Raw genomic sequence first — 72,089 nt, forward strand, 5'->3', positions numbered from 1 at the left:
GACATCATTAATGCATGCTCAGGCTCATTTTCCCTCCAGGAAGTGGGATATTGTCCTTTGTGACATAGTCCAATTTATAAAATAGCAGATCCATTGACAATAATCCAAAACTTGAATCTGTATGCAAAATAAATATTTCTTTCTCAAAAATTGATTTTCTCTACCGTTTTAACATAATGTTGTACACCAGAAAGCATGAAAGTGGTAGAAATGAGGATTTCCTATTAATGCTTTGAAATAGGATAGACAGAAATTCTGAGGTCCCAATAGAACTTGCCAGAGCCAATACTTCCTTTATTGGCCTAAAAATATCAAGGAATTTCTGAAGATGTGAACTTATCCGAGTCCATATAATCCTTTCTATTTATCTAGCACAAGCTTTAGTTCCTTCAATAACATGCTAAGGATGCCTGGTTTCAGTAATAACTCATAAACATGCTGCTGGTCAAGCACATTTTTATGCTTTTCTTCCCAATGCAATTATAGTTAACTGAAGAGCCCAGACAAAGTAGGCTTAGAAAAGAGGAAATTACATTTAGCTGACTTATTATAGTGTCAAATCAGATATTGTTTTATCAAAACACACTGAACAAATAATAAAAATATTAATTCGATGTGAAGCATGAAATGTTCAGGTTAGCAAATTTATGATTTTTAATCTAAGTATTTTTATTTAATTATTATTATTTAGTTATTCTTAACTATATGTGAGCATATGAGTTTGAATTTGAGAAATGCACATAGAATGAAAAGATTCATCACTGATTAAATAGCAATTGTAGAAGACTGAAAAAATATGTATAGACTTTTAATTCGCCAAACTTTTTTCAAATACAAATGAGGAGAAAGTGCCAGCATAACCCATAGCAGTATCTTATTTGGCTCGATATAATCTAAAACCAATTTTATCAGCTCTAATTGGTATGATATTATTCTTTTCATTTTCATTAACATGCATCAGTACAGTAAATTCTATGAGCCAAATATTGTACCATTGAGGATATATTGAAAAAGTAAGATTAAAATAATACTTGCTTTCATGGTAATTATTTAAAGTACTTGCAGACAAAAAGTAGCTTAAGAAAGGCTATAACTATTAAATAATGTTACAAATTATCACATTAAGAACTAAGCATTTTACTAGTTACTAGGTAGAACACTGAAGAAAAAGAAAAAAATAGTGTTGAAACACTTGTTTGAAAATAATTTTGTTTAGAAGGACAGTAGTTAGAAAGTCTTTTCACTGGAACCAGTTTGGTACATTGACAGAAAACAATATCTTGGATTGTAATAAGGGACATCAAAATGATAAGAAGTAAAATGAAATTAATTGATTGACTGATTCATTCATTAATTCTTTTTGAAACACAATCATATGTAATCCAGACTGGCCTCAAATTCTTTATGAAACCGAAGGCAATGGAATTCCTGAATCTTGAAACCCCACCTCAGATATGCTAAAATTGCAAATGTGTTCCACTATGCCTGGCTCAAGATATAAGAACTACTTTAAAATGCATTTTGGACTGTTGTGTCTGTTCAGGAAGGATTCTTGAAAACCAACAGACCACCAAGGAGCCAATTCTCATAAAATCTTTTTATTCAAGATGGAGCTTGGGAATCACTACTGATGCTGACTCAATAGAACAAGAGGGTGAAGCTCCAAGCCGAGTTTCAAGTAAGCATTAGTAGAGGCAAGCAAATAAGCAAAGAGGTGTCTAGCCAGGTACACAATGGATTGGGGTGCTATTCTGTAATTTTCTTGCACTTTAAGATAATTTGCTGGTGCTGAGAGACAAATTTACAGAATGTCCAAATAATATAAGTAATACACTAATAGAATTAAGGATGACAAGGAGGTTGAACTTATGGCAGATAAGCTCATAGGTTGTGGTTTGTGTTTTTGATCATTAACTGTGAAGTATCAGGGTTTATAAAAGGACGAAAGGGCCTTTGCATGAACTATGCTTAAAATACTTATTCTTCGAAACAAAGACTGGTATAAGGTAGAATATCAGGGTTGTTTTGATTTGCATTTCCCTAATGACAAAGGATGTTGAACATTTCTTTAGGTTTTTCTCAGCTATTTGATATTCCTCATCTGAGAATTCTTTGTTCATCTCTGTACTCCATTTTTAATGGGGTTATTTGGGTCTCTGGAATCTAACTTCTTGAGTTCTTTGTATATTTTGGAATCAGATGTAGGATGGGTAAAGATCTTTTCTAAATATGTTAGTTACCATTTTGTCTTAATGACAGTGTCCTTTGCCTTACAGAAGCTTTGTAGCTTTATGAGATCCCATTTGTAGGTTCTTAATCTTAGAGCATGAGCCATTGGTGTTTTGTTCAGGAAATTTTCCCCAGTGCTCATGTGTTTGAAACTCTTCCCCACTTTTTCTTCTAGTAGTTTGAGTGTATCTGGTTTGATGTGAAGGTCCTTGATTCACTTGGACTTAAGCTTAGTACAGGGCAAGAAGAATGGATCAATTTGCATTCTTCTACATGCTAACATCCATTTGAACCAGCATTTGTTAAAATGCTTTTTTCCATTGGATGGTTTTAGCTCCTTTGTCAAAGATCAAGTGACCATTGGTGTGTGGGTTTATTTCTGGGTCTTCAATTCTATTCCACTGGTCTATCTGCCTGTCTCTGTACCAATACCATACAGTTTTTTTTTTCACTATTGCTCCGCAATACAGCTTGAGGTCAGGGATGGTGATTCCCCCAGAAGTTCTTTTATAGTTGAGTATAGTTTTTGCTATCCTGGGTTATTTTGTTATTCCAAATGAATTTGCAAATTGCTCTTTCTATCTCTATGAAGAATTGAGTTGGAATTTTGATGGGGATTGCATTAATCTGTAGATTGCTTTTGGCAATGTAGCCATTTTTACTATATTAATCCTGCCAATCCGTGAGCATGGAAGTTTTTTCCATCTGAGATCTTAAATTTTTTTCTTTAGAGACTTGAAGTTCTTGTCATACAGATCCTTCACTTGCTTGGTTAAAGTCACACTGAGGTATTTTATATTAATTGGGATAATTGTGAAGGATGTCTTTTCCCTAATTTCTTTCTCAGCCTGTCTATCCTTTGAGTAGAGGAAGGCTACTGATTTCTTTGAGTTAATTTTATACCTAGCCACTTTTCTGAAGTTGTTTATCAGGTTCACTAGTTCTCTGGTGAAACTTTTGGGGTCACTTAAGTGTACTATCATATCATCTGAAAATAGTGATACTTTGAATTATTCCATTCCAATTTGTATACATTTGAATTACTTCTATTGTCTGATTGCTCTGGCAAGCACTTGGAATACTATATTGACTAAGTAAGGAGAGAGTGGGCAGTCTTGTCTAGTTCCTGACTGTACTAAGATTGCTTCAAGTTTCTCTCCATTTAGTCTTATGTTAGCTACTTGTTTGTTGTATATTGCTTTTACTATGTTTAGATATGGGCCTTGAATTCCTATTCTTTCCAGGACTTTTATCATGAAGGGGTGTTGAGTTTTGTCAAATGCTTTCAGAGCATCTAATGAAATGATCATGTGGGCTTTTTGTTCAGTTTGTTTATATAGTGGATTATACTCATGGAAATCTATATATTAAACCATCCCTGCATCCCTGGGATGAAGCCCACTTGATCATGATGGATGATTGTTTTGATATGTTCTTGGATTCAGTTTGCAAGAATTTTTTTAGTATTTTTGTATCGATACTCATAAGGAAAATTGGTCTGAAGTTCTCTTTCTTTCTTGAATCTTTGTGTGGTTTACGAATAAGAGTAATTGTGGCTTCATAGAAGAAATTTGGTAGTGCTCCATCTGTTTCTATTTTGTGGAAGGGTTTGAAAAGTATTAGTATGAAGTCTTCTATGAAGGTTTGCTAGAATTCTGCACTAAACCTTTCTGATCCTGGGCTCTTTTTGCTTGAGAGTATTTTAATGACAGCTTCTATTTCTCTAGGGTTTATGGGGTTGTTTAGATGGTTCATGTGTTCCTGATTTAACTTTGGTACCTTTGTCTAGAAAATTGTCCATTTCCTCCAGATTTTCAAGTTTTGTTGAATATACACTTTAGTAGTAGGATGTGATGATTTTATGAATTTCCTTTTATTCTCTTGTTATGTCTCCCTTTTCATTTCTAATTTTGTTAATTTGGATACTCTCTCTGTGCCCTCTGGTTAGTTTGGCTAAGTGTTTTACTATCTTGCTGAATTTCTCAAGGAACCAGCTCCAAGGTTTTTTTTTTTTTTTTTTTTTTTTTTTTTTTTTTTTTTTGATTCTTTGTATACTTCTTTTTGTTTATACTTGGATGATTTCAGCCCTTAGTTTGATTATTTCCTTTCTTCTACTTCTCTTGGGTATATTTGCTTCTTTTTGTTCTAGAGCTTTTAAGTCTGCTGTCAAGTTGCTGATGTATGATCTCCTCTGCTTCTATTTGTTAGCCCTCAGAGTTTTTCCTCTTAACACTGCTTTCATTGTGTCCTATAAGTTTGGGTATGTTGTGCCTTCATTATCATTAAATTCTAAATAGTCTTTAATTTATTTTTTTACTTCTTCCTTGACTAAGTTTTCATTGAGTAAGGTGATGTTCAATTTCCATGTATATGTCGCCATTCTGTAGTTATTGTTGTTATTGAAGACCAAACTTAGTCCGTGGTGCTCTGATAGGATGCAAGAGATTATTTCTATCTTCCTATATCTGTTGAGGCCTGTTTTGTGACCAATTATATGGTCAATTTTGGAGAAGGTTCCATGAGGTGCTGAGAAGAAGGCATATCCTTTTGTTTTAGAATGGCTATTCTATAAATATTGTTAAGTCCATTTGGTTCTGTTAGTTTCTCTATGGCTCGGTTTAATTTCTGTTTCCATGATCTGTCCACTGATGGGAGTGGGGTTTTGATATCTCCTACTATTATTATGTGAAGTTCATAGTAGCCTTATTTATAATAGCAAGAAGCTGGAGAGAACACAGATGTCCTTCAACGAGGAATGCACGCAGAAAATGAGGTACATCTACACAAAGAGAATATTACTCAGCTATCAAAAACAATGACCTCATAAAATTCATAGGTAAATGGAATGAACTAGAAAATATCATCCTGAGTGAGGTAACCCAATCACAGAAAAAAACACACATGGTGTACACTCACTGATAAAAGGATATTAGCCCAAAAGTTATCCAAGATGTACTTCACAGACCACATGAAGCTCAAGAAGAAGGATGGCCAAAATTTACCCTTTCTTAAAAGGGGGAACAAAAATATCCATAGGTGGGCATATGAACTCAAAGTTTAGAGCAGAGACTGAAGGAACAGCCATTTAGAATCAGCACCACATGTAGCCAATATATATGTTTGGTGGCTGCATATATATATATATATATATATATATATATATATATCCACCAAAACTAGATAATATTGATCATCTAAAGATGTGCATGCTGACAGGAAACTGACATAGATCTCTCCCAAGAGGCACAGCCAGAGCATGTCAAATACAGAGGTGAATGCTAGTAGCAAATCTCTGAACTTAGAATGGGACTCCCATTGGAGGAATTAGAGAAAGGATTGAAAGAGCTGAAGGAGTTTGCAACCCCATAAGAACAATGCCAAACAACCAGAGCTTCCAGGGACTAAACAACTACCCAAAGCTACATATGAACTGACCCATGGCTCCAACTGCATATGTAGCAGAGGGTGGCCTTGTTGGGCACCAGTGAAGGAGAAGCCTTTGGTCCTGTCAAGGTTAGATCCCCAGTGTAAGGGAATGTGTGTGTGTGGGATGGTAATGGGTGTTGATGGGGAGGGTAACACCCTTGGAGAAGAAGCAGAGTAGGATGGGATAGTGAACTTACGGACAGGAAACCGGGAAAGGGAATTATATTTGAAATGTAAATAAAGGAATATTCAATAGAAAAATCCAAGATGGGAAAGGGAAAAAATTTAAAAATATCCCTGATCTAAACAATATTATCTTCATTATAGTTGCTGCTGTGTATTGAAAGAACAGCGAGTGGAAATAATGCATATGTTACAGATGAAGAAGAAATAAAAAAAAAAAACTAATGGGATTCTGTTCTATAAATTTCCTATTAGAATCACACACAGACACACACACACACACACACACACACACACACACACACACACACACACACACACGCACACCCCTCCATATCTGGCATACTCTAGTCTGAATTGTTTAAGAGGTAGCTAGAAGCCTGGAACCTCAGAGATCCCTGAGTCATCTGATTATGGCCTACCAATTGAAAACTCTTGTTCCAGGTTGGGAATGATAAGAAACATGTGGCTTGTTCTGGCTTTACTGTGGAGCTGTGGAGTCTGGAGAGCTTTACACAGTGGTAGATTTTACACATTGCTTTCTGGTTTCAAAATGTGAAGTAATTAAACCTGAGGTTTTTTTTTATATCAGTGATTTCTGTACTTTATGACCCCTGAAATGCTAGCAGCCATATTCTGAGTGTTCTATCTTATGCTCTCCCAACAGTTTCATAAGCCTTTCCTTTTCCACATTAAAACCTTTTCTGATGGAATCACACAGATTATATGTCTTTCTATTTCTTATTTAGTAAAATATAGCATACATCTATTATAAAATAAGGTATCACAGGAGCTTTATGAGAACAGCGCTGGGAGAGTTAATAGTATCACTCAATAGTATTACACCTTGCTTTGTAATTGGTAAAACTAACTTAAATCCACTTTATTATCTGTGATCCTAACTTGTATTCTATCATAGAATGTGTCTCTCTGAGTCTTAATACTCTCATCTACAAAGGTGGATGTCGAACAATTCACTGGATATTATTACAGTTTACACTATCTTGAACCTGCAATGAAATTTTTGCTCATAAGAAAAGGACATGTACAGCTGTATTTCTCAATGCAGTATTCTAATTTCATGTCTTTTAGGTCTTACCGACATGTGGTATACAGCTACAAAATCAGATTTCATAGTTGAAAAACGCCTTGAATTTGGTGGGCTAGCTTAACAATAAATGAGAGTACTTCCCAAGACTGCTGTTTTGAATCCAATAACACCCCATTGGGGAAAGTGAAAACTGACTTTATTAAAGGAGTGAAAGAAAAGTTTGAAAGAGACATTCTTTAAATGTATAGTCAACCATACACTTAAAGACAGGGCGTAGTGTGAACAGTGTAATGTGTCTTAAATAAGCAAATAGACTTATAGAGACTCCGACTAATACAAAATTTTTATATATTTACATTAGTAAAATTGTTTACTAAACTTTTTTATGAGGGACAAAATAGTAATCTTCCTGTAGTGAATATGAAGTGTATTGACCTTCTTAGTCTTTCCTAATAAAATAGTATGAACAGAAGAGTCGGATGAAAGGGTAGGTTGTATTTCTCAACACTATGCAGCATGGCAGTTGTCAGTAACAAGGCTGGGTTACAATGGATGTTTTCATGGTCTGATGTTTCTCACTATGTACTTACATGCCTTCCCTCCGTGTTCTCACAAAATTGAAAACACATTGGAATTTCTTAGTATAGGGACTGTCCATTATGACGCCACTCGAACTTAATTAACTTCATAAAAGTCCTATAGTATCTCATTGGATGATAAACTTCACTATATGTACCTTAGCCCAACCCATATGTGGAAATCCATATATGGAGACACCATAAGTCTTGAAGTGAATTTGACTAAATGAAGATGACTAAATGATATCTTTACTACACACACACACACACACACACACACACACACACACACACACACACACGTTGGAAACTGATCATTAAATATGCCTATTCTATGGTATCATAGAAGGATGCTACTTGAATAACAAAGTCAAAAGAATTGGAAAATGTCACTTTGTAATAGTTAGTCAATGTTTTCTCTATTGTTTTATTCACTATATTTACAAATACATTCAGCATTTAGTCTATCTAATGTCTGATACATTTCCTTTCTCCATTACAATTTAAAGTAGCAAGTCATAAAACACATAATCACTTGAGACATGAGTAGAATTAAGGGACAGGGAGGCACATTTGTATCTAAAATCAGTATAGAGCAAAAACACTAGCTAACTAGGAATGTTGACATAAATGAATATTAAAAGCAGTATCAGTGACATGCAATGTTCATATTATCTGGAGAAATGATGAGGTTGTTAGAATACATAAAAGAAACTGCAATGAGAAGAACAGTTGGGATCTATGTCTAAAGTAGAATGTTATGTAAGTAATTGCTCGCCCTATATGTTATATGACATATGGTAGAGATGGATAGAACAAAGGCAACTATATATATATATATATATATATATATATATATATATATATATGTATATATATATATACTTGAATTCTGAAAAGTATGCCTCAAGCAAATAGAGAATTATTCCTAATCAATAGTTGAGAAGATGAAAATATATCCTGTAAATATCAAGTAGAATAATTACTACAATTACAAGAGAGTCCCTTGTAAAAAGAGGGCAATCATACATCATGAAATTTGTTATAAGCAAAGAAAAGATGATTAAAACATGGCAATTCATATTGGTGCCTTAAAATTTTACACGTTTCAGCTGCTTTTGCTAGCCCTGGAAAGAAATCATGCATAATTATAAGTTCAGTTTAGTAGACTAAGTAGTTACCGCTAAGAATATCAATTCCCACTTCTTGTGTCTGTAAATATGATATTATATTACAAAGATGAAATATAAAAAGGGTATAAAGATCTTGAGATAAGGATAATGTTAGAGTTTAAATCTGAGTTCCACCCATGGCCTCATGTTCTGGCTGTTTGATTCTCCATTTAACAGTACTATCTGTGAGGCTGTGGAAGTTTCCAGAGCGAGATCTAGCTGGAGGATATAGAAGGTGACTAAATGCTCTCTTTTAAGGTTATATGTAGTCTCTGGTTTGCAGATCGCAACTATATATACAACACACCACACATTGTCATGAAGGACTGATTTTATGAAACAAAATAAATCTTTCATCTTGAAAATTACCATTTTCAATTTTGACACAATAATCTAAAACATCTTTTATAAAAAGTGTTTGTGTATACAAGACCCTGGATACATTTCTAATATTTTATGAAAGGAAAGATGACATGGAAGATACCTGCATGCATATGCACAGGACACAGGGATATGTAGGTAGAGGGGAGAAATATTTGAAGATGCCTTGATGAATACAATGACATGACAACAAGCCAAATAGTGTCACCTGTCACTAGATGATTAAACAGTAAAACCCATGTCTCCTCTTAGACACTTCAGAGGCATCCTTATGTTTGGAAAATGATTCAGATTTTAGATTTAGAGCCCTACAAATGTGAATGAGATAATTTATCTTGCAATTTATCTTCTTTAAGTCAGTTAGTTTGTGTCAATTATTTACCTCACACAAGACAAGCTATTCCACTCAGAGGAAAATGGTTCTTGTGTTATATAGAATGTGTGTTAGATTGTTTTATATTGTCCTCACATAGGCTAGAGTCCTTTTGGGAGAGATATCCTTAAATTCGAAACCAGATTTGCCTGGGTATAAATTGTAGTGCATTGTTGATTAGTGATGTGATGCTTCATGGAAATGAATTGAAGCTTTAAACACTAATGTACTACCTACCCCCAATGATGTAATTCTCACAGCACAGCCACATCACCCAAAACTTCTCCATATACGCCCTATAACTTTGGAAAATTCTTCAAATGCCTATGTTTATGAGAGATCTTTTCGTTCAAACTACCACCCTGTTTAAATAAAAACGTCAGAAAATTCATCACTTTGTTCATTTTTTTTTTCTTTTTTTATTAACTTGAGTATTTCTTATATACATTTCGAGTGTTATTCCCTTTCCCGGTTTCCGGGCAAACATCCCCCTCCCCCCTCCCCTTCCTTATGGGTGTTCCCCTCCCAACCCTCCCCCCATTGCCGCCCTCCCCCCATAGACTAGTTCACTGGGGGTTCAGTCTTAGCAGGACCCAGGGCTTCCCCTTCCACTGGTGCTCTTACTAGGATATTCATTGCTACCTATGGGGTCAGAGTCCAGGGTCAGTCCATGTATAGTCTTTAGGTAGTGGCTTAGTCCCTGGAAGCTCTGGTTGCTTGGCATTGTTGTACTTTTGGGGTCTCGAGCCCCTTCAAGCTCTTCCAGTTCTTTCTCTGATTCCTTCAATAGGGGACCTATTCTCAGTTCAGTGGTTTGCTGCTGACATTCGCCTCTGTATTTGCTGTATTCTGGCTGTGTCTCTCAGGAGCGATCTACATCCGGCTCCTGTCGGTCTGCACTTCTTTGCTTCATCCATCTTGTCTAATTGGGTGGCTGTATATGTATGGGCCACATGTGGGGCAGGCTTTGAATGGGTGTTCCTTCAGTCTCTGTTTTAATCTTTGCCTCTCCCTTCCCTGCCAGGGGTATTCTTTTTCCTCATTTAAAGAAGGAGTGAAGCATTCATATTTTGATCATCCATCTTGAGTTTCGTTTGTTCTAGGGATCTAGGGTAATTCAAGCATTTGGGCTAATAGCCACTTATCAATGAGTGCATACCATGTATGTCTTTCTGTGATTGGGTTAGCTCACTCAGGATGATATTTTCCAGTTCCAACCATTTGCCTACGAATTTCATAAACGCGTTGTTTTTGATAGCTGAGTAATATTCCATTGTGTAGATGTACCACATTTTCTGTATCCATTCCTCTGTTGAAGGGCATCTGGGTTCTTTCCATTTTCTGGCTATTATAAATAAGGCTGCGATGAACATAGTGGAGCACGTGTCTCTTTTATATGTTGAGGCATCTTTTGGGTATATGCCCAAGAGAGGTATAGCTGGATCCTCAGGCAGTTCAATGTCCAATTTTCTGAGGAACCTCCAGACTGATTTCCAGAATGGTTTTACCAGTCTGCAATCCCACCAACAATGGAGGAGTGTTCCTCTTTCTCCACATCCTCGCCAGCATCTGCTGTCACCTGAGTTTTTGATCTTAGCCAATCGCACTGGTGTGAGGTGAAATCTCAGGGTTGTTTTGATTTGCATTTCCCTTATGACTAAAGATGTTGAACATTTCTTTAGGTGTTTCTCAGCCATTCGGCATTCCTCAGCTGTGAATTTTTTGTTTAGCTCTGAACCCCATTTTTTCATAGGGTTATTTGTTTCCCTGCGGTCTAACTTCTTGAGTTCTTTGTATATTTTGGATATAAGGCCTCTATCTGTTGTAGGATTGGTAAAGATCTTTTCCCAATCTGTTGGCTGCCGTTTTGTCCTAACCACAGTGTCCTTTGCCTTACAGAAGCTTTGCAGTTTTATGAGATCCCATATGTCGATTCTTGATCTTAGAGCATAAGCCATTGGTGTTTTGTTCAGGAAATTTTTTCCAGTGCCTATGTGTTCCAGATGCTTCCCTAGTTTTTCTTCTATTAGTTTGAGTGTGTCTGGATTGATGTGGAGGTCCTTGATCCACTTGGACTTAAGCTTTGTACAGGGTGATAAGCATGGATCGATCTGCATTCTTCTACATGTTGCCCTCCAGTTGAACCAGCACCATTTGCTGAAAATGCTATCTTTTTTCCATTGGATGGTTTTGGCTCCTTTGTCAAAAATCAAGTGACCATAGGAGTGTGGGTTCATTTCTGGGTCTTCAATTCTATTCCATTGGTCTATCTGTCTGTCTCTGTACCAATACCATGCAGTTTTTATCACTATTGCTCTGTAATACTGCTTGAGTTCAGGGATAGTGATTCCCCCTGAAGTCCTTTTGTTGTTGAGGATAGCTTTAGCTATCCTGGGTTTTTTGTTATTCCAGATGAATTTGCAAATTGTTCTGTCTAACTCTTTGAAGAATTGGATTGGTATTTTGATGGGGATTGCATTGAATCTGTAGATTGCTTTTGGTAAAATGGCCATTTTTACTATATTAATCCTGCCAATCCATGAGCATGGGAGATCTTTCCATCTTCTGAGGTCTTCTTCAATTTCTTTCCTCAGTGTCTTGAAGTTCTTATTGTACAGATCTTTTACTTGCTTGGTTAAAGTCACACCGAGGTACTTTATATTATTTGGGTCTATTATGAAGGGTGTCGTTTCCCTAATTTTTTCTCGGCTTGTTTCTCTTTTGTATAGAGGAAGGCAACTGATTTATTTGAGTTAATTTTATACCCAGCCACTTTGCTGAAGTTGTTTATCAGCTTTAGTAGTTCTCTGGTGGAACTTTTGGGATCACTTAAATATACTATCATGTCATCTGCAAATAGTGATATTTTGACCTCTTCTTTTCCGATCTTTATCCCCTTGATCTCCTTTTGTTGTCTGATTGCTCTGGCTAGAACTTCAAGAACTATATTGAATAAGTAGGGAGAGAGTGGGCAGCCTTGTCTAGTCCCTGATTTTAGTGGGATTGCTTCAAGTTTCTCTCCATTTAGTTTAATGTTAGCAACTGGTTTGCTGTATATGGCTTTTACTATGTTTAGGTATGGGCCTTGAATTCCTATTCTTTCCAGGACTTTTATCATGAAGGGGTGTTGAATTTTGTCAAATGCTTTCTCAGCATCTAATGAAATGATCATGTGGTTCTGTTTTTTCAGTTTGCTTATATAATGGATCACGTTGATGGTTTTCCGTATATTAAACCATCCCTGCATGCCTGGGATGAAGCCTACTTGATCATGGTGGATGATTGTTTTGATGTGCTCTTGAATTCGGTTTGCCAGAATTTTATTGAGTATTTTTGCGTCGATATTCATAAGGGAAATTGGTCTGAAGTTCTCTTTCTTTGTTGTGTCTTTGTGTGGTTTAGGTATAAGAGTAATTGTGGCTTCGTAGAAGGAATTCGGTAGGGCTCCATCTGTTTCAATTTTGTGGAATAGTTTGGATAATATTGGTATGAGGTCTTCTATGAAGGTTTGATACAATTCTGCACTAAACCCGTCTGGACCTGGGCTCTTTTTGGTTGGGAGACCTTTAATGACTGCTTCTATTTCCTTAGGAGATATGGGGTTGTTTAACTGGTTTATCTGTTCCTGATTTAACTTCCGTACCTGGTATCTGTCTAGGAAATTGTTCATTTCCTGAAGATTTTCATGTTTTGTTGAATATAGGTTTTTATAGTAAGATCTGATGATTTTTTTGAATTTCCTCTGAATCTGTTGTTATGTCTCCCTTTTCATTTCTGATTTTGTTAATTTGGACGCACTCTCTGTGTCCTCTCGTTAGTCTGGCTAAGGGTTTATCTATCTTGTTGATTTTCTCAAAGAACCAACTTTTGGTTCTGTTGATTCTTTCTATGGTCCTTTTTGTTTCTACTTGGTTGATTTCAGCTCTGAGTTTGATTATTTCCTGCCTTCTACTCCTCCTGGGTGTATTTGCTTCTTTTTGTTCTAGAGCTTTTAGGTGTGCTGTCAAGCTGCTGACATATGCTCTTTCCTGTTTCTTTCTGCAGGCACTCAGCGCTATGAGTTTTCCTCTTAGCACAGCTTTCATTTTGTCCCATAAGTTTGGGTATTTTGTACCTTAATTTTCATTAAATTCTAAAAAGTCTTTAATTTCTTTCTTTATTTCTTCCTTGAGCAGGTTATCATTGAGTAGAGCATTGTTCAATTTCCACGTATATGTGGGCATTCTTCCCTTATTGTTATTGAAGACCAGTTTTAGGCCGTGGTGGTCCGATAGCACGCATGGGATTATTTCTATCTTTCTGTACCTGTTGAGGCCTGTTTTTTGACCAATTATATGGTCAATTTTGGAGAAAGTACCATGAGGAGCTGAGAAGAAGGTATATCCTTTTGCTTTAGGATAGAATGTTCTATAAATATCCGTTAAGTCCATTTGGCTCATGACTTCTCTTAGTCTGTTGACATCACTGTTTAATTTCTGTTTCCATGATCTGTCCATTGATGAGAGTGGGGTGTTGAAATCTCCCACTATTATTGTGTGAGGTGCAATGTGTGTTTTGAGCTTTAGTAAGGTTTCTTTTACGTATGTAGGTGCCCTTGCATTTGGGGCATAGATATTTAGGATTGAGAGTTCATCTTGGTGGATTTTTCCTTTGATGAATATGAAGTGTCCTTCCTTATCTTTTTTGATGACTTTTAGTTGGAAATTGATTTTATTTGATATTAGAATGGCTACTCCTGCTTGCTTCTTCTGACCATTTGCTTGGAAAGTTGTTTTCCAGCCTTTCACTCTGAGGTAGTGTCTGTCTTTGTCTCTGAGGTGTGTTTCCTGTAGGCAGCAGAATGCAGGGTCCTCGTTGCGTATCCAGTTTGTTAATCTATGTCTTTTTATTGGGGAGTTGAGGCCATTGTTATTGAGAGATATTAAGGAATAGTGATTATTGTTTCCCTTTATATTCATATTTGTATGTGAGGTTATGTTTGTGTGCTTTCCTTCTCTTTGTTTTGTTGCCAAGACGATTAGTTACTTGCTTCTTCTAGGTTATAGCTTGCCTCCTTATGTTGGGCTTTACCATTTATTATCCTTTGTAGTGCTGGATTTGTAGAAAGATATTGTGTAAATTTGGTTTTGTCATAGAATATCTTGGTTTCTCCATCAATGTTAATTGAGAGTTTTGCTGGATACAGTAACCTGGGCTGGCATTTGTGTTCTCTTAGGGTCTGTATGACATCAGTCCAGGATCTTCTGGCCTTCATATTTTCTGGCGAGAAGTCTGGTGTGATTCTGATAGGTCTCCCTTTATATGTTACTTGACCTTTTTCCCTTACTGCTTTTAATATTCTTTCTTTATTTGGTGCGTTTGGTGTTTTGACAATTATGTGACGGGAGGTGTTTCTTTTCTGGTCCAATCTATTTGGAGTTCTGTAGGCTTCTTGTATGTCTATGGGTATCTCTTTTTTTAGGTTAGGGAAGTTTTCTTCTATGATTTTGTTGAAGATATTTACTGGTCCTTTGAGCTGGGAGTCTTCACTCTCTTCCATACCTATTATCCTTAGGTTTGATCTTCTCATTGAGTCCTGGATTTCCTGTATGTTTTGGACCAGTAGCTTTTTCCGCTTTACATTATCTTTGACAGTTGAGTCAATGATTTCTATGGAATCTTCTGCTCCTGAGATTCTCTCTTCCATCTCTTGTATTCTGTTGGTGAAGCTTGTATCTACAGCTCCTTGTCTCTTCTTTTGGTTTTCTATATCCAGGGTTGTTTCCATGTGTTCTTTCTTGATTGCTTCTATTTCCATTTTTAATTCCTTCAACTGTTTGATTGTGTTTTCCTGGAATTCTTTCAGGGATTTTTGCGATTCCTCTCTGTAGGCTTCTACTTGTTTATTAATGTTTTCCTGTGTTTCCCTAAGTGTGTTCATGTCTTTATTGAAGTCCTCCAGCATCATGATCAAATATGATTTTGAAACTAGATCTTGCTTTTCTGGTGTGTTTGGATATTCCATGTTTGTTTTGGTGGGAGAATTGGGCTCCGATGATGGCATGTAGTCTTGATTTCTGTTGCTTGGGTTCCTGCGCTTGCCTCTCGCCATCAGATTATCTCTAGTGTTACTTTGTTCTCCTATTTCTGACAGTGGCTAGACTGTCCTATAAGCCTGTGTGTCAGGAGTGCTGTAGACCTGTTTTCCTCTCTTTCAGTCAGTTATGGGGACAGTGTGTTCTGCTTTCGGGCGTGTAGTTTTTCCTCTCTACAGGTCTTCAGCTGTTCCTGTGGGCCTGTGTCTTGAGTTCACCAGGCAGCTTTCTTGCAGCAGAAAATTTGGTCTTACCTGTGGTCCCGAGGCTCAAGTTCACTCGTGGGGTGCTGCCCATGGGCTCTCTGCAGCGGCAGCAACCAGGAAGACCTGTGCCGCCCCTTCCGGGAGCTTCAGTGCACCAGGTTTCCAGATGGTCTTTGGCTTTTTCCTCTGGCTTCCGAGATGTGTGTGCAGGGAGCAGTCTCTTCTGGTTTCCCAGGCTTGTCTGCCTCTCTGAAGGTTTAGCTCTCCCTCCCACGGGATTTGGGTGCAGAGAACTGTTTATCCGGTCTGTTTCTTTCAGGTTCCGGTGGTGTCTCAGGCAGGTGTCCTGCTGCTCCTGGGCCCTCCCCCACGGGAGCCCAGAGGCCTTATACAGTTTCCTCTTGGGCCAGGGATGTGGGCAGGGGTGAGCAGTGTTGGTGGTCTCTTCTGCTCTGCAGCCTCAGGAGTGCCCACCTGACCAGGCGGTTGGGTCTCTCTCTCACCGGGTCTGGGAGCAGAGAGCTGCTGCGGGCCGGGATCCGCGGGTGTGGGACTTCCGGTAAACACAGAACGTGCCTGGTCCTAGAGAAATTCTGCTTCCGTGTGCCCCAAGCTCACCAGGCAGCTTTCTTGCAGCAGAAAATTTGGTCTTACCTGTGGTCCCGAGGCTCAGGTTCGCTCGTGGGGTGCTGCCCAGGGGCTCTCTGCAGCGGCAGCAACCAGGAAGGTAAACATTTATTTTTTAATAAAACAGATTGATATCAAGTGTTAATGAATACATGAAGTAACTGGTGTTCTCATAAGTTGCTGATGGGCATGCCAAAACCTTATAGAAAGTCATCATTCCTTAAAATGGTCAATGATTGGTAGTTCTTAGGTAACTCAGTCACAAAAGAACAAAAATGTTATGCACTTACTGTTAAGTGGATATTAGTCCAAAAGTTCAGAATACCCAAGAGATAATTCACATACCACATCAAACTCAAGAAGAAGGAAGTCCAAAATGTAAATGCTTCAGTACTTCTTAGAAGGGGGAACAAAATACTCACTGGAGGTAGAGGATGGGAGTAGCTTGGGAGGCGGGGAGATGAGGGAGGGGGAAAAGGGGAACAGAATCAGGTTTGGGAGGATACTGGAATGATGTACAAAGGGTCAGGAATTTGAACAGAGTTGTGTAGCAATGGGGAATGGGAAACTGGGGGTAGCCACCAACAAGTCCCAGATGCCAGGAAGGCAAGAGGTTCCGAGACCCAACAGGAATGAGTTAGTTGAAGTGCACAATAGAGTGAAGGGAGCACCTACAGAGAACATTTCCAGAGGTTAGCAAAGGCACCAGTTTGGGGGATGGGACCATCCACTCATCTCCAAAATTTTAACCTGGAATGGCTCCTGTCTAAAGGAAATACAGAGACAAAGTATGGAGCAGATACTGAAGAAAGACTATCCAGAGACTGAACCACCAGGGAATCTATCCCATATACAGACTCCACACATATTGTGGATGCCAAGAAGTGCTTGCTGACCGGAACCTTATAGCTGTCTTTTGAGAGGATCTGCCAGAACCTGACATATACAAACGCTGATGCTCATAGTCTACCATTGGACTGAGCACTGGGAACCCAATGGAGGAGTTAGAAAAAGGACTGAAGGAGTTGAAGATGTTTGCAGCTCTATAGGAAGAACAAGAATATCAACTAATCAGAACCCCCAGAGCTCCCAGGGACTAAACCATAAACCAAAGAGTACAAGTGGAAAGATCCATGGCTCCTGCTGCATATGTAGCAGAGGGTGGCATCTTCTGGTATCAATACGAGGAGAGGCCCTTGGTTCTATAAGGCTTGATTTCCCAGTGTAGGGTAATGCCAGAGAAAGGAGGTGGGAATGGGTGGATTGGAGGGGGAGCACTCTCATAGAAGCAGGAAGGGAGGGATGGGATAGGATGTTCTTGAGGGGAAACTCGGAAAGGGACTACTAACATTTGAAATGTAAATATATAGAATACCCAATAAAAAGACTTAACTAACAAAATTAAACATATTTTCCCATACATGATCTTGTATATGAGATTACATAGCAATTCTAGTGCTTTAGCTTAAACCTAGAACCAACTCACATATTTGCCAGTGTGTGATAGAATAAAAATACAACAAAAACATTTTTATTTATAATGGACTGCTATATAACAAAATAAAGAACTATTTGCTGGCAGATTCTAACATGAAATTTCTACACAGATCTCAATTATCAGACGACTGTAAACTCTGTGGTCTCCTTTCTATGACAATTTTTAAAAAGAAAGGGTAGTTAGTAATGGCAGCAAGTCAATCTGTACTCACCAGCTTTGACGGAATGGGAGATTAACAACAAGAAGGAAAACTGCTCTGGTAGAAGACTCAGAAACATGTGAACACATGGGGGAGGCACTCCAATGCAGCAAGCTGTTCACATGCATATTATAATGAATACATGGACATTCTGAACAATAACTCAGGGAATCTGGAGAATAAACAAAATATGGTAAAGCAGAATAGAGTCTAATAGGAAGAGGGTTCTGGGAAGGCTTATACTCTGCCTCTCTGGCTTTTACCATGGATGCAGCCCAAATTTTAGTGCCTTGTTAGTAAAGATTAATAGAGAATTTAAATCACAATAGCCTATTGAACCAAAGGACGGGATTTTTGGAACCACAAACGCTGAATAGATAGGAATTCAGCATACACACAAACACACACACACACACACACACACACATGAACACACACGAAAACACACTTTAACATACACAATAATAAGTAAAACAGAATATCCAAATAATAAACTGTGAGTTCATTCATGAACAGTTCTGAAATATATGTGGCGCCATTAAGCAAGCTCTCCTGTGAATGTGATTTGATGATCTTTGCCCTACCACTCAGAGGACACAATGTGAGCTAGTCTGGAGGGCTAACTATAAGCAAGAATATGTTTACAGGATGATGGCATATTTGGGAAATTCAAATACATAGTCCTAGTGATGTACAAGACACAATCCATACCACAGGTCAACTGGAAAATTAGGAAAACATGGCTTAAAAAGATGAATAGTGATAGGTAAATGCTCAGAACTGGAACTCGGATCCACTCATCTGATGGTCTCATTTGGTTCAATTAATTGTTCATAATATTACTTGAGTTTATTAAGAAATAAAATGTTACTTATAGACATAGAAACACAATACACAATATTTATGTTTATTTTAGTTTTATTCATTTGTATTTTAATATTCTTTTTTCATTTTTAAACTATCCTCCCAAGTATCATGTTCTGTTTTGAGTGACGCTTACTCTCCACCTCCAGTCTCACTCTCATATCCCTGTCTTTTCTATTTCTACAGTTCTCATCCTAGGAATCACCTTTATATGTCATTCTAATTGCTGTCCTTATCAAAACGTTAAGATTGGAAATTGTGTGTTATCATGAATTTCCCACATTGAGTAATAGCAAGACACACATGGCAGAGATCAGAAGCTGTGAAAGTGAGGACAGACTCAGATAAATTATCCAACATGATACAACACTAAAAACAAGTACATGTGAAAAAAAAAACAAAATCATGACATGAATTTCAACATAAATAGGGGAAGCTATCTAATACGTACTGTAAGAGCTTGCTATACAGATTGCTAGAACAAGAAAAGCTATCCAGGTGTTTCCTATGAAAATAAAAGATAAAAACAAAATTAGGGATCCATCCCATATACATACAGCCACCCAACCCAGACAGTATTGCTGTTGCCAAGAAGTGCATGCTGACAGGAGCCTGATATAGCTGTCTCCTGAGAGGCTCTGCCAGAACATGACAAATACAGACAGAAATGCTTACAGCCAGCCATTGAACTGAGAATGGGGTCCTCACTGGAGGAGTTAAAAAAGGATTGAAAGAGCTGAAAGGGTTTGCAACCCCATAAGAACAACCCTACCAACCAACCAGAGCTCCCAGGGACTAAATCAAAATCAAAAGGGTACACATGGACAGACCCACGGCTCTAGCTGCATATGTAGCAGAGGATGACCTTGTTGGGCACCAATGGGTGGAGAAGCCCTTGTTAGTGTCAGGGCTGGAGGCCCCTCCCCCGCCCAGTGTAGGGGAATGTCAGGGTGGGGAGGTGGGAAGTGAGTGGTTTGGGAGGGGAACAACCTTATACAAGAAGGGGAGGGGGAAAGGATAGATAGGAAACAGGGAGAGGGAATAACATTTGAAATGTAAATAAAAAATTTTTTCCTGAAAAAAATATCTGGTAAAGAAATTGATAAATACTGCCCAGGAAAGACAGAAGTTTTAGATGTAAAATTGATGACCTACATCTTATAAGGTTTTGGATATATGCAGACCTTTTAATTTCCCAACACCTGGAAAATAACTTTTAAAACTAATGCTAATTAATTTTGGGAGTTTCATCTTACTCAAAAATAGAAAATAGAAACGAATTTTAAACTGTAATTAGTGGTACATATCTGCAATGAGATAAGTCAGTACATGATCGATTCAAGAATTTGTGGAGGAATAAATAGATGGATAGTAAAAAAAAAGTTTGAATTAGAGTAATAGGAACATGAACACTCCCAGAAAGTTACTGTCGCTCTGTTCTATGATTTAATTTTCTTTTAAGAACACCTTGATGAAGAGAAATATTAGGGGTTGTTAAGTTTTTGCCACAATTTTATATAAATTAAATTGTATACAAAATATAAAAGAGATTATTGTATAGCAGTAGTTAAGAACATATAGGAAAGGAACCAGAGGCTGTGGGAAGGGATAATCAGAGGAAGGGGATAAGGGGAAATTCTAAAATCTGTTATATTTTCTGCCAATGGCAATTTTGTTTAAGTTAACTCTCCATGTGAGGACCACCACAGCTAACAACGTTTTAAAACGATTCAAAATTAATATTGAAAGGCCAAACATCACATGTCCTACAACAAGCAGCAGGTAGCACAGTGTAGTTAGTCGGCATCACTTCAAATGAACTAACTTTAGCCTGAATGCTCATTATCTGCTCTGTTCCTACTCTACTTCTGAATGTGTGTTCTATGTAGATCAATAAAACAAACGTGGCTTCATTCATACATCCAGAAACACTGCCTGCACATCTGTAACTTATGACTTTTTGATTAATTAATGTGCATGTGCCTGCGCATGTGTATGCTTGAGAGAGGTCCTGTAAAGATTTGAGGACAACTTGAGAGAGTTGGTTCTTTCTTTCCACCATGTTGGTTGATTGGTTGGTTCTAGGGACTTTTTTCACATCTTAGTGGTCTTAATGCATTAAGCCATCATGTCTGTCTTCCTTTGTGAGGTTTTGGAAACATTTCCTGGATTTCAATGTGTACAAATGGAGAAGGAGAATAGGTTGGCTTCCTTCCTTCCTTCCTTCCTTCCTTCCTTCCTTCCTTCCTTCCTTCCTTCCTCTCTTCTTTCTTTCCTTGTTTCTTTCTTTCTTTCTTTCTTTCTTTCTTTCTTTCTTTCTTCCTTTCTTCTTTCTTTCTGCTGCATCATTTTCAGGGAGACAATATTAAAATTTATGAATTCCTGAACTTAATTGTAATTCTACAGTCTATATAGAGCTGGATTTAGGGACAATCACTTAAATATTTGTTACTATTTGGGAATTAGGACTAGTATAGACAGAAGAACCAAAACCAATAATAGAAGATGACAGTTTGATGTTAAATGTTAGGTAATATTGCTCTCACAGATGATTTGTTTATAAAATTTTCAAACTAATTTCTGTCTGTGAACAGTATTCCCAGATCATCAAAAGCCTGGCCTTTTAACTTCTGTCTGATTTGAACAAACTTTGAGGGACTTCACAGACACTTGGTGTTAGCAGTTCATTAGCTATAATTTTTCAATGACTTCATGTAAGTAGAACCCTTGTTCTGATTCACCTGACAGATGTAGAACTCCCAAAGAAAGGCTTGTTAAAGTTCCAGCCAACTGGAAAGAATTCAGTTCCCACTTCAAATGCACCAACTAAACAAGCTTTTATTTCAACAAGAAGGTCATAGCATTTGTTAACAGTCACTGTCACTAGGGTTTTGAAACGATTTCCCAGCCAAAACTAACTCATTCTGTCACAGACTGCACCAACCTTCTTACATTTCCTTCTTTCTCATATTAGTCTTTTACATTTTTCTTAATTTTCTTTTAAACTGCAACACTCATTTTATAAATGCTTGCCATTATGTAGTCTTGCTGCCCCTACAGGTGTCAGGAGAGTACTGATTTACAACTGACAGTTAGCACTGGTGCCAAGAGTTTTATTGTTGCATTGTGCATTCTGTTTTTAACATGGTGGGTAGATCCCAAGCTATTACTCATCTTCCATAGGCTTAATGATCTCTAAGCCCATCTTTGAACAGCATGCCCTCTGTGGTTATGGGCTGCAGAAAAGAGTCTTTGTTTCTCAACTGACACTCTTGTATGTAGTATATCAGTGTTGCCTAGAACAGTAAGTCCAGTTGATGATGATGCAAACCTCTGTAAAATGTACTATGAATGTACACCCATATTTGACACTTAAACTCTACCAACCAACTTGCAAATCTGCTTAAGGACGTTCAAACCATGAGGTCAAGCAATTATTCTTTAGGTCATTGTGGCTTCTTTGATGTAGCTGCTCCCTGTGTAACCTGAGGTCATATGGCTCCCCTTAACAAGGAACAATTACAGAGGAGTTACACATATGATATTATTTTAAAAACATACGTAGTCCTTTTCTCCATTTTTCTCATATATGGCAATGCCATAAATGATGATATTTGAAATATTATAACAGATACTGAAAACCTCATTGCGGCTTTTGAGGTCATTGTTAAAAGCAAATTCTGATGTATAATAAAGACTTGTTAAGCTCGGTTATATCATATAGTAAATTAAACCATACACTCCATTATTTCTAAGTATACATCTGAAATATTTTTGTTGCTCTAATAAAGTGTCTGTCAAAATCCACTTTGGAGAATGGGGAGCTTAGCTTGTTTTAGCACATACTTCCATACTTTTCTTCATGGAGGAGAAGCAGCAAGAGACCCGTTCCTGTTATCAGAATCTGGGGAGAGCTAAATGCATATTCTCAGCTCACTTCCTCTTTTACAGTCAGTGTTAGAACTCATCCCGAGGAAGGTTTACACTTAGATTTACTGGTGTATTCTTCTATCTATTAACTAAGAACAGAATTTTCCTCAAAGGTGTTCACATAAAAAAATGTTTTTATTGTAAATGAAACAAGTTTGATAATATTAACCCTTACATTATCTGTCCTACAACCTCAGTCACAGACAGGAGGTAACAACAAACCATTTCCATTCTATGCAATGTCACGTACCGTTGGCTTTACCTACAGCTAGAAAAAGCAATCTAGAAGAATCTATCCTGAAGTATTCAGTGAGAAGGGAACCATGCTGATGGGACAATTTAGGATTTCTAGCTTCCAGAACAATATAGACAATAAGGTTTCGTTGATTTATAACATCTATTGTGTATTAATTTTTTAAGGCAGTCCCAAGGAATGAACATAACTTTGTTTGTAATTAAAGACTGAAAGTCCTTGAAAAAAGAAAGTTTAAAAGAGGGAGTGCAGAACAGCCCTTTATGCAATACGGAGGATACTGATGCTTATAGAATGGGCACATTCTAAACAAGGCATCATAGAATAAGAACTTTGTCTTTCATTCCCCATTAGTCTTATCATTTCTGATTCTTCTCTGTTCTTAACTAGCCACAGAGGCACCATCACAGCATCATTAATATAATCTTACAACCTACTTTAAAAATGCTGTTTCTATGTATGTAGTGGTGCTGCACAGAATGTTTTGTGTACTTCCTCCTCCTCAGCTTCTCTCACACTAGCTCTTTGCACATGTGCCTGCATGCATACATAAACACACACACACACACACACACACACACACACACACACAGAAACACACAAAATTATCAGAATAAATTCTTAAACACTTTCCTCAATGTGTCCATGTGGATTATGATTTGAATGAATTCTGAAGTGCTACAAACCTGTCTCCAATGTTCATGAGTGTGCCCTCCCTTGGCATGTGAGGTGATCTTTAAATAGAGCTACTTTACCTTTTTCTCTAGAAAAAAAAAATATGTTGTTGTGTCAGATGGACCATGAACTATAGAGCTCAAAATATAGTCCTGATTCTATTCTTCACTTTGTTAAGCACCGTGGACGTCCATACCAGGATTAAATGATCATATCCGTGTTTAATTTATTGAAATTTATACAGTTTCCAAAGTCTCTAGTTGTGATTGTTTACCAATCAAAAGGAAAAGCAGCTATCTAAATAGTAAAAATGGCTTTTAATTTGTAAATTCTTTTTTGATAGTTTTGTTAGCGTAGTTAATATCTTCTAACATATTCTTTCTTTCTTCTATGATTCCATTGCTTTAGGCTGTATATACCTTGCAACTTATTTTGTAATAATTATATAGTCAATGCCTGATCTCTGTGTCCTTTTAAAATTTGCCTCACATTTTAAAAAATACTTATGTATTTATTTGTTGAATTCATTTACTTACTTATTTAAATCCCAACCACAGTTTCCCCTCCCTCCTCCCCTCCCAATTCCTCCTCACTAACCTGCCCTCTTGTATCACATCCACTTATCTTTAGTTGCTCTTTCTAATGAGTGAGACCTCCCATGGATATCAATAAGCCATGGCATATCAAGTTGTAATAAGTCAAAGACCCTCCTCTTAATCCTAGAGAAGAAAACCCAGTAGAAGAAAAGGGTCTCAAAAGCAGTCAGGAGTGTCAGAGGCAGTCTTTTGCTAGGAGTATCACATGAAGACCAACATCTACAAATATAATTGCATATAAGATATATGTTTATGTGCAGAGGAGCTCAGTCAGACCTATGCAAGATTGTGTGTGTGTGTGTGTGTGTGTGTGTGTGTGTGTGTGTGATGTTCTTGACCTCTGGCTCCCAAAATTCTGCATCTGTTTCCATCAGTTGATGACTACATATTTGATTTTGTAGAATATTCATTTGTACTTAAATTAACCACATCTCACTTGTTTATCATTTTTATATTGAATCTTATGTGATAGATTCAGAAAGACCTATGAGGACTGAACTGATTCAAGAGCATTTTTAAACTTTTGAAAGGATAAGTCTGTACACACACACACACACACACACACACACACACACACACACACACTTTTAGTAGTAGATTCCTTTGTGACATAAAGTGCCTTTAGTGTTAGTTATCCTTATCCATTCTCCCTCTTTTGTCCTGCTTTTCCATCCCAACCTCATTTACTCATCTTTGATTGTCTGATAGGAAAGATAATGGTGAAATTATATAATTATATTAATATCTTAAAAAGTAAAAGACATAGCTTTTATTTTTAATTTTAAAAGTGAATATGTCAATAAAATATTTATTGCATATATATGTATTGATAAAATAAATGGAATAAACAGTATTATACTTTAATGATAAATTTGAGAAATGGAAAATATATTGTATATATTATAATTCATACATAACGGATACCAAGTGTGAATGAGAACTTTTGAGAGAAGCTACATCCATGTATGTTGATTCACTGAGTAGAAATCAGTGATATGTAAAGTTAGACTCTTACAGGACCAGAGCTGAAATAAAATTTATCTTGGGGTATGTATCTTCTGTATTAGTTGTCGCTATGATAAAATATTATGACCCAGAGAGCTGACAGAAGAAATTTTATGTTTTACTTCATTATAATAACAGTTCATGATGTCAAAGCACAGTCAAGGTGGACAGTAAGCAGAGATACTTTCTCAGCAAGCTGCCTGAAAATCCTGTAAGGAGCTTAAGGAGCTATCCTGAATCACTACCTATGAGTCACCCAGAATATTCTGAATCACCCTTCACCTATACACCTATACACCAATAAATTCACTAGTATACACACACACACACACACACACACACACACACACACACAAATGTTCAACATCCTTAGTCATCAGGGAAATGCAAATCAAAACAACCCTGAAATTCCAATTCACACTAGTCAGAATGGCTAAGATAAAAAACTAAGGTGACAACAGATGATAGCGAGGATGTGGAGAAAGAGGAACACTCCTCTATTGTTGCTGGGATTGCAGACTGGTACAACCATTCTGGAAATCAGACTGGAGATTCCTCAGAAAATTAGACATAATACTTACTGCCTGAGGACCCAGCTATACCTCTCTTGGGCATATACCCAAAATATGCCCCAACATATAACAAGGACACATGCTCCACTATGTTCATAGCAGCCTTATTTATAATAGCCAGAAGCTGGAAAGAACCCAGATGCCCTTCAACAGAGGAATGGATACAGAAAATGTGGTACATCTGCACAATGGAATATTACTCAGCTATCAAAAACAATGACTTTATGAAATTCATAGGCAAATGGATGGAACTGGAAAATATCATCCTGACTGAGGTAACCCAATCAGAAAAACACAGCTGATATGTCCTCACTGATACCTGGATATTATCCCAAAAGCTCAGATTTCCCAAGATATAATGTACAGACCACATGAAGCTCAAGAAGAAGGCTGACAAAAGTGCATCCAGGCAGGTATGGTACAAAGGAACTGAGTTCTACACCTTCACCTGAAGGAAGCCAGGAACAGACTGAGGGTCTCCAAGCCCAACTCCACACTAACACACCTCCTCCAACAAGGCCTCACCTTCTAATAATGCTATTCCCTGGGCCATGCATAGGCAAATCATCGCAAGTCTTTGCTGGGGTCTTTGATTTGGAGTTTAGTTTTGTGTTGAGTGAGAGACATGGGTCACTCTCTTTTTTATACATGTGGTTATCTAGTCTGACCCAAACCACTTACTGAAGATACTGTATTTTTCTCCCATGTGTACTCTTGTCCTCTCTCAGAAATTGGATGGGAGCATTCGAGTGAGCTTTCATTTGAATCCTCACTTATACTCTATTGGCATATATGTCTGTTTTTATAGTAGTACCATACTACTTTCATTAGTGCTATTTACATAGTGCTATACAGCTGCAATAAAATTTGAAAATTAGGTTGGAATACTTCTAGCCTTTTGTAAATCACTTTCTTAGTTTTAATCTCCCCCTCCTCTTGCCTCATCTCGTCTTTCACCTCTTTCTTTTGATTAGGACTATTTTAACTCTTTTGGATAATTCTGAATCCATATGAAACTTAATGTTATTTTCTTAATTTCTCTTGGGCATTGCTTTGAAATTTTGAAGGAGAATTTGTTAACATGTAGGTGAGTTTTGAAGGATGACCATTTTATCCTTGTTGATCCTACCAATCCTAAAATGTTTTCCTCATTTACCAAATTATCATATAGTCAACCTTAAGAAATTTGATCAATACTGAAAATATATAAGGCAGAAACGTTTGACTTAAAGAGAAAAGCAAAGATGAAAAGAATGATTTTCCTAGAAAAAATAAACTTCACATGGTCATATAGAATTCAGTTCCAGAAAATTCACAATGCTCATGTATATATTTGAGATATTTAAATAAATTATCAAACCATAATTCTAATCATTTGTTCACTTATTGAAGATAATATTTTTGAACTAATGAAGACAGCAAAATATAGCTATAAAGTATGAAGGAAATCATGCATTGGAGTAAAATATAAAGCAATTCCAGTGAGAGTCTAGAGTAGTAAGTACCTTATTTAATGCTGAAATATTTTGGGTAATATTCTTTTAATTCAGGAAGGGTGGATGATATGAGTGGTAAGTTGGTTACATTCGGTTCTGATTCTTAAACCGGCTTCAGGAGACAGGTACAATACTGAAAATAATTACAAAGTGCAGAATTTTAGCAGGGCTAGAGACTATGCAAATATTTACAGTTTAATTTTCTATTTTCTTCATTATTAAAAATACTTCTTAGGTCATAGTATTTGGTTCTTTCTCCTAATGAGAAACAGAGTATCCAGGAGTACTGTGTTAGACTCCATAAAGCAAATTGCTATTTTGTTCTTTATGTCTGATTAATAGATATGTTCCTTTTCTCTAACCATTCTGGATTAAACAAATAGAATATATTTTCAATATTTTGAAATTTCATTTACATAAGGCCTAGAAGGCATTATCTCTACCCAAGTAACCTCTGATGTAACAATCTATCACAGGAGTACTATGCCAAGAAAAAGTGCTACAAAATGTTTACTTTGTCTATAGTTGCAAGGAAGAAAAATACTATAGAAGTTATGTCTTCCTTTGATGATTTCATAATTGTCTCTGATCTCTCAGAATGAAGAAGACATAAGAACAATGAGAATCTAAATCTTCACCATATTAGTGCTATCCTAGTGACCTGTGCTTGGCTTCAGATAATAGCTTACAAATGCTGTAATCTCGCTGGCACTATTTCATCTTTCTGAAAGCACTTTTACTAAAGTTTAAAGCACTAAAATTTCTATTAAATTTATCTTCTTTATTTTATTGTTGTTGGTTCTCTTTGTAAAACTAGCTGAGTCTTACACTTTATAATCTTATGTTCACAACCACTGGCATTGTGCACTAACAGGTATAGTCAATGGGTCTCAAATAATATTTATGGTATTGAGTATGTATCCTCATGTTTACCATATTTATGTTTGTATTTTTGTGAATAAGACAATAGCTAGTAATTTGGGTAAAAGAGATGGAAAATTCATCGTGATGTTATATACATTCGTGTGTTCTAGTTCATCAAAATTTCTTTTTCCGCCTGAATACTAAATTTTCTTCTGCCATTTTACAAGTAAATTAACTATTAGAAATAGTGCTTAGAAGGCTGGGAAGATGTCTCAGTGTTATACATGTGTTGAGAACCAGCCATGGTTCAGTACCCTCCCTCTATTTCCTCCCTTAGTGTTCAGGCACCAGGCTAGAAATCAAGAAAGTGTGTGTTCTGCAGGAATCCAGGTAGGAGTGAGTGCTGATGGTTGAGAAGGAATGCCTTCTCTGAGTATCTTTGTGTTACAGATCTTTTAGGCAATATTCAACAAAATAGCTCTCTTAGATGAGCTAGAACTGTGTGCATACCTTTATTTGGAGTAGACTTGTACACATACACTTCATTCAAGGTGAGCAAAGGCTTTACATGAACCATGGAGAAAGGGAAGGAATTTTCAATGTGATTGCAAAATCATTGGTTAGATTTTAATGTACTGTGAATGACTTGGTTGTATGGAAAGGCATTCCAGGAATCTCAGATACTAGCTGGGTGAGTTTTATTGGAACAGGAAGTTGAACTTGTAGGTCTGTCAAGGACTTCTCTATCTTCCTTAAGGATAGGGTATGGGTGATTGGGCTTCCCAGACAAGGTCAGAGAAGGGGAATTTCTGCTGGTAAAGGGAATCTTCATTTTATGCTGAGCTCAGGGGAGCTTCCTGGTGATGGTCTTGATGGTCAACTGTGACCTTAATTAACAGGGTCTCCCAACATCTCAGTTCTTAAATGTATGCAGTAATCTTCAGTGGAATCAAGTTCCATCCTCGTACTAGATATTGGATGGGTCACAGGAAGCTATAACTGAGCTCTAAGGACTCCAAGAACCTCTTCTTGGGCATTGTACAACCATGGTGCATAGTCATGTAGGCAAATATGCATGTGGATCAAGTAAAAGTAAATATATCTTTAAAAGTAGAACTAGTGGAGACTGGAGGGATGACCCAACAGTTAAGAACACTAACTGTTATTCCAAAGAACCTGAGTTCAATTCCTATCACCAGTATGGTTGTTCACATTTATCTGTAATTTTAGTTTCAGAGGTTCTAATACCCTCAAATAGACATATATTCAAGCAGAACATCTATGCACATAAAAATAAATTATTAAAACATAAAAATAGACTTTGGAGATATGAGTCAATGATAAGAACAATTGTTTCTCTTTTTTTTCCTAATTCAGCAACATTCACAATTGTTTTGTATAGAAAGTCATTGTCTGGATACATAGTTTACCAAGCTCTGAAACTACAGACAAGTTACCTGAGACTTGGCAATGCCCTGCCAGCTAAGGAGAACAGAATTTGCCAAAGAGAATGATGTTTCACGTTTTGTTCTATCTAATGATATAAATAAATAGATAGTCAGTATTGAATTTATCCTTGTGATATAAGATCCAGGACCCTGGCACCTCAATGAACTCACCACCATCTTTAATTATTTATAGGTATATTCTGATAATTACATTTGATAGGGACACTCCCTTGGTCTCTGACACTCCAGAGAAATCTGCTGTACTTTCATTGAAGAGACTTCTCAGCCCTAGGTTTTCCAGACTAACCTTGGGGTCAATCATCTTTTCTACCTTAACCTTTGGAAGGGAGAGTTTGACTTTGGCATTGGCCATAGAGCTGGGGTTGGTCTACAATAACAATGTTTCTGAATTGAGTTCCTTTTCAATGTTCTCCAGGCCCATGGACTGCTCTACCATGTCCTTGGGGAGCACAGTGAGCATACTGAGAATTTTATTCTGGAAAGGAAGTTCTATGATCTTGCAGCTGATGTCATCAATATTATCCAAGCAGAAGGTGGCCTCAAGATTCATCATTTGTACTGCATTGCTGTCTGTCTTATTGATTCTGAATGAACATTCATTTGTTTCTGATTCTGGAAATGTTTCTCTTGAAGATACCATAGGTTTATTTCCCAGCACTAGTGCAATGGCTCACTAATAGGTATAACTCCATGTGTAGGAAAATTAACCCGGCTCTTGAAGGACCCTCGGGAATTTTGCTAGCCTTACACCCACTGGCCTCAGGTCAAGACTAGGCCAAATTCCAATTTCCCACCTTGAGCCAAGGCTAAGCCAGGTTCTGTTCTCACCCACAGTACATGAGGGGCCAGAACAGGAACATTCTTGAAAAATAGCAGAATGTACTGACTGATTGTCACCTGACCCTCTGGACCCAGATAGAGTTTGAATGCATGTCATAGGCTTGCTAACCAATAGATTCCAAGGTCAATATGCTTCATCAATAAGTTTAAATTGTAACTTTGTTGATGTAACATGTACCCCTAAAAAGTATAAAAACTGCTTGTTATAACCATTTAGGGTCACCTTCTAGTCACTCGCCGGGTGGAGCAGATTGAGGATTGACCTTGATGTGCCAGAAATAAACCCCTTGCATTTTCATCAAATTCTGTTCTCCTGTCTCATTAGGGCAGGTCTCCCGGTAGTTAAGACTCACTTTGGGCCTTACACTCTCATCTCCAAAGGTGGTAGGTGTGCACATAGTGCCAAAGTGTACATATAGATATCACACAGATGAATATTAAATATAAATATATTTTCAATTATAAGTAAATATTCTAATCTCTGAATTCAATTAAATTAATGTATATAAATAGAAAAAAATAGGTTAAACATTTGTTAATTTTTTACTACTGTTAAAAGACCTAGCTTTAAACAAATTACAAAGAGAAAATGATAGGACACATTGAGACAATCTAAGATTTATTTTCTAGTCTCTTTGAGCCAGTTGGACATATCTTGAATGACAGAGTTAATCTGAATTACAACAAAGAGAAAGAATATACCAGAATGTTAGATACTTATTTCCAGGGAATAGACCAAAATTTCAGTTCTTTTCTATAGATTCCACTCATTACAACTTTCTCATCTTGAAGAAAAAGCCCTTAAAAATACCGAGTAGCAGGTATATGATTCACTATTATTTTAAATACAGTCAAAAGCTGCACTGGAAAAGAAACAATGTCTTGTTTATATGAAATAATGAATTTAAAGATTGACATTTGACTCTGATACATTACCCATCTACTCCTTTAAATCTTGACTTGTATAAATATCTCTATCAAGGGCAGAAGTAATTAATACATGTCCAGAAAGGTTTTGATAAAGAGAACAAATCCCAATATTTGGTGGTTGGATAAATGAATATTAAGTCACACAAAAATATTGGAGAACATTATTTTCTAATATCTTCTCTAATGAAGATAAAATCCCATATATCAATAAACACAAATACAAGAATATAGTTCCCTATATAGTCTTATGTTCTTAAATATACCCCAGAAACCATAAGGGACATATTAGAACTTTTGATATATTTGTCTGTGAAACAGTGATTTTTATCTCTTCATTTTAGATATTGCTCACTTTGATGAGCATGGAGAAGTCTGGGATCCATTGCTCAGATTAAACACATGGATGTAAACTAGCTTACAACATGAATATTTATTTTTGATCTGTACTTACGGTTCATCTTCTGTTGGCCTTACAACTGCAGACCGTGATGGAGAAGACATAGTGGGAAGATGATGCCATTGAACATAGCTGCCTACATCACTGTAATTGAGAAATGGAAGAATGTACTAGGACAGTATTCTTTAAAGCTATGATGTTGGGGACAAGCTTCTTCCAATTATGCCCTATCTCCTTTCCTACATTTGGTCAGTTTCTGGTAATGTCACATATTTAACAATCTTTCATGCATTAATTAATCATTGACAAAAGGGTTCTCATGGTTCCATCTTTAAATTGATTTGGAAACCAAATCTTTAACACATAAAACTTCTGCTCTTTTTATTTTGTTTTACTTTGATTCTTTTTTCTTTTTCTTAATTGGATATTTTTTAATTTACATTTCAAATGTTATTCCCTTTCCTGGTTTCCTGCTCATAAGCCCCCTAGTCCATCCCCATTACCTTCTTCTTCAAGTGTGTTCCCTTCCCCAACCACCCCCCTTTCTGCCCCCTCCCCCGACATTCCCCTACACTGGGTGGTCCAGCACCACTGAGCCATCTTTCATGACTTTTGAGCTCTATTCTGCAATGTTTTCCTTGTTACAGCTCCACCCTTGACCCCTCCCCCTTTACCAGAATCTGCATAGCCTTGGTAAAGACTAAAGGAAATGTTTTCGGTACCTGCCACAGTGCAAGCATGCATGGACCTCGATGAGTGTAGTTGGTGCTATGGATATGAGGATTGTTTCTATAATAATGTGTATAATAATGTATATGTTTTATGTTCCTCCTTCAAGGGATGTCCCCTCTGTTAATATTAATGACTCCATGATAATCAGAGTCCATCCAATAGGAGATGTAGCTAATTGATAAATGATAATGATAAATGATAAATGATAAATGTTGGCACATTCAGGACAGCTGTGGAAAAGAATTATTATAAAATCATGGGTTCAAAACATAATTTCCGAATTATGCAAAATATAAGGATGCAATATGAATTATGACTGATTTTATACTTTATGAATCTAAAGGAACAAAAGCAGCTGTGCTGTGAGCGAACTTGTCAGAAACAGACTAAGGAAGGAGATAAAGACATTCAGGCTTTGGTGATCAAGAAGATCTCAGTCAAGTAAGTTTTTGTTTGTTTGTTTGTTTGTTTGTTTGTTTATGCTTACAAGGGCAGTCAGTTTCCTGATCTCCTGGTTGGCCTGGGACAGAGCAAGTTTAGGTCCAAGTGTGGTAAAAATAGTAATTTCAGGACAAGGTCCCGCCCAGCTAGCTTATTGTTTGTATACAACCAAGGCAGACTTATCTCTGAATTCTTTTGCAAAGTTAAAAGAAAATGTGTACTTGATGTCTCCTCAGAATTAAGGGGCTGGGTTTAAGGGATGCTAATTCATAGGCTAATCAAAAGGAAATCTGCAGTAAATGACTGGATTGATATGTAAAATGAAAGACTGGGCAAGAGATGTACTATCCAGAGAAACTTGTAGAGAGAACTGGGGGGCTGATCCTCAACATCTCTTCTTGAATTTCTGATATGAGGTTTTTGACAAAATGAACTCAAGGTCAAATGTTGCTTCTAATTATATGTCTTATTAATTTTAATTATCATGTCTCCAAACACTACAAGTATTAAAATTAGTATTTATAAATACTATTCTGTCTCTCTTTGCTTTTAAAGAATATTATAATTTTTAAATACTTTTTGTTATTTTTATTATGTATCTCTCTCTTTCTACTACTACTACTACTACTACTACTACTACTACTACACACACACACACACACACACACACACACACACACACACACACAGACTCACACACAGACAGATGAGCAGATGAGTGCAGTTCTTATAGGCATGATGATTATGTCCAGAGATGGAGGAATAGGCTATTGTAAGCACCACAGCACAGGTACTGCTAGTTCAATAGAAAAGCAATGCCAGCTCTTAACTGCTGATCTAAAAAGTCCTATTTTATCTGACCTTATTTTTTTTATGTGAGTGTGTGTGTGTGTGTGTGTGTGTGTGTGTGTGTGTGTGTGTGTGTGTCTCTGAGTGTACATCTCCTCAGAGGCCAGAGCAGTCCATCAGGTCCCTTGTAGCTGAAGATAAAGGCTTTTTGGAGTCATCTGATGAGCACTGGGACAAAAACATAAGTCTTCCTGATTGAGTAGTATTTATTCTTGAATGATGAATTATCCCTAAATCCCTTAGTTGGAATAATTTTGAAAAAAAATGTCAACATGTTCATGTACATGTTTGTACATGTATGTATTCAATAATTGGTTGCCTGTTTAGAGCTTTTTAAATATTTGCTTTTAATTATGGCCAGGCCTTGGGCAATAGGAGCAGAACTCGTAGAATAGTCTACTCTTTACATTTCAGTATACTATGTAGAGCCTGATGTTTATGACTCTTAAAATGAATTTTCATTTTTTAAATAAGGCATCATCTACCCATCCTCTCCACTAAAATATTTTCCATTCTCGTGGTTCAGAAGTACAATGTTGTGAGGTAGCTTGAGATCATACATATGTTTTAATTCTGATAATTCTTAACAAAAAGAGAATTTTATTGCCAGATTTAAAGTATTAGTCAGGTCAAATTAGAGATATATACTGAACTTATCAACACCTACTCAAGAGTGAGCCATCAAAATGAGAATCACCGAATAGCTTTTAGCTATAGAGATACAGCCGAAAAGGCAGAACAGGCAGTATTTCTAAATTCACACACAGATACACACTATATCATTATACATGTATTAATACAAAATTTAATATGTATTAATGCATATTGTATATAACATATTTTAAATGTAAATATATGTTTAAAAAGAGTTGCTCTGCATTTGATTACTCAGGTATTGTCAATGGAATAAAGGCAGATGTTTAGGTAAAAACATTTCAAGTGTTATCTCCTTCCCAAGTTTCCCCTTTGTAAAACCCTTATCCCATCCTGCTTTCCTCTGCTTCTGTGAGAGTATTCCCCCTCCCACCAACCCACTCCCACCTCCCTGCCCTGGAGTTCTCCTATATTGGGGCATCAAGCCTTCACAGGACCAAGGGCCTCTCCTCCTGTTGATACCTGACAAGGCCATCCTCTGCTATGATGTAATATTGCATCATATTTTGTCACTATATGAGGCACATATATTGATATATGAAAGTCTGAACCTGTACATTATTTTGATTAACCAAAAACATGAAGTAAAAATGAGCTCATTGCCTCTATAGTATTTGGTGGCAATGACATGACTCTCACTTTATCTCTTTATTATTTATTTTCTACAGACATCAGCTAACATCTCTTGCCTGTCTTAAACACATCAATAATAATGTTTATAGAGGTAAGAAGTATACTTTAATGTGCATATCACTGCTTTTTGACTCATGCACATTGTGAACATCAATTAGCTTGAGTAGTAGCATAAATGACTGACCATTGATCGACAAATGTAATCAGATAAACTTGAAGTTGAAAAACATTTCTGGAAGACCTGAGTTTAATTTATTCAGGAAACACAATATAGTTTTTGCAAAACAGATGGCAAACTATGTGTGTGCTTAAAGTGATTGCAAAATTTATAAGTTTATTTCTTTCTGATTTGGTAAACAAAATGTAACTCAGTAAAGTAAAGTAACAAACATTCTATAATTTTAATTACAGTTGTATCAAAAGCATACATGAGTAGAAATGAATTATATGTGATTTATAAATGAGTCTGAATAAGAAAAAATTTTTCCATGAATAGTAACTTTGTAATACTCTAACTTATAAAGGAAAGAAAAGTTAGAGAACAAAAGATTGTCAAAGTAATGACCCTTCATATGAATTTTATTAGGAGAATTGGTGCTGATGACCACAGGAGCCATGCATAGGTCCTGAAGAGCATTAGGAGAGACATCATCATTGTCATAAACAACTTTGAAATAAATTTAAAGAGATATAATAATTTATTTCTAGCATTGTAATATGAGTTATAAGCATCATATCATCAGGGTGAGGTCTTGAACAGAGAGCCTTTAGATTTGTAAGAGTACAAGAATTTCTGGCTTTTATTAGGCTTTGAGAAAGGGTTGAGGGGAAATTCCATGTGAAGTAGCACATATAACAAGTGTCTAGAAGAAATGATTGAACAAAACAACTCATAATTCATGTTGTATTGATGCTGCAAATAGGGGGCAGGGAGGCAGGGAGGCAGGGAAAGAAACTCCTCTCTGTGGTACATAAAACAGGATTTTTATTGGCTTTACTCAGGGAAGAAGACTGGGGGCTTGTTTTGATCTCTGAGAAAGGAGACAGTGAGCTGAGGACCTGTGGTCTCCAACAAAAGATTAAGATGACTATGTGAGACCAGTAGTTACATGTTAGCATCTGTGGAACTCATGGAGTAGTTACTGTTTAATTTTGTACTCTTATCCATCAGGAGAATAGATGGTATAAGTTTCGTCTAAATCAGATAGGCAGGGAAAGAAATGGATCTTTGTTAAGATCAAATGCAGAAAAATGAAGATATATTTTTCATGGTTTTATATTCTATATAAGTCCCTGTGGAAACAATGTGGCCACTCTACATTGAGCAGGGCAGTTTGCTTTAGACTCTACTAATGCCAATGATAACTTTTGTTCAAAATTACTCTCACAAGCTTATCTAGAAACCAATGTTTTTCCAGTTGTGACACTGGGTTGTCCAGTGTTGTGTAGCTTTTTTGAGAAGACTTGAACAAATGTTTGTTTACCCAGTGTGGGGCAGTATTGACAGACAAAAGGAAAATACTAATCCCTTCAAGCCTAGGTTAGTGAATCTGTAATTTTCTTGCTGAAATTTAAATAAAGGAGGGGTTACTTAAAGGCAATTGTTTCATCAGAAAGCCCACATCCTTAGGGTGAACTGATATAGGGACACTGTATCACAGCAGCATATTGTATTATTTGTAGCTCAGCTGGTTGTGCCATCCCTTGTGGTCAGGAATTCCTTACTGCTTTTATGACCTTTTCAGTTTTGTTTACTTCCAGGGCCTTGTATGTTTGGTTTACATCTCTAAGTCGTACAACTGCCATTTTCTTTCTTCTAGGATGGCCCTTTTCCATTAGGAGTGAATAACTACAGGATGGCTATTTGAGAACATTTATATTCAATCTCTTTTTGTCTTAACAGAGAGATAAGTCTTAGAAGCATGTGAAGTTGGTTTATTTATTAGTGCCAAAGAAAATAGCAGAATTTGCAAGTTCTCAGAGTTTTTTAGTTGGCCTTTTTTATGTGTACATATGCATGAGTTTATGTTGATCACATAATTAGAAGATCCCGAGGAGTGACCCATCCAGTGGGTCCAGTTATTCATGGTTCCGAAGGGGCGTTACCCTTGAGCCAATGGAGGGCAAGAGAAGAAGGAGACCAAGCAAGATTCTATTGTCAAGGTCTCGTTTATTGGGGTGAACGTTACAGCTTTAAAGGCTTTCAGGTAGGGGGAGTGACCTTTGTAAAACACAGAGGAGGAGGAGATGAGGGTATAGGCAGTGATAGCTGGAGGCAAAGAGGTTAGGTGGTAGATGATGAGGTCAGGCAGTGGAGACACCGGGTGTTGACTCAGGAGATAACTGATTTTTGCTTGGGCTGAAGCATCCTGTGAATGTTATCTTCCTGTGCCATAAATTCATGGGAGAGGCTTTTGTCCCACAATCTCAAGGCTATATGGTAGTCATCTTAGAGGAGTATGTGTGGCCAAGGGTCAGGTAGCCACTTTGAGCTATACAGTCACAAAACGGCCAGGCCCAAATCCAATACGGCTCCCTACAGAGGTGGCAGAAAATGGTATCAGAGCCCATAGAACTGGCATTAGAGAGAGTTATAAGCTTCTATGTGGGTGCAAGGAACAAAACCTAGACTCTGCGAGAGTATGATTGCTATTAACCACTGAGCCACCTCTGAAGCAATTCGAATGTCTTTTTCTTTTCATTCAATTTCTTTTCTCTTTGTTTCGCTTTGCTTCCGTTTCTTTTCCAGATTTGAATTCCGTCCTTGAGGACTTACACTTAGTCTCTCATATGCATCTGTAACTCTTAGATGATAACAAAAAGAGAGTGAGATAGCTGATCCACTTTGCTGTGGATGCTGCCATGTTTAAGCATGGGCAGGTACAGTCTGGACTTGGTTTACAAACAGGATGAATTGAAAAGAGATCTAACAGAAGAGTCACTATAACCAACGCTTCAAAGAGTTGCACAAAAGGGCAGATCCTTCTGTTGGAGGTGGTGCGGAATCTTGAATTCTCAGGAGAATGCCTTCTGATTGGCAACTTGAAGCATCTGAATCTTAATCGTCATCTTTGATGCAGTTAGAGCCAGATGTTTTATCCCTCTATGTTGGAGTTTAGTGGTATGTTTCCAAACAAAACACATTTGCCTTGGCTTTCAGAATGTGTTTTAATTTTTCCTGTGATAAATGACTGATATAGACAGAATAACACTTTTGTCTGTTTATTTCTTTAAAATTAGCTACTACTGAAAATTTTTTTTTCAAATTTTGGGTGTCAGTTTAGTAATTCACTATAAAATGTAGTAAAAGAAAATGTAAGCAGCCCTTTTGTATTCTCAATAAAAAATAAAATAAATATGTAGAACAAAAGAGTGTTAAGAATTGAGAATGAAGACATAAAGCAAATAATTTGACAGTTTCATATCTCTTTTAATAAGAATGAGAAGTAGTTTCAGAAGATATTAAATAATGTTGATAAGTACATTCAAATGACAGAAATAAATGAGAGAATTGTTCAAACAGTATAATACGAACATAACTGAAGGAGAAATGTCAAACACATTTTAGGTTTTTGTGTAAAAGGAAACTGTGCTTATTCTTTTATGACTCGAATAAGGATATGAAATAATAGTTTTATTCATATTTTTAAATAAAAGTTATTTTATTGTAAATATTCTTGAACAGTGCATATAATATCGAGGGAGCTGCCTGGTACAATCCCCCCCATCATTATTATTCTGAACTCTTGTTGTGTTTTTTTAAACAAAATGGAATTGGAAAAGATTGTGTTTCTCATTGTCTGAACAAAGTCAAAAGCAAGTTCTTGCTTCAAGGACTGAAGTTCTGTCCTCAGACTGATGATACTGTTACTGAGTTACTGATGAATTCATTCTCTGTTTGCCATGGTTCAAATCAGTGTGCAATGTTTTCTGTCTCTTATCCGTGTAAAAGCAATGCGATCTCGATATCCTTCAAATACAACCCACTTTTTCATGATACCCTCTGTCATCTAGTAGTTCATGAAGTTGTTTTCTAAATATGTAGGTCTTGGAGATACAGAAAACTGAGTTCACAAATTTTAAGGTTCCGATGTTCGAAAAAATATGAAAAATAATATAGTTAATTGACATCATTTTATTCTGCACTGAAATTTATCTGCAAATGAAATTTGCAATATACCTATGGACAATAATGCAATGTGTAAAGCTAAGAAAGATGCAATCAATATTTTCCAATTTACCCGAGTAACAATGGATTTCATTTATGTTTTAAAAAATTGAGATGAATCCATGCGGCTCAACATACTCATTTGCCGCCCTTCAGACACCTAAGTAAATCTGTTAAACCAACCGCTGACCTGGCTTTCTTATACATGACGTCAAAGAGAGGACTCAGTAGATTGTACCTCAACAATTTTTTTAAGTTAAGTTGTTTTGAGATCATATGTTAATTAATTATTATTTTTAAAATGATGTCATATACTTGCATATATGTCCACAACTGTGTGAATGTATGTTATATATCCACATTTGGGTGTTCACAGAAGCTGGAAGAGAAAGCCCACTCCTGGGAGCTGAAGGTACCGGTGGCTTTGAATAATCTGAAAGAGTGCTGAGATGTGAACTTAGGTAAGAGTAAGTGTGTTTACTCCTGAACCTTTCTTCAGCCCCTAAATATCCAACCATTTTGAATAATATTTAGAATCCAAAATACATGACAGAAAAACTGTATTAAATATATATTTTCTTTGAATATCCACAGAGCATGGGCCACCATTACCACCTACTCAGATTATTGCAGTTGCAGAGCCTGGACTTACTTTATTTTCATATCACTGTATTAAGAAATGCTGGAGAGACAACTTGTGTCAAGTCAAGTCACTGATCTAAGCCTTCTCAATATTTTTCCATTACTCTTAAAAAGCAAATTCAAAGTTCTTCCAAAAGTTCAAAGGTCCTTCTGTAATATACTTTTATTTATATTGTCTATGTAATTTATGTATTTATTATTTATTATTTATTATTTATTATTACATATTACTTAAGGATTTAATTTTTTGCTTTAAACTCTTTCTCTCTCCCTCTGTCATCAGACCTTCCCTGAATCTCATTATGTCTGAAACCTCCATGTATAGCCTTTCTTCAGATCCACCATCTAAAACTGTTCATATCTACATAGACCATGTACAAAAAATATGAAAGGCTGACTTCTCCCTTCATCAGGTTACCTGATCAAATATCAATACTCAATATTTTCAAGATTATTCTTACCAATACAAGATTTGCTACCTTTTCCAAATATTTCCCATACATTTTAACCTCATTTTTGCAATAATAATTAGTAATAATTTGCAAAAATTATTAGTGGTGCTATAAGAGAGCAAAGTGCAGCTCACAGTTGTGTATGTTCATAGTGTAATACTGCCTGCCTCACAGAAGATGCTAAGGGGTTATTGCATAAATGAATAAATATATAGATATAAGGATCTATTAAATAATAGAATATAAAAAATAATTCTGAATCCATTATTTATATTTGGATGAATTCATAGAACTAACTTTATTAAATTATAATTTAAACATATACAACATTCTTTCATTTACAACATAATGAATATATTAAACAAATTCATGTATTATCATAGAGGTTATCATAAAATATTTGGAGTAACTGGTTATTTGCATAGAATGAACTACCCAGTAATCTTATTACTTTCATTATCTGCTCTTGAGTTCTAACATGTATTTGTTCAACAGATTATTTGTAAACAATGAATATCACAATATTCTTTGTTATTGAAAACATTCACTAGTTCAGAATATTTGATTATCCAAGTTTTGCTGATAATAAGCTCAAATTCTCCCCTTCACTGGTAGCAATAGTAGCAGAAATATTACAGACAAAAAGAAAGTGTTATACCCTCTGGAAACCCAATAATTTATGCCTATAATGAAAACCAAGATTTTTTTTAATCCAGATCATACTCCTTTTTCCAACTTAGGCAGGTTGTGTTCTAGTATATATTATTTCAGAGATGAAGGAAAAAATTCAAACTCTGAAACTACAGAATCATAATGAATCATTAAAGAACAAGTTTTATTACATTGTTGGGCATTTCTACTTCATTGTGCTTTCACAGTTTATGTGTGTGTTTGCCTACCCAACTTTATTAAGTCTCTCTTGGAATGGGGAGTTTGAGAAAAAAGCCATTCTTGTTTATATGTCCTAATGAAGAAACATTGCTGGGATAGGTAATGGCTTCCCTATGCTCAAATAGGTAGTAAACTGGGTTGAAACTGAGAATCCCAATTTCTTTCCTTAGTGCAGAGAAACATTGTTAGAAATACAGCCCTGCCTTCCCATACTAATCAGAAATTCTTTGTAAAAGTTCAGTTGCAGGGCAGTTCTGAAAAAGTGGGAAGATTTAGTATAGAGTGACAGTGGCTTATCTTACGTGACCTACTTTGTCCATCTATAAAAAATTACTCAAAGGCAGAAGATGTTATGACTTGAAAAGCAAAGGGGAAAGAGGGAACCTTGGTTCAGCAAAAATGCAAGTCCCAAGCAGTGTGCAAACAGGGTGGCATGCAGCCAAGAAGAAGGGCTAGCTCCTTGTCTTGCAGCATAACTTGGGATCACCAAGACAGCTTTGAAAGCATGTGGCTTTGACACTAGGGAGCCTGTAATAATGTATACTCAATCTGAGTGTGACCATCTTAAGATCAGCTAAAGCAAGGTTTGAATAGTTTAATATTGCTGAGTTCTTATGGTAAGTGGTATGTGAACGTTCTCTCAATTGGTTAACTGACATCTAAATGCTTCTTGGAAATTTAACTTGAATAACAGTAAAATACTTTAGTTTCAATCAACTATGATGCTGTTTCTACCCTTACTAATTACTTTTCTGGTGCATGGAGAGATGCGTGGAGAAGATCAGTGTGAGGAAGCAAGGATTTATTTTTGCTTATGCTAATATAGTCCATGATGGTGGGTGAAAAATGGAATAAGGTCTTGAGTTGGCTGTCCACAGTATGTCCTCAGTCAATTTATAGAGGAAGGATAGTATATAACTTACTTTCTGTTTATTCAGTCCACAATTCTAGCCCATTTATGATGGTCCCCATGTTCAAATTGAGTCTTCTCACTACAAAATCACTATAAATGACCTCATAGATGTGCCCATAACAAGTGTATGATAAAATAGATTAACAATAAACACTTAAATATATATTTACAGGAAGTTGTGTAGAAGACTAACTAGATACATGTGTATACAGAAAATATTTCCAAAACTCAATTCTCCTTTATACTTCTTTACTCTTAAATTTATAATTTTTGTAACTGTTTTTTTACACTTAACCTCAGCTACTAAGAAGAATATATCTAGTATAATGTTTCATGTAATGAAAATATAAAAGATGAACAGACAAAAGTCTGTTTGTGGACTTACAAATATAGCTATAACTAATTAGAATACTTTTTCAGATTTAGTGTTTTGGCTGTCTCAAACCATTTTAATAAAAGATAAACATGTATGCTGTATGTTGATTATAATGTTCCTATTAAGATCTAAAATTGTTAACAATAAAAACCATCTAGATGCTTCAGACATTGCTCAGTGGGGACAATGCTTTCTGGCAGTAGAGTCAGTATGGGGGATCTGTCTCTAGAATTAGTAAATGAAAAGCTGATCAGGAATGTTGTCTGCCTATAATCTCATAGTTTCTGACAGTGGGATAGGGGATTCCACGGGCAAGCTAGCATTAGATTCACTGAGATTGTGGGGCTCCATGTTTGGTAGAAGACCACAACTTAATCGGTAAAGAACTATCAAAGGAGACACAGATATAGGTTTAAACTTCTACATCCATAACCATAAATATTCATAAGTACATGGACACATACACATGAATACAGATACCTAAGAATACACATGTGTACAGACCACACACATGCACAAAGAAAATAGTGTATCTTATCGCTATTTTATTTCAGTTCTACAAAGCTGACACCAGTTGAAAAAATTACTGGAACAGATGAACAAGGATTCTGAATGGTAGTGCTTCACATCACTACTACAAAATACTTGAGACAAGCAACATGAAAAAAATATTAATTTAGCTTACATTTTTAGAGTCTCCCAAGGCATGATCTTTGTACCTTTCACAAGTTAGTCTTAATCAATCTATATCTGAATATTGAGTGGCATGTTATGATGAATTTTATTTACATTTTCATAATGTTTATTTTTAAATTTTTTAATTTATTTTTATTTTAAGTACATTGGGGTTTTTCTTGAATGTGTCAGAGCCCAAGGAACTAGAGTTACAAGCAGCTATGAACTGCCAACTAGGTCTGGGAATTGAACTGAAGACCTCTGGAAGAACAGCCAGAGCTCAACTCTGAGCCATATCTCCAGTCCCCCATACTGTGCATTTCTCTGTTATGCCTCTTCTCTTTACCCAAATCCCTTCAGATCCTCACTCCCTCTTTTTTTAAATCTTTTTTTTTACAATCCAGTGTTTATCCCCCTCCAGGCCCACCCTCCAACTGTTCCTCATCCCATTCCTCCTCCCTCGTCTCCAAAAGGTTGTCACTAACCTGCACCCACCCCACGAATCCTCCCCACTCCCTAGGAGCTCGAGTCTGTTCAGGTGTAGATGCTTTTTCTCTCACTGAGGTAGGAGCAGTCCGTCCTCTGTTGTCTGTATGTTGAGAGCCTCATATTAGTTAGTGTATGCTGCCTGGTTGATGGCTCAGTGTCTGAGAGATCTCAGGAGTCTAAGTTACTTGAGACTGGTGGTCGTCTTATGGGGTTGCCCTCCTCCTCAGCTTCTTCCAGCTTTTCCCTAGTTCAAACACAGGGTAACTGGATTCTATCCATTTGTTGGATGCAAGTAGCTGCAGCTGACACTTCTAGAGAGGATGGGTGGGTGTTCTTATCCCTCCATTGTATGGAGGCTCCCTAGAGACTACTGTGGTGACTTTAGCTGTAACTCCTTATTGTGTTTATGGAACATGATGTGTCTGTGTTCTTAAAGGTCAATACATGACCAGGAAAGATGGCTCTATGAGTAAAGGCATCTGTGACCAATTTTGAAAACTTGTGTTCAATTCCTACGATGTACATAGAGAAGAAAACTAAGAGGAGTTGACATACTCTTTCCAGTTCACTTAGTCTCATTTAAAACTACAGAGATTCTGTGATCTTTACTGGACAGTTCCACTCCTAAGTGTGGACTGACAGACTTAACACTACTTATGTTTTTTTTAACAAGTTAAATTATTACAGTGATAAGCTTTAACAAGACAATCCCCAGTCCTAAAGATACTGTGTACTTTGGATAGCATTTACTTCAATTTTGCTTTCCAGATTTCTAGTATTTCTTATCTGGAAACATAAAAACACAGATGAATTCTCTATCATTTTTTTTATCTCACGTCATCTAACAAGCCATACGTATGCACAGTTTATGACCAACAAAGGAAAACTATTTTTCTTCATCACTTTCACTTGCTTTATCATTGTATCATCAGTGGAGAATGCCTTCTTAGCACTGGCTGAGGCAGGAATTAAAAAGATTGTACATGTAAGGTCACGCATTTCGTTCCTTCATAAAAAAATCAAACTTTACATCATTTAGCACTGGTTCATTTTTAATTGGTGGAAATGAGGTACTGACTTTAGTAAGGATATTTCTTTCTTGACCTGGAAATTTGAAGTAGGGATTGATATATGCCTATAATGCATTCTTTTACAAAATTATCTTCCTTGAATTGAGAGAGAGAGAGAGAGAGAGAGAGAGAGAGAGAGAGAGAGAGAGAGAGAGAGGGAGGGAGGGAGGGAGAGAGAGGGAGAGAGAGAGAGAGAGAGAGAGAGAGAGAGAGAGAGAGAGTACATTTGTGTTTGGGAGGTTAAGAGATATATGACAATACATGCACATAGGAATGTCAATTTACTCCCTATAAATAAAGTAGCTCATTTCACCTGAAGCTCATGGTAGCCTTGGTACCCTACTCTATAACACTGGGTTACAAGCATGGTTGGTTATGCCCCAGTTTTATGTAGGTGAGAGTAATTCCAAATAAGATCTTTATGTTTGGGCAGCAGTGATCCTATAGCCTTAGCCATTTCCCTAGCCTTTCTAGTCAAAAGGAAGCATGTTTCCCTGGAGCAGGCCATACGGAGATGAGATCAGAGTCACAGGTACTCAAACTCTTTGGTATCCAATTCTAGCTCACTGTCTGCCCAGATGGGTAGTCTCGTTACAGTTTTTAATATGTCTCAACTAATTATGTGTCAATGGATTACCTCAATTGTACAATGACAACATGACAAACAATCAGGCCACTGAAGTGGACTCATTCGAAAAAGGGCTCTATGTAGGCATCCTGGTAACTGTTACGGAATTGTGCGTAAAGTCAAGATCAGGTAATATAGTCAAGTAAATCTTAATCATCATCAGGATCACCAAACTTTTTGTGCATCATTGTTTTCCCTACGTGTATGAGTATGAACCACTCGCATGTAGTGTCTACAGTGACGAGAGGAGGGAATTTGATACTTTGCAATTCTAAATAGAGAAGGTTTTAGTCACTATGTGAGTGCTGGGACCTTAAATCTGCTCCAGTAGTAGACCTTGTAGTGTGCCAACTATGGAGCCATCTTTCAAGAATCCAGAGCAATAATGTCGAGGTAAAGTAAAACATGTTATTTCTTTAACTTGATTATAGTTATATAACATCTCCAGTAATCTAATTGAACTGCAAAACTAGAAAAAGCACATGGTAAAATTTCCATGTCATAAGAAGCAAGATAGGGCGGTATATACCTATAATCTTGCTGTGGAGAGCTTGAAATAGTACGATGGTAATTTTGAAGCAGATTTAAGTTATATGATGGGATTTTGTTTAAAACAAGCAAAACTTAAAATAATGTTTAATAAATGGGAGAACATGCATGGCAACTACTCCATGCAGGAAACGGGCAGCATTTTACATTGATATACCTTTCGGTTATACCTTCTCTTTACTGCCAGGGGAGTGTCTGTTCTGTTTTCTTGAAGTCCCAATCTGGGTAGTGCTTAAACAGACTTGAAGTCTGCAATAAAGTCGAGTGCTGGGAGTGCTGGCTATGGGCATGATTGGAGGTCAGAAAAAATAGATATTAAAAGAACATTTGCCTCTTGACATGTGGTTTCATGAATTTATTAAATAGCAGTTCCAGATAGTGTTTCTAAATTCCATCCTATGAATCTTGCTGTGCTATGCAGCTTCTCTTTAGACACCTTGACAGCTCATTGTAAATGGAAAAATCTCCCACCATGTTTAAGGAGCATCCTGAGATATTTTCTAAAAGAACCTCAACTCTAACAATGCTGACATAGATTCTTGCTGATTTTAAAAAGATTATGTCTTATTTTATTTCTTTGTTATTAGGGGTTGCCTTCTATTTGTTTAATTTCCTGGGAAGACTGCACTTAAACTTAAAAAAAAGCCCTCTTTCCTAAACAGAACCTTGCCTTACTAACTTTGCCAAAGGCTGGGAGAGATTAATCATGGCACTACATCGTGCATTTGAATGGGAAGTGACTCTGATGCATAATATGGCTAAATTGAAGTAGCTGATGTTGACTGAATGATAACTCTTGACCTAGGAAGCTCTGAAGTAGTGAAGGGAGATAAATTTGCATGATTTGTGCCATAAGTAATATTTATAATGTAAGAGGGCTTTAAAGATTAATACATTCCCAGAGAAACACATGAAAGAGACAGGAAAGGTTACTTGATGACTATCCAAATGCTCTGTTTATTTGCAATCCTTTCATCTGAAAATTTAGTCCTCCCCCTCCCTTGACTAATATAGCACACAAAAGGGATATTGACATCTTGCTAACTTTAAAATATTTTCTGGATGTTTAACTCTTTTAATAAGAAGAGTCATGATATTGTTCCAAGTAATGGTTGACTGGTTGTCTCTAATTAGAAAAATGCCCTATATTACTTTGTTTCTTTCTCATATGGTTAGCCATAGAAAGCAAATAGGTTGAAGTCTTTTCTACACAATAGGTGCATCATTGTTTATCTGCTTATCAACGGAAGATGAATAAAGTGGATTTACAGCCTCTAAACAAAATTCCTGACTAAAATTCCACCATTAAGACTATGTCAGGAAATGAAGCACTTAGGCAAATGTCTTCAGCCAAACCATTGATATTCTTCTAATTTTTTTAAAAACAAAATTTCGTCTTTGTGAGTTTCACATTTATCCCAATCCCACTTTTCTCTCCTTCCCCTCGTATCTGCTCTCTTTCATTGCAATACCTGCCCTACCCCAGGAATAAAATCACACACACAAACAATATGTTGCACAAAATATAACCCTCTGTCAACACATCTTCATTTGTGAATGTTAATTGCCATGAGTCATTGGTCTAGTTTGAGGTTTCTGGCTTCGTGATAACATCAATATTGGCTCCTCACAGAGACTCTTCCTGTTTTCTCTGTTGTTACTCTCTTATAAAGATCTGAATGTTTGATCAGCAGGACAGGCTCTTTTCTTTAATTGGATACTTTATTTATTTACATATAAAATGTTATCTCCTTTCCAGGTCTTCCATCAAGAAACCCCTGACCCCATTCTCCCTCCATCTGCTTCTATTTCTATATATTGAATATTAGTCCTCTATTGAATATTAGTCCTATTGATGTAGGATTGGTAAAGATCATTTCCCAATCTGTTAGTTGCCATTTTGTCCTTTGACAGTGTCCTTTGCCTTACAGAAGCTTTGCAATTTTATGAGGTTCCATTTGTCTATTGTTGATCTTAGAGCATAAGCCACTGGTGTTCTGTTCAGGAAATTTTCCCCTGTACTTATGTGTTTGAGGCTCTTTCCCACTTTATCTTCTATTAGTTTTAGTGTATCTGGTTTCATGTGGGGGTTCCTTGATCCAATTAGACTTTAGCTTTGTACAAGGAGATAAGAATGGATCAATATGCATTCTTCTATATGCTGACTGCCAGTTGAACAAGCACCATTTGGTGAAAATACTATCCTTTTTTCCACTGGATGGTCTTAGCTCCTTTGCCAAAGATCAAGTAACCCTAGTTGTATGCGTTTATTTCTGGGTCTTCAATTCTATATGATTGAGCAATATACTGGTTTCTCTACAGTTTTTAATCACTATTGCTCATTATTACAGCTTGAGGTCAGGGATAATAGTTCCCCCAGAAGTTCTTTTATTGTTGAGTAGTTATTCCTTTACTAGGTATTTTGTTATTCCAAATGAATTTGGAAATTACTTTTTCTAACCCTATGAATAATTGAGTTGGAATTTTGATGGTGATTGCATTGAATCTGTAGATTGCTTTTGGCAAGATGACCATTTTTACTATGTTAACCCTTCCAATCCATGAGAACGAGAGATCTTTCCATCTTCTGAGATCTCCTTCAATTTCTTTCTTCAGAGAGTTGGAGTTTTTGTCATACAGATTTTTCTTGCTTGCTTAGAGTCAGACAAGGTATTTTATATTATTTGTGACCAAAAGGAAGGGTGTCATTTCCCTAACTTCTTTCTGAGCCTGTTTATCCTTTGAGTAGAGGAAGGATATTATTTGGTTGAGTTAATTTTATATCCTGCCAATTTGCTGAAGTTGTTTATCAGGTTTAGGATTTCTCTGGTGAAATTTTGGGGTCACTTAATTATACTATCAAATCACCTGAAAATAGTGATATTTGGACTTCTTCCTTTCCATATTTTATGCATTTGATCTCCTCTTGTTTTCTGATTGCTCTGGCTAGGACTTCAAGTATTATATTGAATATTTAGGGAGACAGTGGACAACCTTGTCTAGTCCCTGACTTTAGTGGAATTTCTTATAGTTTTTCTCCAATGAGTTTGATATTGGCTACTCCTTTACTTAATGTTGCTTTTACTATGATTAGATACAGTTGCTTAATTCCTGATCTTTCTAAGGCTTTTGCCATGAAGAGTTGTTGAATTTTTTCAAATGCTTTCTCAGCATCTAATGAGATGACCACGTAGTTTTTTCCTTGTGGTTTTTTATATAGTCGATCATGTTGATATATTTCCATATATTCAACCATCCCTGTATTCCTAAGATGAAGCCTACTTGATTATGATGGATGATCATTTTGATGTGTTCCTGCATTAGGTTTAGGAAATTTTTATTGAGTATTTTTGCATTGATATCCTGTAAAGGAAATTGGTCTGAAGTTTTCTTTCTTTGTTTGGTCTTTGTGTGGTTTCATAGAAGGAATTGGGTAGTATTCCTTCTGTTTCCATTTTGTGTAATAGTTTGAAGAGTATTGTTATTAGGTCTTCTTTGAAGTCTGATAGAATTCTGCACTAAGCTCTTCTGATTCTGTTTTTTTTTGTTGTTGTTGTTGTTTTGTTTTGTTTTTTTGGATTTTTTTTTGGGTGGTGGTGGTTGTGGTGATTTTAGTGACTTCTATTTCTTTACAGATTATGTCACTGTTTGGATGGTTTATCTGATCCTGGTTTAACTTTGGTACCTGATGTCTGTCTAGAAAATTGTCCATTTCGTCCAGATTTTTTAGTTTTGTTGAGTATAGACTTTTGTATTAGGACGGAAACTACACCCTAGAAAAAGCAAGAATGTAATCTTCTCAATAAACCCAAAAGTAGATACCTGCACAAACATAATACCACCTCTAACAACAAAAACAACAGAAAGCAACAATCACATTTCCTTAATATCTCTTAACATCTATGGACTCAATTCCCTAATAAAAGGACATAGACTAACAGAGAGGATACTTAAATAGCATCCAGCATTTGCTGCATAAAGGAAAAGCTCCTCAGTGGCAAAGACAGACACTACCTCAGAGGAAACGGCTGGAAAAACAATTTCCAAGCAAATGGTCCCAAGAAACAAGCTGGATGAGTCTTCTATTACTGAATAACTTTCAACCAAAAGTTATCAAAATCATAAAGAAGGACACTTTATACACATTAAAGGAAAAATATACCAAGATGAACTCTCAAATCTGAACATGTATGTTCCAAATGCAAGGGCATGCACATTAATAAAAGACATTTTACTAAAGTTCAAAGCATTCATCGCCCCTCATACAATAGTAGTGGGAGATGTCAACAGTCCACTCTCATCAACGGACAGATCATCGAAACAGAAACTAAACACAGCCACAGCAAAACTAATAGAAGTTATTAAAACATGGATTTGACAGATATCTATAGAAAATTTTCTTCTAAAATGAAAGAATATACTTTTTTCTTTTTTATTGTATATTTTCTATATTTAAATTTCAAAGGTTATTCCCTTTCCTGGTTTCTGAAACATAAGCCCCCTATCCCTTCCTACTACCCTTCTTATGTAAGGGTGTTCCCATCCCCACCCACCACCTGACATTTTCCTACACTGGGGGTCTGACCTAGGCAGCACCAAGGGCTTCTCCTTCCTTTGGTGCCCAACAAGGCCTTCCCTTGCTACATATGCAGTTGGAGCCATAGGTCTGTCCATCCATGTACAGCCTTTTAGGTAGTGGTTAAGTCCCTGGAAGCTCTGGTTGCTTAGCATTGTTTTCATATGGGGTTGTAAGCCCCTTCAGCTCTTTCAACCATTTCTCTAATTCCTCCAACAGGGGTGCCTTTCTCAGTTCAGTGGTTTGCTACTAGCATTTGCCTCTGTGTTTGAAAAGTTCTGGCTGTGTCTTTCAGGAGACCTATTTATCCGGTTCCTGTCAGCATGTCCTGCTTCACTTCATCAATCTCATCTAGTCTTGGTGAATATATATATATATATATATATATATATATATATATATATATATATATATATATATATCATGTGAGGCAGGCTCTGAATGGCCATTCCTTCAGTTGCTGCTCCAAACTCTGCATCCATATCCTCTCATGTGAATATTTTGGTTCTCCCTTTTAAGAAGGAGTGATGCATCTGTACTTTGGTCATCCTTCTTATTGAGCTTCATGTGGTCTATGGATTGTATCTTGGGTAATTCGAGTTTTGGGTCTAATATCCACTTATCAGTAAGTGAACACCATGTGTGTTTTTCTGTGATTAGGTTACCTCACTCAAGATGATATTTTCTAGTTCCATCCATTTGCCTATGAATTACATGAGGTCATTGTTTTTGATAGCTGAGTAATAATCCATTGTGTAGATATACCACATTTTCTGTATCCATTCCTATGTTGAAGGGCATCTGGGTTCTTTCCAGCTTCTGCCTATGATAAATAAGGCTGCCTTGAACATAGTGAAGCGTGTGCCTTTGTTGTATGTTGGGGCATCTTTTGGGTATATGCCCAAAAGAGGTATAGCTGTGTCCTCAGGTAGTGTAATGTCTAATTTTCTGAGGAACCTCCAGACTGATTTCCAGAGTGGATGAACCAGTTTACAATTCCACCAACAATGGAAGAATGTTCCTCTTTTTCCACATGCTTTCCAGTATCTGTTGTCCTCTGAGTACTTTATCTTAGCCATTCTGACTGATGTAAGGTAGAATCTCCCAGTTGTTTCCATTTGCATTTATCTGCTGACTAAGGATGTTGAGCATTTCTTTAGGTACTTCTCAGCCATTCGATATTCCTCAGCTGAGAATTCTCTGCTTAGCTCTGTACCTCACCTATTTTTAATAGGGTTATTTGTCTCTCTGAGTCTACCTTCTTGATTTTTTTGTATATTTTGGATATTTGCCTGTATTGTGTGTAAAATTGGAAAAGATCTTTTCCCAATCTGTTGGTTGCCATTTTGTCCTAATGACAGTGTCCTTTGCCTTAACTTTGTAGTTGTATGAGATTCCATTTGTCAATTTTGATCTTACAGCATAATCCAGAATAATAATTTTTATATTCTTCCCACTTTCTAAGTACTTTCTGACCATATAATTCATCACAAAACAGGCTTCAACATATACAAGAAGATTGAAATAATCCCATGAATCCTGTCAGATAACTACAGACTAAGGCTATCCCTCAATAACAACAAAAACAAAAGAAATCTCATATACACACAGAAGCTTAACAAAGCTCTACTCAGTGATATCTTGGTCAAGGTAGTAATAAAGAAATTAAAGACCTTTTAGAATTTAAGGAAAATGAAGACGCAACATACTCAAACTGATGGGATACAATGAAAGCAGTGGTAAGAGTAAAAACTCATAGCTCTCTGAGTGCCTCCAAAGAGAAATGGGGAGAACATACAGTAGCAGCTTGATAGGACATATGAAAGCTCTAGAACAAAAAGAAGCAAATACACCCACAAGGAGTAGATGGGAGAAAATAATCAAACTCAGGACTGAAGTAATGTATGTAGAAACAAAATGAACTATAGAAAGAATCAGTAAAGCCATGAGCTAGTTCTTTGGGAAAATCAACAAGAGAGATAAATCCTTAGCCAGACTAACCAGTAGCCAAGTTAACAAAATCAGAAATGTAAAGGGAGACATAATAACATAAACCATAGTAATTCAAAAAAAATCATCAGATCCTACACTATAGGGTCTTTCACAACCCCTAATAGTTCACCCATGGTGTAGGTGGGTCAAATCAAATCCCTGGATCAGGGTATGGGTGGTAACTGGGCTGCTCAGCTGACTGGCTCTCTCTTATCTGCACCACCAAAACAAACTATCCAGCAATTCTCTGGCTAAGCCACCCATTCCATCATCTGCAAGAGGCTGCGTCAGTTCCTAAGCTCTCATACCCTCTTTTTGTGCAAAAATAAAAGTTTCAAACTGACATTTTCTTCTTTCTTCTTCCCTCTTAAAAATAAAAATTAAATAAATTCTGGCGCATTGTTAAAATTAGGATGTGGAAAGAGAGAGACATGGACCAATAAGTACAAAAGAAATTTAAATTAGAATTTTATGACAGTGTGCCTTCAATTTCCTCTGATATGTTAATATATAATATAATTGTTTTGTATGCCCAGTTGAAAAATGTGTCAAACCAATTGAGAAATGAAGAACTCTGTGAAAGCATAGATGATCTTTATTGAGCTAAATATCTGAATATGTGGAATATTACAATCATCCTATACATGTGGATAGAAACTGATTGACAGTCATAAGAATGGGTCCCACATCAATGCCTGTCATATTGGCTGGCCTTCCTCATTTTGTCTTCCTACATTTTCTTCTCTTTTTGGCAGATTGGATTTCAATAAGGCAAGAAATGAAGACGTTATTACTTACATCACAGCATTTCTTTGAGGCGAGGACAGAACCATCCCTTCTGCTTTATGTCATGACTCATGAAATGTGACCCAGTATCATTTCAACTTTACCAATGAGAGGTCCATTTAGCAACAGCAGCCACAGTAGAATGGGAATAAACAAGGCAAGAAATGAGAATTTTCTTCCAGTTTCTATTTCTTTTCTAAGTTTTTCTTCAGTTTCTTTTATTTTCAGACCATTTTTCCCCATGTAATCTCTGATGCAGCCTGCTATGTTTGAAAACAAACATGTTCACTGAACTTTCAGAAGATGTGTTTCCATTTTATGTTCTATACGTACTGAGAATTTTCTCAATTTAATGGATATTTAAAGGAAAGAAAAGCAAGTTATTTTTTGTGGGGTTTTTTTGTTAATTTATGTGCACATTGAACATTATGGAAGAACAGTAAAAACAACATATTTTCTAATTTATAATCAGTAACAAATTATTTGTATGTATAAAATAAAGATTTATTCCATCATTATAATTTGTCATGTTAAATTAAATGGATCTCCTGATTGAATATCCTTTTTAGAATTATGGGCCTGTCCTTTTATTTTCAGACAATTTTGCCCCATGTATTTGTCTTGTTTTTGTTTTTTTGTTTTTTCGGAACTGGGGACTGAACCCAGGGCCTTGTGCTTCCTAGGCAAGCGCTCTACCACTGAGCTAAATCCACAACCCCAATTTTGCCCCATGTAATTTCTGCTTTATCTTGCTATGTTTGACAAGGAGCATGTTTACTGAAGTTTTGGAAGATGTATTTTCCATTTTATGCTCTACACTTACTGAGAATATCCTGTTTTACTACATGATACCAGGAAAGCAATCTTTCCAACATAAGATGGCAAATGCTGGGGTTAATCCATCCAGCAGTGGAAAGGTAGAAATTCTGATGCACCCCATGATAACCTTCATCTAGACAAATTCTTGTTCCCTTTAAGCATAAAGATGAATCTCAGTGAAAAGCAAAGACGATCTCATTGCCACACTAAATAATTATTATGACTTACATAGTAAATAATTAAATGGTATCAATGTGTAATACATGTTCACAGTGTTCAATATGAGGTTATAACTTTTTCATATTTCCTCCATTCGGCCAGCAAATGTGAGATAGCTCTTTTAACAACATGGGAAATGAATCCTAACAATAGCCAATAACCTCTATGAAGGGTTAGCTCAACATCCTGGGTTAGACATTGCTTTCTTTCATGTACAATCACAACTACTCATTGCTCCTTAATTTTTTATTGACTTACGTGACTGGCCATCATGTGTATATTCTGTAATTTCAGCATGGTAGTGCTTTTGAAGGAATGAGTCTGAAGTTTGAATTCTATGAAAATAATGCAATGCATATTTTCACTGTCAGAAGGTATTTCATTAAAAAGCTGACTGCATATTGAAAATTGCACATCCTAAAATCTAGCTCTATGTTATTCTTCATTAACCATGTTTTCTTATGTAAATCACTTAACCACAATAAGAAATACTGCCATCAGTTTTGTACTAAGAACACACAACCTCCATAGCCTATATGAATCATGAAAGACAATTAAAAGTAAAATACTCTAAAATGCTTAGTTTGTGCCCATTTAAAAGCTTAAATTTCTAACTTGAACTTAAGAGTGAGAGAGGATTTGTGTCATTTCTCAAAACACTATAGCATTTAATTTTCTTCTGTTCTTGAAGCAACAATGTGATCTTCAAAATATCCTTGAATATAATAGCATGCAGATTTATGTGATTTGATTTTAAACAAGAGTGGTCGTTAATATTTTTCTATTTCACTTGTATCTGGCATTCCATGTTGATGCCACAAATGGGCAGGACAGAACAATGAGAAGCTATTAATTTACACCAACTTTAACAATACTTGGGGTTCCCGTTAGGAGAGAGGATGCTCTACTGAATAGCGCAGCAGGATGAAAAAAAAAAACCTTTTCTAATTTCATTTTCACTCCCAAACTGACCTTTCACCCTCCTTCAAGAACAGACTTGAAATCCAACCTCCATTCCAGGGCTGCCATAAACACGAGCAGGATTTGTTTCCATTTCTTTCAGAGGCTGGAGTGAGAAATGTTGAAAGCCACATGAAAGGCCTCACTTATAAGTCTTCCAACAGAGACTGGAGACAGCAGTGCTGAAATCCCACAAGTTGGATCCAGACTTCGTGAACTTTCCAGACAAACTCTGTAACCCCTAGAGACCGGGGTAAACTGAAGTTTCCCTCAAGGTTGTCATAGCCAAAGGGGATTAATGGAGAGCCATGGAAGTTTTCTTAATGATATCTCATGTGTAGCTCGTATTGTTTATGACGTTTGTTCTACTTTGGATCTGAAAGACAAGTGTATATTTCGCATCATGTCAAGTGTTCACCACATCACAGAAAATGCTCTTTCTTCTCCTTGTTTTCCTTTTAAGGTGTTTTTATAACCTTTCTTCTACGAAAGGCTTGGAGAAAATGAAGCATTACCTGATTTAATAAGTTGCCATCTCCTGCACAAACTGCTTCAGTGGACTTTTAGAGTCCATTAAAAGGGATTCAAAAACCGCCCAGCAGGAGGGTACCACCAAGCTCTACATTGAAGTTCTGTTATCTATTTTACCCGGGAAGCAGGAAAATGTCTCACTTGGCAGCTTCTTTTGTTATTGCTTTTAATAAATGGTGTCTATCTCCATTTTCATGTCACTGGCATCACCAGCATGTAAATGGTACTGAACATACATGATGAACCATGAACCTGAAAAAAAAAAAAAACAGATCATTAATATAACAAGGCAGAGAACAATCACTTTGAAAAGGGAGCTATTTTATTTATTTGTGGAATATTTATTTCTGTCCTGGATATGAGTTTTTTGTCTACATGTGGGTGTGTATACTACTACTTAGATATAGTCTTCACAGACACTGGAAAATTCTTTGCGTCCTCTAGAAACCGAAGCTATATTTGGATGAGAGTTACATTGTAGATGTACTAAGGACAGGCTCTTGGCCAGACCAACAAGTGATCTTGATCTCTGAGACATTGCTCTAGCCCCAGTATATTAAATTTTAATAAAATATATGACAGACTCAAAATGAAGTAGATCACTATGTCTAATTTTGTCCTATTTTATTATTTTAATTATATATATATATATATATATATATTACATTTAGAATCTCTGTATGGATGCACCATTATTGTGAAATGTAGATATCAGGGAGTTGCTAGCTATCTGCTTCTTGGAACAAAACCCAAGTCCTCTTCAAATGCTCTTAACTTTTGAGCCATGTATAAATTCATCATTAGTAAATACATTTTAAAGGAGAGCATGATAAATATTGAAATCATTACACACTTCCAAGACTTATCCAAAGAAAATCCATGATATGCAAAGCACATGTTTTATCTGTCATATTCCAACTTCATTAATCAAAACTTTCAAATCTTTAAAATTTTTTTGAGAAAGGAGAGAGAGTTTTGGAGGAAGTGCATATCCACTACCAGGTAATGTTCTTCCCACTCTAAAGGCTAGGTAGTCAATCGTCATACTGTATTCCCTCAACTGATGCATGGATACACTGAACAGTGAGTAAGCCAAACTTGGAATTTCCTACATCTTTTACTAAAAACGACCTGTATTTTCTAAAGATTCTGCCAATTGTCTGTGTTGCAGAAAATGTAAAGTGCTCACTAATCACAGACAGAATCACAGTTTAAAATACGTTTTAACATTCTCCAGTTTTATTACCAGAATAAAAACCTTGTAGTAGGAAATAAAGAAGTGTTGTGAATGAAAGAAATTCTCCACATTTCCCCAGCATTCTGAATCATTAAAGGATTTTTTTTAACTGAACAAGCAATACTGTAAACTACTCTGAGTTTATGAGTCACTTCCCCAAACCCTGCCAAAACCACCACCACTGCCGCCGCCGCTGCCGCCACCGCCGCCACCGCCGCCACCACCACCACCACCACCACCACCACCACCAAACTGCTTCTATTTTTTCTTAAAGTCTGTATGTAAGGACTTAGTGAGGTAATGCTTTTTTATGTAGATTGTGAATCTGAATGAAACTCAAGGTAAATATTTGTCTGTTTCCCTGTGATGTGGAAAAATGGTTATATCACAGCATATCATGTTTGGCTATTTCTGCCATGGGTAATGTCACTCTAGTCTCTGATGTAGTGTTCAAATCTCAGTTTATGGAAACAGACACTGTTTCAAAATTAAGACACAATTACTCACCTTTTGAGACTCTTTTCTTTTTTCCTGTTCAATTGAAGTTTGATGATGATGATGATGAAGTTTGCCTGGATTCAGCAGAAACAGTTTACATGTTCATCTGTGAACCGAGCCTGAAATTGGGATTCAAATTAAGTTTCCTTCAAGAGTGGTGAAGTTTGATATGAAAAAGGCTAAAAACCTTGGAAATGACACACGTGAGCTTTTAGCCTACATTTTAATACATATTTGTAAATATAAATTATTCAAATTGCCCATATGTATACATTTCAAATAAAAAGCAGATAAGCCATGGTTCTCAAAATTAAAAATAAGCTCTACAATTACTTTCAGTTATTATGTATTTGTTATTATGATTAATTTAGTGATGACTTTGAGGACAGCCCAGGGTTCTGTACATGGTATATAAGTATTACATGCCTAAATAGTATTATATGCCATGTCTTTGCTGTAATTTGGTCTGACAATATCTCTTCCTGTCATTCAGTGTGTCTGTTCATTGCCGATCCCATCCAGTTAACAACCATCACAAGCAGGTAGTATAGACAGCATGGATATATCAGAGGAAAAGAGATGATTCATAACAGAACTAGAATACAGCCCAAGATTTCCCAATGCTTCTCAGATGGCAAAGGATTAAAACATATTTAAACATATTAAAACATCTTTGTTTGTGGACTTTTCCCTTCAATATTTTCAGCCTGGGGTTTATGAAAGAAATTGAAACTACCTGGAGAAGAAAGTTGCAGAGAAACCTCTAAATGTGAACACTTGTTAAGGTGAGACTCTCTCTAACACATTTGATTTTCTCATTACTATATTATTTCTTTTCATTATTAATCAAGATGATGTGAAATATGATAGTACAAATAAAGTCGTCATTATGTATGGAAATTTAATTATATCAATCATGATATAATTGTAAAATTTTGGTAATTTATTTAAAATATGGTTATTATACTCAACTTTTCATCACCGTGATAATATAATTTAGAAAAATATATATTGACTGTGCTTCACAGTTTTAGGATCACCTAGTCCCATCATAAAGCTGTAGGTAAGGGAGAACATTATACTAGGTAGCATACAGTAGTGTAAAGCTACTCACCCCATGCTGGACAGAAACCAAAAGGTGAAAGAGGGAAACATATGGATCTTCATGTCACCTACAACAATACACTTCCTTCCATTAAATCGGTATTCCTCAAAGTCCCATTATCTACCAACAATACCACCATGTGCTGACCAGGACCTTAGAGTATACTTTTTGATGACTATGTAAGACTCCAAACATAACAACACCATGCAGCTTTTCCCTTCATAAGTGAATTTTCACAAATGGGAAAGATGAGAATTTTTATGTCCTATGTTTTATCAATTAACTTAATTCGAATCTCTAATGCAGCTTCACCTCCTTCTTCCCCTCATAGTCCCTCTGCTTCACCACATTCTCATTCACTCACTCTACCATTTTCCTCAGAATAAATGAGGATCCCCATGCGTATCAACTGGCCTTCACACATCAAGTTGCGGTAAGACTAAGCACATCTTCTTCTACTAAGGCTAGGCAAGGCAGCTTAGTTAGGAATCCAAAGGCAGGCATTCAAGATAGAGACAGACCCTGCACCTGTTTTAGGAGCCCTGCATGAAGATCCAGCTGCAAAACTTTCATATGTGTAGAGGGCCTAGATCTGTCCCATTAGTGCTCTCTGGTTAGCAGTTCAGTCTATATGAGTGCCTGTGGGCCAAGGTTACTTGATTCTGTAGGTGTTATTGTAGTATCCTTGACCCTCTGGCTCCTTTAATTTTTCCTCTTCTGCTTCCAGAGATTCTCCAAGCTCCATTTGATAATTTGCTTTGAGTCTCTGCATTCATTTCCTTCAGGTGCTAGGTGAAGCCTCTGTGACAACATTCCTGCTAGGCTCTTGTCTGCCAGTATAACAGAATATCATTGATAGTATCAAGGGTAGGCTCTCTCTCTCTCTCTGTCATGGCATTGGTTTCAAGCATGGACAGTCATTCACAGGTCCTTGCCTCAAATTCTACTCCATCTTTTACCCCTGCATATCTTGTAAGCAGGAAAGATGTGGGTCTAATGTGTTGTGGCTGGCTTAATATCCCAGTTCCTCCTTTTGAAATCTTACCTGGTTAACAGGGTGTGTCTAGTGCAGGCTCCAAAACTCCCTTTTGCTGGGAGTCTCAACTAGGGTCACCCTCATAGATTACTGGGAGTTTCCATCATCCTTAGGTTTCTAGCTCGTCCTATTTTTCATAGCATTTCCTTCTGGAGATACAGAGTAATTGTCTGTATTGCACTGTATTTGTCTCAGTAATAAAGATATTTTCATACAATGTGATGACACTGTTAAGACATGTGTAAATAATAGATGAGTAGACAGATGGTAGAACAACTTGAACAAACATCAATGGCATAGATATCTATTCTGGAAAATGTTAATGGCATAACTGATTCTAGTGGGTTTTCATTGACCTATAATTTTGCTGACTCCCACTCGAGAATGTCTCATCTCCAAATTGTTCCTTTACTTTATATTCTCTTTAGGTCTGATCAGCAGTCAGATAGCCAAGACAGTATCTGTTAAGGTTGCACTTTCTCCACTTGAAGAATGGCATCTTTTCTCTACTTTTTACTACTCAAGAATTTAAGAGTGTGACGTTTGAAAGAGGTTTATTGTGAATTACTTTGTTCATGCAGAACTCACACATCCTATCACCTATGCCCAATCAACATAGTTGTCATGCTGATCAGGTATTGATCTCTTATAATTCTTTATTATTAGATATAAAAATGTTCTCTATGTATGTATTAAGATGCTTTTCCCAACTATTTACATAATTTCCTGTAGATGAACTTTAATCCACCAATAAGACTGCTCTGGTATGAAATCACATCCAATGACCTAGGTCTGTGTGAAATTGCTGGAATACGGTCATACTACATAATTTTAATCCATCTTCCTGGAATACAGGCACACTTAGTGTACACCATTAATCCATAACAATGAAGGTAAAGTTAGTTTGTAGAAGAATACAGCCATGTTTGAAAGTGATGTCTAACTGAGGGCCAGACAAAATGCCAAATCAGAGAAAGACTTGATGGTTAGTCAGACAGAGGACACACCCAACTCTCACAAAAAAAGCACCAGACAAAGATGCAAGTTAAGAGAGCCACCCAGAGAACAAGGTACATTTCCTCTATGCAGCAAAATTCAGGGTCCTCTTTACATATCCAGTCAGGTATTCTGTCTCTCTGTTTCTTCTTTTGGGTTTGATGAAAGAAGATAGCTTTCTTGCTTTCTCTAGGGTGTAGTTTCCCTCCTTGTGTTGGAGTGTACCTTTGTAGGGCTGGATTTGTGGAAAGATATGAAAATTTGGTTTTGTCATGGAATATTTTGATTTCTCCATCTGTGTTAATAGAAAGTTTTGCTGGGTATAAGTACCCTGGGCTGGTGTTGGTGTTCTCTTAGGTTCTTTATGACATCTATGTGGCATCTTCTGAATTTTACAGTTTCTGTTAAAAGTCTGGTGTAATTTGATAGGTCTGCTTTTTGTTTTTTTTTTTTAATTTTTATTCTTTAATCATATTTTTACAGTCCAGGTTTTGTTCCCCACCAGGTCCACCCTCTGACTGTTTCACAACTCACACTTTTCCAAGCCTTCCTCACTTCCAACAGGATGTCCCCATCCCACCCCCAACTCACCTGACATCCCCACTCTCTGAGGCCCCAAATCTCTCAAGGGTTAGTTACATCTTCTATGACTGAGGCATGAGCTGGCAGGCTGTTGCTGTATATGTGTTCTGGGCCTCATATCAGCTACTGTTTACTGCCTTATTGTTGGCTCAGTGTCTGAGAGATCCCAGAGGTCCAGATTAGTTGAGTCTGCTGGTCTTCCTATGGGGTTGCCCTCATCAACTTCCTCCAGCATTTCCCTAACTCAACCTCATGGTTCAGCAGCTTCTGTCCATTGGTTTCATGTATATATATGCATCTATCTCTTTCAGCTACTTGTTGGGTCTATAGGAGGGCAGTCATGAAAGGCCTCTTTCTGTGAGCACACCACAGCCTGAGTAATGGTGTCAGATCCTGGGTCCTCCCCTTGAGCTGAATCCTAATTTGGACCCGTCAGTGGACCTCCTTTTCCTCAGGCACTTTTCCATTTTTGACCCTGCAGTTTTTTTCAGACAGGAACAGTTAAGGTTTAGAGTTTTTGACTGTTGGATGGCAACTCCATCCTTCTAATTTATATCTGTCTTTCTACTTGAGGTGGACTCTACAAGTTCACCCTACCCACTGTTGGACATTTCATCTGAAGCCCCTCTCTTTGAGCCCAAGGCATCTCTCACCTCCCAGGTCTCTGGTACATACTAGAGGGAATAGATCTTACAAAGTCTGTAAAAAAAGTATGCTGGAATTTTGATCGCTATTGCATTAATTATCTAGATTGTGTTCAGCAAGTTGGCCATTTTCATTATAATAATCCTAACTATCCATGAGCATGGATGACCTTTCAGTCTTCTGATATCTTCTATAATTTCCATAGCTTCTAGGGTGATGTCAAGAAGGGAGGTAAGGATGGAGATGTTTGTTCTTTAAACAGGCATCTGCTATGAGCAATGGGGTAGGATTAGACACAGCCATATATTTAGACAGAGAAGCAAAAGTAGATGAAAAAGAATTAGAAAACACACACACACACACACACACACACACACACACACACAATATTCTGACTCACGAGTCATATATTTCCTAGACAGAGGGAGCCAGTACATACTTATGTTTACACAACTACAGTCGATCAAGTGAATTACAAACAGGAGTTAAGAATTGCTGTATCACAATCAGGATGTACCTGGGAAGGTACTTTGACATTTTACTTTCAATAATTTCTTTTGTTTATTTTTGAGGTTGTATTTTATTGCTAAATTTCCCCCTTACGTTTCCTCCCTTTAACTCTCACCAAATGCACCTTTCTACTTTTCTTCAAACTAATAGTCTCTTTAATCAGCAGCTGTTATTGTAACTGTAATGAACCTTTTACACGGGACAATAAATTAATGACTTCTGCTAGATGTCAGTTGTCGAACCTGAGAGACAGATACCACAGGGCCTGGTTTACTGACCATAGGTTCCTTTATCTTCATTCCCTAATCAGCTGGGCTTTCAGGAAGTTATATTTCCATTAACAATCGCAAACTCTCTGCTTCTCATCTCTTTTAACTTATTGTATTATAGCTTCTGCATTGACTCTATTGAAATTGTTTTGACAGATATTTCCAATAATGCACTTATTCCTAAATTCAATTGATTAACTTCAGGTCTTATCAGCGTGGACATACAAGATAGATTTATTCCCTTTTTGTTCAATATGTGGCCACCACCATAGCTCTATTTCTTTTCTGGCATTTCATTTCTAATGTTTCCTATGGAATTCTACTTTTCAATCATGCTGCATTAATAGACACTTATTCTGTCTGAAGTTTCTCCTTGTGGTGAAAAATAAAAGATGGCTGTAGTGAGGGAGATGGAGAAAAAGTAAGACAGATGGAAAGAAAGAGATAGATACAAAGAGAGGGAGAGAGAGAAAGATAGAGGAAGATAGGGAGAGTCCAAGAGAGAGGGAAGGCTAAGATCAGCCTTCTCTATCTCTGGGGCTTTCATCAATATATTGTGTTACTTTCCTTAGTTGTGATCCAAACATGCTTCAAATTCAACAGTTCGACAAACTGCTGTTTATCTTTTCTCCATCAGGACCCCTCAGTATTGTTACCTATCCTCATATCAAGAAAATATTAACTACTCTCATCATTGCTATTTTTTAAGAAATCATTGCACAATATTAAACTGTTTATTAACAATAAATGTTAAATTGTTTATTGGGTCTTTATGAATTCTGTCACAATATTATGTACTTTATAACAATGCAATGCATTAGTTAAGTTGGCTTATATATTTTAAGAATATTTCATATAGTTCCAGAGATTTATTGTTATTACTATTATCATCATTATTAATTCACTTACTAATTTCAACTGAATAAGCTTTGGGAAAGATCATAATAGCAGTTATTATGTCGGAAGTTTATTTGTGGTGACTGCGACTCTGTTTAGTTTACTCAGTATTAAATGAAGGATGTGTGCAGGTTTCTTTGATATTGGCCTGCCTGGGAAGAAAGTTGTTTTCTTTTGTTTAACTCTTCCCTTCTTTTAGTGTTTCACCTTTTATTTGTTGGTTATTTCACACTAGTCCATGGGTCTAGATACCTTAGACATGGTATAGCTTACTCAAATCTTATTGTTCACCTGATGCATCAAATATATGATCTTTGGTCATCAGCAATCTCTCTTTTTGGTTGAGAACCTAGCATTTATTGACTGATAATTCTCTGCAGCACATTAATTTTTTGTTTGACCCAACATCATGACTTAGTTTAACTTGTCAACTTCCTTGATTTTCCCATCATTTTTCATTTTCCCATCATTTTTCCATTCTTGTATGTCTTGTAGAAGAAAAGATCCAAGTTATCTTTCCATTGTTCCTACAGTGACTTAGCTGATATTTAAACAAAAATGGTTCAGAAATCTAAGCACATGATATTGTACATTATTTTATATTGTCCAAAATATACAATCGGGAGATAATATATATTGTCTCCCCGAAAAGCATTGCTTTTACTCTGAGATCTACCAAGCTGAGTTAGGTGATTTGCAATTAATTTTACTTTCTCCGAAGAAGTTCTTTTGACTCCAAGACAAAGTATCATACCCTAGCCCCCTTATTGTCTATCTGCCACAGTTACTGCATGGTTTACTATGTACTATAGATTGTCAGGGCTGTGAAATTTTGCTGTTTTTTTGCTTAATTGAAAATAGGATTCACAAACAAGCTTGGGAGAAAGTAAATGTTTCTTATGATATTACTTTTACCAGAACAGTATTCAAAGATAGTGAGGCAAAGAATAACACAGACAGATCCTGCTGAGGATGCTATTGTCAGATGAATGTTTCTGTTACTGAATCCCTTATAGGAAATTCATCATGTTCTTTGCAGTGTCTTTATATTTGAGGACCACACAGGACACAAAGGTAGTTTTGAATGGGAATTTCTGCTGTTTCTCTTCTCACAGTATTTACTTGAACACAAAAATGCGATCTTGTCCTGTAATGAAATTATAACAGGTGAAGAAAAGAAAGAATAGATAGATAATAGATAGATAACATTATTATATTTTTATGATGTTATTCCCAATGAATAAAAGGTATGTGAAACTTGTATCATCTCAAATAAAAATAAAACAGAACCATAAAGGGAAAAAATATAGTTTGAGAATTTTATCAGACACCGATGAAGCCACAAGAGTCAGTGAATATAGGAGATTCAGGCATATATTGTTGCAGACATTATGCCTAAGGGCATGGATAAGATTATGGAAGTAATACAATAGAGAATATTGATAATGACAGAAGCAATTTTGGAAGTATAAGGTGTTATGGATATCATTTTGATAAAGGGCTACAACCCTTTTTTAAGGAAACTGGATGTTTCAGTTGAGTTGTTGCTCTGTCACTGCACCATACATTGTGTTAGAAAATAGAAATAGATAAGCTGTTTGAAGTTTGTGAACAAGGGAAAGAGACTGTTGACACTGGGACAGAAAGTAATATTGTGAAGGACCAAGCAAGCAATACTATTGTAGAAGAAATGGAGCTCACACCACATAGACTGTAAAGGTAATGACGATGACAGTGCATCTTGTAACTAATAATAAGATAGGGTAGTGTTATTTGGTGCTAAATTATTGGGTTATAATGGGCCTTGCATGATCTCCAGGGTTCTTCATAGAGTATGCTCTACAGTAGATAATGTTTGTAAGTATTCCAGAGTAGCATACTAATGTCAGCTGTTTTTAATCATTTTAGCTTTCTATGAGAAAAGCCAGTATGTCTGAGATAGGCGATCCACATACTTATTCAAACTTGGATTATGGATTTCAATGCCCGTAGGATTGTTTTGTTCATAACAGAGTTTGGAAGTTCTGAGGTATTTTTTTATGTGCATGTGTTTAGACTGTGTGATTGACCTTGGGCATGCTTGCAATGTCTTGCTAAATGAGTTTGCTTTGCCTGCCAGAGACATAGAGGCACATTTAGATGACTAGAGACTTGTAATTCCGATTAAAAAGACACAAAATCTGAGATAAAACATCTGACAAAAGTTCCAAATGGGAAAAATATGCATTGGAATACTCAGAGCTCAAAGATTAAAAGGCAACGCATCAAACATTTAAAAAGTAAAATAAAATAAAACAAAACAAAATCCTGAGATATTGAGAATTTAAGGTTTGCTTTTCAAGAATTGAACGACAGAGTTCTAGTCTCATTTTTGAAACAGTAAGCACTAAGATTCAGACCAAATGATCTGCCTAAGTCCACATTCCATCCCTGTAGCTTGTGGCCTCTAATGGTAAAATAACATACAGCTATACTCCATCAGTCTGACAGAAGATAGATTGAATTATTCATGAAGAAATATAGACCACCAAGGGTACCAGAGTCTCTACAGTTTTCTCTATGAGTGGATCAAGTTTAAGAAAAGTGCTGTCTAAAATGGAAAGAATAATTTTTGTTTTTGTTTTGTTTTGCTTCTTTTTTTCTTTTATTGAATTTTTTATTTACATTTTAAATGTTAGCCCCTTTCCCAGTTTCTCCTCCAGACATCCCCTAGCCCATTTTGCCCCACCTACCCTGCTTTTATGAGGGTTCTCTCTCACCCACCTACCCACCTGGTCCTTCCCCTACACTGGGGCATTTAGCCTTCATAGGACCAAAGACCTCTCCTCCCATTGATGCCTGACAAGGCCATCCTCTGCTACATATGCAGATAGAGCCATAGGTCCAACCCTGTGTTTTCTTGGGATGGTGGTTTAGTCCTGGGGGGATCTGTGGGGGGGGGTCTGGTTGGTTGATATTGTTGTTCTTTGTATGGGCTTGCAAATCACTTCAGCTACTTCAGCCCTTTTTCTAACTCCTCCATTGGGAACCCTATCATAAAGAGGAAGGAAGAGAAAAGAAGAGAAAAAGGGAAGATATTCAGAAATAAGGAGGTATGTAAGACAGAAATAAGTTTAATATTGTATTTGTTAGATAATTGTGATAAGAAAATAGATACATATAATCACATAGACAATTTCCAATATTTGTTTTTATAGTAACATCACTATAATAAAATATAATACAATTAGGTAATACCATAACAATTTATACAACAAAGATCAAAATAATTTTTAATGTTCACGATAACAGATTAGAAGCATAAAGGATATTTAATGATTTAAAATACATAACACAATAAATAATGGGAAAAATTTAAAGTACAGTATCTATCTATATAGGAGACATGTTGGGTATTGTAATGGTTGGACATACATACTATAGAAACTTAAGGAAAAAGAAGACAAAGAGAATTATAAAATATAATAATATTAATGAAAAATTTCAATCATGATCCAAAGTAGCCTAAAAGCATGTGAAGAAAACTATATCTAGACACATCAAAATAATATTAATTGCTACCAAAGACAAGTAGAAAAATGAAACAGAACTAAAAGGAAAAACAAAATATATTTTCACCAATTAAACAAATAAGAAACTTGTTTCAACAAGAGGATGGTTAAAAAAGACGTCACTTAATAGGCTATTGTGTTTGTCACACATTTGCACAGATACATGTAACCACTTAGACGCATGCATACTACTACACACTAAATATGCACTTGCGCGTTCGCACTCCACACACACACCCCCCCCCCACACACACACACACACACACACACAAATTACAAAAAGAAACAGAAACTAAATTTATTAAAACTCCCATTTGAAAGAGAGAGAAAGGCTTCAGATATACACAAAAGGAGTGATAGGAGAGCTTAAGAATGGAGAAAGTCCCAGGGAATGTGCTACTAAGAAGATATGCAGGTCACACACAGCTCCAGCTATATAGTATCCAGAAGTAAGGAAGGTAAATCATTTTATCCAAACTGTAAGTCCATGAGCCTCAGAGAAGAGGAGGGACCTTCCTCCCAACTTGACAGTGTATAGCACTTCCAAGATTCAAACCCGTTTCAGAGTAGTTATTCTGGTGAGATAGATTAACAAGCAGTGGATTGAGCAGCCTAGGATGGCTGTCCTTGGTCTCAACAAGGAAGAAAAGAAAACTTGTTTAAAACTGAGCTAACTTAGTGATATGATTACAGAGAACAATCAGAGAGCCTGTATTTGAGTTGATTTGTCCCCTAAGAAGAGACATAGAGTTATAAGAAACAATTGTGGACAGCAAGAGGACTATAAAGAGAAGCCAAAAAGTTCAAATGACACAATTCTCTGACCAGTAGTGACCTATATAGAGTTTCCTGGAGAATGCACCATCATTTGATGATACTAGAATCTGTGAGCTTTCAGCGTCCAGCAATAAGTGAATCAGCTTCATATCTACCTAACTTCTGTGAGTATCACTGCAGAGTCGTAACGTCTAAAATACATCTTTCCTATTTGGTAGGTTATTCGTCAGAGGGTTTTTAAAGAGTCATTCAACTGTAGAGATCTTGTCAATAATGTTGCTTCTTCCTTTTCTCAATATCTTAGCTACAACATGAGTCTCATAAAGAACTGTGGATGTGGGATTATCCTGGACTAAATAATCTTTTTAGTATAGGTCTGTGTGTCCACATTAAATGCTGGGTTAGTCAATTGAAGATAGTTATGACAGACAACAAAGAGTGGTCTAATGCAGGCCCAACACCAACATAAATCACACGGTCAGCTGACAAACTTCTGAATTTAACTGGCAGACTCCAAGTTTCTTTATATTTTCCCCGTTAATGTATTTATCTATTCACTTTATCTCCCCATCAAAACATCACAACCTCCCAATAACTCCCTGACAAACCTTCTGTCCATATCCCACTCGCCTCCTTTGAGAAGGGAAAGGACTCCCCTGGGTACCAACCAGTCACTATAGGACTAGGCACATCCTCTCCCACTGAAGTAAGACAAGGCAGCCCAGTTGGGGAAAAAGGATTCATGGAAAGCAATAGTCATTCTCCAGTTCTTGGCGGATGCACAAAAAGACAAAGCGGCACATCTGGTACATGTGTTGGATGGTGGGTGTAGGTCCAGCAAATGTGTGTTCTTTGGTTGTTGGTGAAGTCTCTGTGAGCCCCAAGGGTCCAGGATAGTTGACTCTGTTGGTATTCTTGTTGAGTTCTTATCCCCTCAAGTTAATTCAATCCTTCATCCAACTCCCAATAAGACTTCCCTGACTACATTTAATGTTTGGTTGTGGGAGACCACATCGTTTTTGTCAGCTGAAGAATGGAGCCTCTCCAATGACACTTATACTAGGATCCTGTCTGCAAATGTACCAGAGTATCAATAATAGTATCAGGAATTGATTCTTGGCCATGGAATAGATCTTATATTGGGCTAGTCATTGGTTGGCCACTCCCTCAGTCTTCTTGTAGGTAGGACAAACTTTGGATTAAAGGTTTTGTGTATGGATTGATGTTCTTATCCCTCCACTGGGAGTCCTTTCTGGCTTCAGGACATGACCACTTCTGGCTCCATATCCCCCCACTGTTAGAATTATCAATTAGAATCATTCCATAGAACCCTTGAAACTTACCTCATCACAAGTATCTGGATTGCTCTAAAGATTCCCCATGCTCTGACCTCTTCTAAATTATTTTCTCTGTGGAGAATAGTTTGAATACATTGGTACAGAGACAGCATTCCGAACAGAAAAGAAATAGTTCAGGCACTAAGATCAACCCATAGTAAATGGGAACTCATGAATCTGCAGAGCTTCTGCAAGACAAAAGCCACTGTAAATAAGACAAATCGGCAACTTACAGATTGGGGAAAGATCTTCACCAATCCCATATCTGAATGAGGGATAATATCCAAAATTTATAAAACGAACAAACAACCTCAAGAAGTTAGACACCAAAAAAATCCAATTTAAAAATGGGATAGTGCTCTAAAGAGAATTCTCAATGGAGGAACCTCAGATGGCCAAAATGCAATTAAAGAGATGTTAAAAATCATCAGGGAAACAACTCTGAGGTTCGATCTTAAACCCATCAAAATGCCTAAGATCAAAAACTCAAGAGATGGCACATGATGGCAAAGATGGGGAACAAGGGAAACACTTCTTCCTTGCTGTTGGGAGTACAAAATTTTACATCCAATTTTGAAATCAATTTGATGGTTTCTCAGAAAACTGGAAATAGTTTTACCTCAGGATCCAGCTATGCCACTCCAAAAATTAAATAACCTGGATTCCTGTGGATTCCTAGTTGGACCAATGCCTATGGCACATATGTCGCAGAAGACTGCCTTGTCTGGCTTCATCCTATAGAGACTTGATGCCCCAGGGTCCTCCCCTTGATCTCTGAAAGACTGACCACCCACCACCATCCCTCCTCCATGCCTGGGTCCTCAAGTCTCTCAAGGATTAGGTACATCTTCTCCCATGAAGGTCAGACCAGGCAGTCTTCTGCTATACTTGTGTCAGGGACCTTGAGACACCTTGTATATGCTTCGTGCTCAGTGTCTCAGTATCTGGGAGCTCCCAAGGGTCCAGGTTAGTTGAGACTGCTGGTCTTCCTATGTGGCTGCCCTCCTCTTCTGCGTCTTCCGTATCTTTCCTAATTCAATCATAGGGGAGTTCCAGTCTTTTAAGCACAGTATCTCAATGTACTGCTATGAAATAAAATTCATGGAAACCTGGACTTATCAAAGATTTATGCATAACTGAGAGTTCAGAGGAAACCAACATTATCCTCAGGAAAAGCATGAAGGGATACAAACAGGCAGATTAGCAGTAAGATTTAAAACATTCACACATTTCTTCTGAAAATTAGGAGGCACCATGATTATTTGTTGTTTTCATTAATATTTTACTTTCCATATAGAAGTCAGTGACATTGTGTAAAGGAAGGGTCAATATTTTACCTGCACGTTGAATGGAAAAGGATATTATTTTGTATTTTATTGACTTTTGTGTAAAAGAGCAGCCTATGAATACAATAGCAATGTGACAGAGAGTGAGACAAAAAGAGGTCTAAATATGTAACTGTTGTGACAGTATTTTAAACAAAGAAAGTCATTAGCAGATTTAGTCTACAATAGGATATTTTGACACTTAGGAAATACCCATATTTCTGTCATTAAAGTCCTCAATCTGAGGCTCAAATGCATTGAGTGATATTGAGTCAGGTGACATTTGGGAGTAACTTTTTATTCTCTGCAGGAGGATGGGGCAGTCATGCTCAGGCAATAGTATGGTTTGAATTAAGAAGTCTAAATGCTGGAAAGAGATTCCAAATCTGAAATTTCCAAATGACAGTTTAGACACATAGTGCCAAATGTTCTCTGTCTCACGCTGTGCTACTGAAAGCCAAGAAAAACTAGGATACAACAAAGGGACTTTTTATGCTACATGTAGAGATCCAAATCAAGAAATGTGTTTAGGCTCGGGGCCATTAAACCAAGTGTTGCATGCTAAGCCATGTGTGGCTAATGCTGGGCCAGATGACTACCACATTCAAGAAGGTTAGAAACCTATCTCCAAAGAGGACTAGCTGGAGGTGCTAGTTTGAGTTTCTGTATTTATAGGATCATAACATTTTCATTAACCATACGAGGGTAATTCAGTGAGCACGTTAACACTTGGCAACATCTGAACCACATTAAGGGATGAAACACAGACTTTGTGTTGACTGAGAAGGTCAATATTGCCAACATCTACATATGATTTTGTTAAAGAAGATCAGTGATGTTCCTGAATAACTCAAAACATCTGGATATATATATATATATATATATATATATATATATATATGTAAATGAATGTACAGACAAACTTATTTGTTGACATCATGTACTACTGACAACATCAAGGGATTAAACTTACTCATCATTGTCTGAGAACTTTGACTAAGACGAGGAAATATTGGGATTCCCCAATTAAAGGTCGCATTTTATGTGTGCATCTAATAATTTCCCTAAGCATTTTCCTCCGCTGTTTCACTTGTTGCAGGTGAAACACTTTCTAAATAAACTGTGTGATTTGTGTCTTTGTTCATTTTACAAGAGTATGGATGAAATGAGAATGTGACCCACTTTAACTCAGTTGTTCACTTTTCATCCTTAAGATTTCGTACTATGTCTAAAATTGAATACTCTGGAAATCAGCACAGCATGTGATAAAATGCCATCACACATCAAATGAAACAAAAATGTATAAATATATTATTATATATTCTCTACTCTGGTGTGTTGATATTATAGATTTTATGTTTTTGTTTTAATTGCTATCACGAAGTTTTTAC

The 72,089-nt window shown here is 36.7% G+C and overlaps 1 pseudogene; it reads right to left on the bottom strand.

Moving 5' to 3' along the window:
* Positions 1 to 29,734: 29,734 nt before the first annotated feature.
* On the bottom strand, positions 29,735 to 30,361 carry Serpinb5-ps1 (serpin family B member 5, pseudogene 1; annotated as a pseudogene).
* Between the last annotated feature and the right edge of the window lie 41,728 nt (positions 30,362 to 72,089).

This window comes from Rattus norvegicus, chromosome 6 (genome assembly GCF_021556685.1).
Source record: "Rattus norvegicus strain SHRSP/BbbUtx chromosome 6, alternate assembly SHRSP_T2T, whole genome shotgun sequence".
NCBI classification, from domain to species: Eukaryota; Metazoa; Chordata; class Mammalia; order Rodentia; family Muridae; genus Rattus; species Rattus norvegicus.